At 61.0% G+C, this 62,999-nt stretch overlaps 9 protein-coding genes across 9 annotated transcripts; all 9 read left to right on the plus strand.

Moving 5' to 3' along the window:
• Window positions 1-2,976: 2,976 nt before the first annotated feature.
• LSCM1_06446 (uncharacterized protein) lies at window positions 2,977-5,580 on the plus strand (the record flags this gene model as incomplete). Its single annotated transcript, XM_067323874.1, has 1 exon — window positions 2,977-5,580. The coding sequence occupies one exon, from the start codon at window positions 2,977-2,979 to the stop codon at window positions 5,578-5,580; it is 2,604 nt and encodes an 867-aa protein (XP_067179188.1).
• Window positions 5,581-10,935: 5,355 nt separating this feature from the next.
• LSCM1_06447 (uncharacterized protein) lies at window positions 10,936-14,097 on the plus strand (the record flags this gene model as incomplete). The annotated part of the gene is made up of 1 exon (XM_067323875.1): window positions 10,936-14,097. The coding sequence occupies one exon, from the start codon at window positions 10,936-10,938 to the stop codon at window positions 14,095-14,097; it is 3,162 nt and encodes a 1,053-aa protein (XP_067179189.1).
• A 2,416-nt stretch (window positions 14,098-16,513) lies between these two features.
• Window positions 16,514-17,848, plus strand: LSCM1_06448 (uncharacterized protein; the record flags this gene model as incomplete). The annotated part of the gene is made up of 1 exon (XM_067323876.1): window positions 16,514-17,848. One exon carries the CDS (start codon window positions 16,514-16,516, stop codon window positions 17,846-17,848), a length of 1,335 nt encoding a protein of 444 aa, XP_067179190.1.
• A 1,798-nt stretch (window positions 17,849-19,646) lies between these two features.
• On the plus strand, window positions 19,647-23,549 carry LSCM1_06449 (uncharacterized protein; the record flags this gene model as incomplete). The annotated part of the gene is made up of 1 exon (XM_067323877.1): window positions 19,647-23,549. One exon carries the CDS (start codon window positions 19,647-19,649, stop codon window positions 23,547-23,549), a length of 3,903 nt encoding a protein of 1,300 aa, XP_067179191.1.
• A 5,369-nt stretch (window positions 23,550-28,918) lies between these two features.
• Window positions 28,919-30,061, plus strand: LSCM1_06450 (uncharacterized protein; the record flags this gene model as incomplete). The annotated part of the gene is made up of 1 exon (XM_067323878.1): window positions 28,919-30,061. The coding sequence occupies one exon, from the start codon at window positions 28,919-28,921 to the stop codon at window positions 30,059-30,061; it is 1,143 nt and encodes a 380-aa protein (XP_067179192.1).
• A 1,196-nt stretch (window positions 30,062-31,257) lies between these two features.
• Window positions 31,258-39,198, plus strand: LSCM1_06451 (uncharacterized protein; the record flags this gene model as incomplete). The annotated part of the gene is made up of 1 exon (XM_067323879.1): window positions 31,258-39,198. The coding sequence occupies one exon, from the start codon at window positions 31,258-31,260 to the stop codon at window positions 39,196-39,198; it is 7,941 nt and encodes a 2,646-aa protein (XP_067179193.1).
• A 1,520-nt stretch (window positions 39,199-40,718) lies between these two features.
• LSCM1_06452 (uncharacterized protein) lies at window positions 40,719-47,036 on the plus strand (the record flags this gene model as incomplete). Its single annotated transcript, XM_067323880.1, has 1 exon — window positions 40,719-47,036. One exon carries the CDS (start codon window positions 40,719-40,721, stop codon window positions 47,034-47,036), a length of 6,318 nt encoding a protein of 2,105 aa, XP_067179194.1.
• A 1,015-nt stretch (window positions 47,037-48,051) lies between these two features.
• On the plus strand, window positions 48,052-53,898 carry LSCM1_06453 (uncharacterized protein; the record flags this gene model as incomplete). The annotated part of the gene is made up of 1 exon (XM_067323881.1): window positions 48,052-53,898. The coding sequence occupies one exon, from the start codon at window positions 48,052-48,054 to the stop codon at window positions 53,896-53,898; it is 5,847 nt and encodes a 1,948-aa protein (XP_067179195.1).
• Window positions 53,899-54,939: 1,041 nt separating this feature from the next.
• LSCM1_06454 (uncharacterized protein) lies at window positions 54,940-58,557 on the plus strand (the record flags this gene model as incomplete). The annotated part of the gene is made up of 1 exon (XM_067323882.1): window positions 54,940-58,557. The coding sequence occupies one exon, from the start codon at window positions 54,940-54,942 to the stop codon at window positions 58,555-58,557; it is 3,618 nt and encodes a 1,205-aa protein (XP_067179196.1).
• Window positions 58,558-62,999: the final 4,442 nt, after the last annotated feature.

Raw genomic sequence — 62,999 nt, forward strand, 5'->3', positions numbered from 1 at the left:
TCCTCCTCTTGCGCTTCCTTCACATGCTGTTGTTGTTTTTTGTCCTCGTTCTCGGTGCCGGCGCGACTGCTCCCTTTATTTGCTTCGTTATGTCTGTGCGTGCGTGTGTGTGTGTGTGTGTCTTCTCTCGCAAGAAAAAAAAGCGCTACACACTCCAACGGCTCGCGCAGAACTCACCAGGGAAAGATCAAAGCAAGAAAAGAAAAACGGGCCGCAGCGCGCGAAAAAAAGGGGAGCGCATCAACGGTGCAGATGCAAAGAGTCGTACAGAGGAAGAGGGGGGGATATGGGAAGGGCAGAGAGAGGTTGGCCAGCCCCACCCCTCTCTCTCTATCCACCAGCACCATGCACCTTCTGCTCGCCCAACGAGCCTCAGCAGTTCTACCGCTCTTTCCTCGCGTCCCTGCTGCCCCGCTGCGCCGAGGCTACATGGTATGTGAAGATGTGCATGAATGTGAAACTGCGTAAGGGGGTTTACCACCACTGCTACGGCCTCGAGCCCCTCCATCTGCTTTAGCAGCATCCCTCTATCGCCTCATGATCTTTCCCCGACACCCCCTCCTCCTCATTCCTCGCGTCCCCGTCGCCGCCGCCGCTTTCCGCCCCCTCCCCCCTTGCACGCCAACATATACGCACACGCAAACATCGCTACTTCCCCATCGGGTACACATGAGCAGCTCTGTGTGGTGATTGGATTTGCACGTCTTTTTCTTCTTTGTAGTCGCCTTCTGTTTTCTTTGCCGCGGTTGACTTCACTCTCAACGTTCCCCCTATCACCCCCCCGCCTTCAGCCCTTCACTAACCCATCGCTGCATACATACACACACACGCACCCACACACACAAGTACATACACGCGCGAGCTCACCCGCGCGACTCTCCAGGTGTGCCTGGGCACGTGTGTGTGTGCGTTGAACAGACTCCGTTACGGGCCACCACCTTCGGTCTTCTCTTTCTCTCTGTGTGTATTAGTGAAACACACATAATTGGCTTTACTACCTCTTTTCCAGTCCCCCCCCCGCCACCCCTCTCTCTCCTCCTCCTCCTCACAGCATACAGCCGCCGCCATCACGCCATCCCAACGTCTGCTTGAGTACAGCGGCTGTCCCTCGGAGTCACCCTTTCTCTTTACGCATCGTTTTTTCTTGCTTTTCGTTTGTGTGCGTATATAGAGAGTTCTCCTGCAGGCTATCAGTCATTTTGGCTCGTACCCTCTTGTGTCGCTCGCTTCTCTTCTGCCCCTCCGAAACGCAGGGGGAGGACGCGTGTGCGATCAGGAGGGGTGCATGTTGGAGAGTGCGGAGGCATACGCAGAAGGGTCCCTCCCTTTTTCCCTGCGCGTGCCTAAAGGCGTCTGAAACGGCTCGTACACGTCGTCACAGTCGCACGCGCATACACGAAATCGCAGCCGCCGAGGAAAAAAAGAACAGCGAAGAGAGAGAAGGGAAAGGCTTCCGTTTGAAGCGCAGTCCGATTCCTACGGCACCAAGAGGCTCTTCGCGGACACTAGGCGCAACCTCCGCTCCCCCCTCCCTCCCTCACTCCATCCTTTCTTCTCACGTGCGCGGCTAAGCCGGGGCACCATACACACCAAAAAAGAAAAAAACAAGCGAGGGCACACGACAGAGCAAGGGGAGAAAACAGGACGCGGTTGCTCCATCTGTCACCGACGCAGCGACAGTGACCGAGAGAGAGGGGGGCAAGAGGCACACACACAGAGAGGGAGAGAGAAGAGGGGCACAGTCACACGACACATTTAGCGTGTTTTTAACTCACTAAAGTTACCGTAAAAAAAAAAGAGGACTTTTTTATTAGAGGAGCCACGAGAAGAAGCGAACTTTGTGTGTGTGTGTGAGTGAGTGTGTGCGTGCGTGAGTGTGTGTGAGTGTGTGTGAGGGGGGAAAAGAGTCGTTTTTTGTGCCTCCCACTCTCTCTCTTCTCGCTCGGCTCACTGGCGCACGCGACGGGCAGACACAGGCAGACGCTTAGGGCATCTCGAGTACCTCTCTGTTTCTCTGTCTTCCGCTCCCTTCCCCCCGCCACTCCTCTCTGGATAGCGCCCGCAACATCTTCTCTGTCTTTTTTACGGGCCCTTATCTCCTGCGCTCCCTTGCACGTTTATTTGTATGTATGCGAGTGCGTGAGTGCGTGCGTTCCTGGGGCCCCCTCATCCCCTTTCCTGCGTGTGTGTGTATCTGTGTGTGTGTGTGTGTGCAGGTGGGTGGGTGTCGTTGGCTTTCCCTGCTCTCTTTCTCTCTTCGGTTCGATACCCCCTCACACGCACCCCATCTCCGTACCCTTTGTGGTGTCAAAAAAAAAATCTATCGGGGGCGGGGGAGGGGCACCGTTTTACTCGCTCTCTCCGGTCTTATTTTCGTTTTTGCCGTTTTGTGGTAATCGTCTCCGCTCCTTTGTGTCGCCTTTCAACTGTTTTTTTTCTTTCGCTCGCCACCGCTCCCCCTCTGCCCACTCCTCCCTCGACCTATTCATCGCATCGGTTTTTTCTTCTCCAGTACACACACACACATATATATATACATACATCACCCTTAACTAGAGCGCGCGGGTGTATGGTGTGTTCTTTTTTTCGCTCATCCGTTGAAGTTGGTCTTGGCTTTTTTCTTTGCATCTCCGCAGCCGTCAGCTCACGCTTTTACCCGTCACCCTCCTCCCCTCGCTCTCTCTCTTTCTTCCCGCCCTCGGTGCGGCCAACGAACGGTGTCTATCATTCTCTCTGTGTCTGTGTGTGTGTGTGTGTCTGTACTGCGCTACCTTTTCCTCACCCTCCTCCTCTCTCCTTTTTTCTTCAGCTCGTTTACTTTTGCTTCTCGTTGGTCTACGTGCGTGAGTCCCTCGTCGTGCGCTCCAAGCACGCGATCCCCTCTCTCCCTCCCCCAAGCACGCAGACACGCACACGCACACACCGCTCTTACCACCACCTCCGCTACCAGAGCTAAAATCAGGTGCGCGAGTCATCATGCTTGGGAATCCACTGTCTAAGTCGAACAGCGGTGAGATGGGCCGCGGCGGCGGCTATGAGTTCGGCGAGTACGATGGGGTGATGGACGTGGAGTCGATTCTGCAGTCGACGGCCGGCGCGTCACCTAACCTGGCCGGCAGCCCCACGGTGGTAGACGGCGACATCGGCGTGTATGGGAACCAGGTAAGCCTACCAAGCGACAACCGCAACGGCAGTGCTCCTACACCGCTCGGCCGTGGAGCACCTCGCAAGCCGACCCGCATGAGTGCCGGGTCCACCTGCAGTGGGGATGGCCATTCCATCAGGGTGTCCACGACAGCCGCGGCGCCACGCTACCCTGTGGCGGTGGCCGGTAAAACCCCTGACGGGGCTGCCGCCTCCACCGCGGGGCGCCGCACAAACAGCTTGTACCTGTCAGCAGAGGCAGATGCACACGACACCGGCACCCTGTCCACCCGCCAGGGCACGCGAAAGCCTACGTATTTAGACGACGTGGTGCATCTTCCAGCGATTGGTATTCAGCCACAGATGCGCAAGAAAGTCGGTGATGCCTTCCCTAGTCGCGCGCGAGCAGCCTTGTCGGCGCCAGACCCCTCAACTTCCACCATCTCAGCCGTCATCAGCCATGGTAGCGCTCGCAGCTCAGGGGTCGGCGCCAAGTCGATCCCCAGCGCTGGAAACCTCGAATCTCTGCAGCCCCCCATCGACAGTTGCGGCGCCACCTCGAGCACTCAGTATAATGGGTCTGCCGTGTTAGGCCCGCATAGGCCGCCATATCATGCGGCGCCGCTTTCGCCCTTGAGAACAAAGGGTCGTCATTGCACCAACGACACCAAGGGCACTGGTGCAGCAAGTAAGATCACCAATGGCGGCAGCGTTGGCGCTAGTCTCCAAGACGTCAGCACGCGGAACCGCTCAGCCATAGACGGAGCGGTGAAGCGTGGCGAGTCTGTCGAGGCGGGCGAGGGCGGCCACATGAATGGTCACTGCAGCCGGGCGGCAACGCACAGCACAGCAGGAAGCGGCGACGTCGTCACCACCTCCAAGACAAACGGCTGGGTGAAAGAGGAGGCGCGCCGGCTTGACCAGCGCGCCTGCACTTCATCCAGCACGGCTCCCTCACAGTTTCCACGAGAGCGCATGAAGAGCAAGTTGTGCGGCGGCAGCAGCAGCCCGAATGCCGGCAGCAGGCCCTCGGCACGGGGCCACAACGACAGCGAAGAAGGCGCCACATGCACGAAGCTGAACACATCGCCGGCACCGGTGACCCCCAAAGCACACGTGTGGGCTGGCGACTACGAGATGGCTGGCACCCCCGGCATCGGCTTGACGAACTTCAGCATTGTGGCCATGCCTAAGGTCTGCCCGTCACGCCCGTTGGCAGGTGGGCTGAAGGCTTCGGCAGCAGCGGAAGGCGGTAGCAGCAACAACCGTAGCAGCGTCAAGTCTCCTGCGCAGACCCTCCATCATCCCCCATCAGAAGCAACGGCGGTCTCCTCCGTCAACGGCGTCGCGTCGCCGACGGAGTCCGCCATCACGCCGCTACGGAAGGTGTTCGCGCGGTCACTGAAGCCAGCTTCCAGCACCAACGGAGCAGCAGCGCAGGCGGCACCAAACGCGCGCCCAATACCTCATGTGCCGCTCACAAACCTTCCGACCTCCCCTGCGATGGACACCACCGCAGCCCCTAACAGCTCCAGCACCGCACCCCAGAGCGCGGCGGCATCTTCGCCTCCGGTAGCGTCGGCGCCAGGCTACTCGGTGGCGGCAGTAAAAAGCGACAAGTCGCTGTCTGCGCCGCATACGCCGACCCTGTCGCATCGAAGCATGATGAGCGTCGTCGACACTAGTAAGCACCTTCACGCCCACGGCTCCAGCGCACGCCAGCAGGGCCCCCTCACCTCGGGCCCCAGCGGTATGCCACAGCTTCATGAAGCACAGATGAGTGAGATGGGTTTACCGTACTCAGACGAGCGCCGCGCAGCGCTGGAAGCGTGGGCTGATGTACCGGTGCTCACCGTCAACATTCGAGGCCAGAGCCTGACGCCAACCCAGAGAGCACGCGAGTCGGCGAAGACTCACGCACGCCCCAGCGCTGCGCGGCAGATGTACGCCCCTGTGCATGGGCAGGGTCGTCAACAGGTGGCAGGCGAGCCATGTGACCTGAACTACGAGGTGCACAACGTTGTCGTGCAGCTGCGGCACCGGAACAGGCCTCTAATGATGCACTACCCGCCTCGCCTGCCATTAGAAGTCGACATGAGGCCGCGAATGCGTCGCCAGCGCACACCCCGCAGCTTCTACGGGAATAGCTCGCCACACGTCGGGGACGCGTGGTTTAAGGACGCATTGAACGACGCGCGTACGGTCGACTCGCCCGATATCGAGTCCATGGAGAAGTATGAGGAGGCAGAGTTCATCCGCAACGGTGGCGACCCGGCTACTCGGCGCAACCGTTACGGCCAGGCAAACAACGCGCATGCTCACCAGCAACAACACCAAAGGCCACCTCAGCGCGGCAACGTTGGCGCTGCTGAGGTGGGGACCGCCGTCGATGCCACAAACCGCAACCCCATACGCATGGAGCAGCCGGCGTCGTAGCGCGTGAAAAGCCCCCTCGGAATATGCGCACTGATTCGGAGAAAGTCCCCTCTTTCTCTCTCTGTCCATTCTGGTGCACCGCCACGGGGGCCATGGGGCGCGCGTGTGAGTGGGCGACCTGTGCACACCACAAGTGCAATCGCTTTCGCTGTGCGTCGTCTGTGCGCACGTTTTTTTTTTGTTTCCTTCAGCCCCGTTTTTTTTCGCATTGTTTGCATATTTCACATCGTCACTGAGCTCTCCCCTCGCCTCTCTCTCCACCTCCCTCCTCCTCCTCTGCTGCTTTCTCTCTCTCGTGTGTATGTGTGTGGGGGGGAGGGGTTGTGGTGCTCTCCTTTTTGTTTTTTCTTTTTTCTGTGCGTTGCGGCTTCAACTCCAATGTTACCTCCGCTCACCTCCTCGCTGTCTCTGACAGATGTCTTCGTGTCTATGCCGGAGTCGGTGTGTATGGCAGGGTGGAGGTGGGGTTATGTGCACAGGTAGCTCCGCCCTTCTCTTTACCTCGGCATTGCCTCCTTTTTGTGATGCAGGGCGACTGTTGCGGTTGGGACAACGGCGCCGCTCAAGCCCGCAAGGTCGGACGGCAGTTCATGGTGGGACTGGATGTGGAGGAACAGTGCACTCCAGAGCCAAGCTGAACACGTGGCAGTGTCCACTCAGCTGTTGCCATTACTGTTCGATTCCTCTGCTCCGTTCTTCCACCTTTCTGAGAGGGTGTAAGTGAGAGAGCGAGACGATTTCTGTCCACTCCCTTCCACTCCTCCTCCTCCCTCTCCCCTTCTCCCTCCACCCCCTGCCGATGCGCCCTCTCGCTCGTGCCCTTCCCTACCGTCGTATAATCGGCCCATGTGCACAGCTCATCTTGCCGATCCTGTGTGTATGTGTGTGCATCGCCGGTTGTTGAAAGCCCGTTGCTCTGTCCCACCCCACCCCCTCCTCCCCACTACACACACACACCTTCTCCTCCGTTCTCTCATGTGCTTTTCACCGGATGGCATGTGAGACGGCGCCGCACCAGCGTACACCACCCGCACCAGCAGTCAGGTGGACGTGCAGAGCAAAGTCCTCTTGGTCCCCCCTCTCTCTCAGTCTGCTCCTATCTGTTTCTCTCTCTCTTGCACTCTACCGACGAATTTCGCTTTCCGTGGATGCAGAGTGCTCACCGTCGCCCCGCGCCTCCAGCTTTGCTGTCGATGGGGTATGCGAATGTACACCCGTATTCTTCGTTGAATCAAGCGCCTCTGTTTTAGCCGTCACCTCTGTGTGTGAGTGCGAGTATGTATGTGCGTGTGTGTGTGTGTGTGTGCCTCTGTGTTGCCGACCCCTTTGTATCTGTTTTTTTGCTGGCTCTCTTTCCCCCTTCCTTGTCAGCTCGTTCGGCTTGCCGATCTTTGGTTGAAACAGAGGCGTCGTCATGACCTGGACCGCAGAAACACACACACACACAGTCTGTTCGAGAACCTCTCTCGAGTGAGGCTCTCCTCCTTTTTTATTCCTGCGCCTCGCCCTTTTTTTTTCAGATGTTTGTTTTATTTTTTGCGTTCAAATCGTTTTTTTCCTTCGTTGTCGCTGATTCTCTTTGCTTTCCTCTCTCCCTCACTCACTCTGTGTGGGGGGGGCTGCTGCGCCTCCTCTCCCGATCATCGTTCCTTCTCCCCTCGCTCGTTCTGCACAGTTGCGTAGACAACTCCTTCTCCCCTCTGCCCCCTGTACACCCTACTCTCCCCTGGCCAGTTTCTTGTTGCTTTCGGTGCGGCTCTGTGTCGATGTGTCTGTATACGTGCGTGTATGTGTACGCCTCTTCCCGACACACACACACCTCCCCCCTCATTTTTCGAAGTCCCGACCACATCCTATGTTACCATCTCCCCCCCTACTCCTCTTATGAGGCACTCAGCAGCCAACGGCAAAGCCAAAGACGCGGCGAACGCGCCGGAGCCCGCGTTTGCCCCCCCTTCTCTGGGGCCTCTCCCTTCTCCACGGAACGCAAAGATAGCCGACGTGTTTCCTCGCCGGCATCATCATCCTCGCCACCCCCCAGCACCTCCTGCCTTCCTCTCCCACTCGCGCCCCCGTCCCCCCCCAATCTCTTCAATGTGCCCCTTTTTCGGCACGGAGTGCGGCTCCTCTCTCACCGCACCCCACCCTCTCTTCCGACACTGGTGCTCATGAGAACACACACACACACACAAGCTGTCTTCATTGCTGCTACTGGGCCCTTTTTCGCTTTATAGCACTCATATACCACCCCTTCGCTCGCTGGCCACCTCTCTTCCCTCCTGATTTTTCCCCTTCTCACCCGCTCCCACTCCACACACACCCCACCCCCTTCTCTGTCCCTCTTGTTTTTTTTGTTTCGCTGCTGTGTATGGGCGGGCCAGAGGGTAGAGAGGTAGGGGAGGGGGGGCCGATGGGGACTCGTCCTCTTCAAGTAGCGGTTGGCCGGGGTGGGGCTGGTGGATCGCTCTTCATAATGTTGCGGGGTGTTGCTCGTTGCCGAATTCGCCACGCTGAGCGCCCTCTTCTTTATGTGCTCGAGTCCTGTGTACGGCGCGCCCCCTTCTTTCCGCATATATACGTATACATGTGTGTGTGTGTCTCTCTGTGTTGGCGGGCCTTTGGTGTGCTCTTGTATGTGCTATTTCTCTTTTACATTGTTTCTGCCGTCGTGCCTGCTCCGTATAGAGGGGATGGGCCTACGCGTTTGTGTACGTTTCAGAGAAGGGACGGCACTGATTCACGTTCACATGTGCAGGTGCCCTTTTTATTATTATTATTGTCCTCTCTGCATTACTCTTTGCATGTCCTTTTTTCCCCTCCCTCCCTCCCCCCTTTTCTCTCCGTTTCTCGCTTTCTACCTCGAGTGGTGTTTTGGAGTGCCTCGCAGTCTCTTCTATTCATTTTTATTTGGCTAAACGTAATAGCGACTTCCTGTCGTGGTTCTGTTGCTGCTGCTAATTCTGCTTCGTCTCTCCCTCTATGTAAATGTCTTTGTATGTGTGTATGTGTGTATGTGTGTGTGTGTTGGGGGGATGGGCATCTGCGTGTTGATGTGTGTCTGTGCGCGCCCCAAGTGCGCTGAGCGGATGGGGATCCAGAAGGGAAGACAGGGCCGCGAAGGCAATCGTCACGTGAAACATTAGTTGGAAAGCGCAATCGGGGATGCGAGAGTGATAAAACCTCTGACGGCGGCGAGGGTGGGTAAGCGTGTGCAGCGACTCACGCACACGCAGGCAAACAAATAGTGAGGGAGAGAGGGGGAGAGCCTTTATACCGGCGTGCAAATACGAACCTTCAGAGCTGCGCCCAGTGGGTTTTTTTTTGATTCCTGCTGCCCAAGCATAGAGCGGAAGCTATAGGCAGAACGGCCGAAGGAAGGGGAGAGCACTGAGGCGCCGGGAGGTGAACCGATGGGTGGTGGCGACGGCAATGACCAGAAAATGAGGGGGTGACGAATGGCCAAGGGGAATGGCCGAGAGATGCGTTCTTTATTCTTGCATGTCATTCTTTTTTGTTTATTTATTTCGCTCTTGCCCATCAACGTCGCTTCTGACGCGTTTCGACGATGTACGCTTTCATACGATGCGCCCCGAGGGAAAAAAGAGAGAGTGAGAGAGAGAACGAAGAGCTCTTCTCAGCAGCTTTCAGCCCTATCGAGACGCGCCATCCTTCCCTCCACCCACCCCTTCACCCCCACCCCGATTCTTCGCACACACGCACGCGGGCACGCACACACATCGCTCGACTCCTTCGCTCTTCTCCATCCACTCTCCGCCTCCTCGTCTCGAATTTTTACCTGTGTGAATAATACCTTCTGCTCCCTCCCATCCATCTCATAAACTCATGCAGATATGCATACACTTGCACAAACAACGGGCCATTCGCACGATCATGTGTGTGCGTGTGTGTGTCCTCTTATATGGTGCGCTTTGGGGCCCTCTCCTCCCCCCTCACTGTGTGTGTGTGAGGGGGGGAAGGGGGGGTCTCGCGTGCTCCTCCTTCTCCCTCCCCCTTTACCCCCTTCCCCCCGCTGGCTCGCCAAACTTTCCCTCTCCCTCTTCTCCACGTTCTGCCGTGCCCTTTCTAATTCGTGTTAGATTTCATCTGTCCTCTGCTAGCCATCATGTGAGTACCATAGCAACTGCAGTTTTCTCTTTCAATGCCCTCCCTCCTCCTCTTTCCTCCCTCTCCCCCATCTTTTGCGGACCGCTGCTCTCTCGCTCTCTGCCCACCCCACCCCTTCACTCATGCACTTGTCTTTCTTTCTGTGTAAGCGCACCTCACTTCCCTTGTACTTCATTTGTGGCGGCCGTGTGTGTGATGTGGGCAGGTATTTTTTTTTGCGCGAACATGTGTTTGTGTGTGTGTGTGTTGCGTTTCTCCTCTGCATTGTTGTCCTCTTCAGTATTCCTTTTTTTCTGGATGTTGTGCACATGTTTATTTCTGCGAGCGTCAGTGCGATCGCGCGTTCCGCCTTTTCGTGTCCTCATCTCGTCAGCAGCCCCACGACACATCCTTCATGCTCACTCTATTTATATAGAGAGAGAGGTGGTGGTGGTATGGGCGTGATACCCTCCTCTGTGTGCCCGCCTCGTGTGGCCGCTGCTCTTTTTCTTGAGCCATACGATTTCATATGTTGCGCGCGCAGTTTCATAGTGTGAATGCAGAGATCATTCGTGTGATCGGGGGGCCTCTTCTTCACTTAGCTTTCACTTTTTTTTCGGTTGGCTTTGTTTTTTTTCGCTTTTCATGTCTCTCATCTTCAGGGCTTTCTGCGGGCTCCTCACCTCCTTTCTGTCTGCCCGGTGCCCCCTCTCTTCCTCCCTCCCTCTGCGTGTGTGCGTGTGTGTCGTCAGCTGTCTTCTCATCTCCCTTTCCTCTCTCTTCGCCCCCTATCGGTTCGGGCACATTCGCAGATGTTTATGTACGGCTTTCATTTGGGTTTGTGTGTATCGCGTCACCTTCACCCGTCGACTCTACGGTTAAAAAAGCGCTCTCAACCCCACTCGACCTCCACACCTTCTCTACGCGCACACACCTCCCCGCTCCTCCTCAGGATGCGCGCCGAAGCATAGGTGCTTGTGGATGAGTACAGTACCTTCTCCCATCGCTGGCTGAAGCCGCCTCTCTCTATCCCTTTCTCTCCATCGTCCCTCATTTCACTGCGTCATTGCCACCTTCAACACACACACACTCAGACAGTCATCACCTCTTCAGAAACTGCAACGAGAAAGGCCGTGAACGGCTGAAGTTTGTGCAAGACAGCAGCACATTCGTCTGTCTATCAGCATAAAACGCAAGAGAGGCGGCGGATAGCGAAACCAAACACAGAGAGAGGGAGAGGTTTTCCAAAAGATGCACAAGACACGTAAGCTCTTGAGCCGCCCTGCTGGCAATGTCGATGCAGGCAGAACGGATGCGAAGAACAAGAGCGACCCGGACGGTACTGACTGTGGCCGCCGTGACTCATTGAAAGCACCGCTGTCGCCGCTGAAATGCGGGGATGACCATGGCGATAGGCGAAAGGACCACTCAAGCGACAAGAAATGGAGTCAGAAGCTTGTCGAGAGTAAAGTCTTCAAGCGGCTGATGCGGCCAGCGAACATGGTCGGCGTTGCTGACGGTCGCCGACGCAGCACATCGCGAGGCACCAAAGAAGGCAGCGTTCAGGGTAGCGACAGCGATGGCGTGAACGGCGACTACGACGCCCCTCGTCTCGGCGAGGTCCCCGTGCGCTCCAAGTACTATCGGCCAGATCAGGAGAAGTCCCACTTCGCGAACCACCCCACCTACCTGCCGCTGGCCGAGCAATGTGGGCCACCGCAGCCGTCCTCCTTCACGTCCCTCACGCCGTGGCAGGGTCGTCAGCAGAAGCGTGAGCAGGGTAACAATGACGGCAGCAAGATCCGCGTCGCCGTGCACAGCCGCATGAGCAACGAAGCCGAAGTCGGAGATGCATGTGAGCAAGCTCCGCGGATGCTCCAGGAGAGCCACTACGGCAGTCCCCACATCAGCTCCCTGTGCGAAGGTGTCGTGATGGGTATTGAAGGTAGTCGTCACAGCATTCGCACCACAAGTGTCCGCAGTAACGCGAGCTGTGCGTCATCTGTCGGGCCGACAGGGCTGGCGCTCATGCCGCAGTTCCGCTGGATCCCCAAGCAAGGCGGCGGCGGCATTGGCTTCAACCCGTTCATGAAGTTCCGCTGCCAGTTACAACCGGTGAGCGAGGCGTTGACGCTTCCAGCGACTGCGACAAGCGCGCCAACGCCATCGAGTGAAGCGCAGCAGTCGGGCATCTACCAGACGACGGAGCTGCCGTGCGGTACAACTTCTCCTGAGCAGCAGCCACAGAGTGAGATTCGGCTGCTCGTTCCCGGCCGTCACAATAGCTACTTGATGCGTAGCATCTCTCCGTCAACGCCACCGATGCAGCAATCGGCTCCTCCGAGCCACCCTCGTCGCGAAACGGGAGACCTGTCCTTCTACGGCCCCATCGGCTCCATCGGCATCGAGACTTCCCGCAAGCGGCGCGCCGTCGAGCGACAGAGCGGGACGGACGGTGCCGTAGAGCGGGACTACAAAGAGCGCTCCTCTTGCCGGGGTGCTGCGAGGGAGGATACAGATATTCCGCTTCTTACGCAACTCTGGTGCGACGTGAGCCTGCTGCGTGCCGCTCGCGTCGTGGACTCCCCACGCCTGCCGTCTGACGATGGCGAGGACTACGACGCTGCAAGAGGGGGCAGTCCTAGCATGAGCGACGCGAACTCGATCAGCGACGACGGTGAAGTCGACGAGGTGGCCATGAATGCGCGCGAGGAAAAAAGGCGGCAGCGTCGACGCTGCGAGCAGCACCGCCAGCCGCAGTACCCAGCCCGTTCGCCATCCTTCTACTTCAGAGACGGGGATCTTGCGTCGCTGCGGGTCGAAGACACCGGTGAGGGCTCGCCATCAACGGTTGACCCACAAGCGGCAGCAGCTCGCAAACCGGCGGCAGTCTCCGATCAGCAGCATCAGCGCAAGAAGTCATCCGCTGGCCAGGCAGCGTCGCCAGCCGTGCCGGCCGGGGGTGAAAAGGCGATTGGCGGCATAATTAAGGCGAGCACACGTGCAGTGGCGGTGCCCGAGGTGGCGTCGTCATCCTCGTCCTCTCGCAGCTCGGGCAACGGCAGCAGCGATGACGACTCTAATAGCAATGGGAGCAGCACGGGTGAGCGCTCCGCCACATTCGCCTTGGACGACGATGACGGCGAGAGTGTTGATTCAGGCGATGCAAATATCCCTCGCAGGCACGACGCCAAGGCTGTGGGGGGAGACTTCGCCCATCAGCGCAGTCGGGAGAAGCGCTCCTCAATGCGCATTAGCGCTGGGATGGGTCGCAGCATGCTCGGGGATGGCCACTACGATTTCATGGATAGTTCCGTCATGGATGCGTCACTGGCGTCCCGCGTGCTGGGCAGCGGCGGCGGCCGTAGGATAAGCCTGCTCCACACTCGCCATGAGCGCAACGATGATGGCGAGGTGGCAGCCGCAGTAGCGGACCGCAAACCAAACTGTACACCATATCGCGCGAAGGCCCGATCAGCAGCAATGTCGGCAATGAGCATGGCTCCTCAGCGGACGGAGCATCTCGGCACCCCGACACCGGTGGCTAGGGGGTCGGCTGTGGGGCGAGGCGGCGAGGGAGCCGCTGCCGCCCTCCCGCGGCGCGGCCAACGTCGGGTGAACAACGCAACCGACACGCGCGCACCGAGCACCTCAGCGGCGCGGCTCGCGCCGCATTGCGAATACGACGCTGGTGCGTCTAGCGACCACAGCGACGGTGTCAGACCTGCTGGCGATGGCCTAGGAGAGCAGTTTGTCTACGGAAGCTCCTTCAGCATGTGTAGTCGGCGGAACTCGTACTCGGCAACGGCGTGCGACGAAGCCCCCGATGCCGCGTCCATGTCGCTGGGTGTATGTGACGGGGACATGCGCGACCGCCATACAACACACCCCGACACCTCCGTAGCGGTCGGAGGCGGCGAGGCCTCCGTCACTATGGGGGTCTCCTCCGGCAGCCGGAGCAACACCGTCTCCCCTGGCGCCTTCGGTGTGATGAGTCGAGGCCCCACTACATTTCCGTCTGTCGGTGGCGGCTTCGCTGCACAAGTACGCGGCACCGCCAGCCATCTCTTAACGTTGCCGCCCATTGATCGGGGAAGTATCGCCTCCGCCGCATGCAGCCGACCGCCAAGCACCGCTCAGAGTCTGCGCCTACCCGCGGCATCGACGTCACCGTATCAGCATACCCGCAGAGGAAAGATGGCGTGCCCAGATGGCTGCCTGGCCCCCATCACGTCACCCATCACCCCAACAGCAGGCCCGACCCCGAAACAACGCGGCCCACAGAGCAGTAATAGCGTCGTTTCGATCCCGGTCCTCCGCAGCTTCACTAACGCGAGCGCCACCTCGGGCTTGGGCGACATCGTCGGAGGCAAGTCCTACCCTTCGCTTGCGTTTGAGCTACCAGGCATATAAGGTGAGGCGGTCCGTGTGGGTGGAGGAGGCTGGAGAACGCTCAGGGCGACTGATGTCCGGGCCCTGTAGACGCCCTTCCATCGCATGGATGAACCTCTTATGTTTGTTGCCTTTGTGCGGGTGCGCGCGTCGTTGTTTCCTCACCCCCTCCCCCTTTTTTTCGACTCACTGGATGTGTCCATGGTTGTGTGCAGCAGTAATCATGTGCGTATATATATATATATCTTTTTATGTTGATCTGTGTGCCTGAGAACTTCACAGCATGCGCTCGCAGTTTTTATTCTATTCACTTGCGTGTGTGTGCGCGCGTGTGTGATATTGTCCCGGTTTCTTGGCTGTAGACGGCCCTTCCTGCACCTTCCACCCACATCGCCACCTTCCCCATGGCACGCTCCGCGCGTCCTAACAAATAAACCCTAGCACAAAGCCTTCAGCATAGGTCTCCGTTTCGGCGGCTCCCTGTCCTCTTCCTCAGTTCTTTTTCATTGTCGTGGGAGGAGGGAGGGAGGAGTCCAGGCGATTGGAAGCAAGCAGCCCCTCCTACTCCCTCCCTCTCCCCCTCCCCATCACACACAGACGCACACACACACACACGCGTGCAGCCTCCGCCTTTCGGTGCCGATGAATACTCCTCTCTCTCTTTCTTATTGAGAGTGCGGACGCTATTCAGTGTGCGTATGTGTGAAGAGAGGCGGTATTTGGTGTTTTGGCTCTTCTCCTCGTCATGACGCCTTCGTAGATCGCCTTGAAGCGCTGGTGTTCATGCCCATGTGCATACATATATTTATATTTATTGATTCAGACGAATTGTGTGTGGGTGTGGGCGCCCCTTCTATTGGCTCTGACGATGCATCCGCCGGTGGCCTTCCCCCTCCCCCCGTCGGGTGTCTATCACTGCCTCCCCTTGCTAAGTGCCCTCCGAGGTACAGGCGATGGGCTCTTCGATGGTAGGCGCCTGTCTGTGCGCGGGCCCCCTTCCGCCTGGCACACACACACACGCCTGTTAACGGCGAATGGGTGCCTGCAATGGCGGAAGGCCCCTGCCGCTGCAGACGTGGAGCAGCGCCCGACCTGCCGCGGCATGCGCTGAGGTGGCGGAGGAGGGCCGGGAGCACCCCAGACGGCAACGGCGTCCCGAAACCGCCCCCTGTACGTTCCTGCGCGAGCGCTGCCGAGCGCGGCCGGCATGGCGTATCGTGCCCGAGCAGTGCGCTCAGAGGTGCGCTGGGCACGCGTGAGTGGCGAGAAAGGCGCGCGGCGACTCAGACCCGTCGGGCCCAAAGTGCACGAGCGCGCGAGTGATGCGGCGTCTGCCGCGTCGGACCGGATGGGGCTGATGAGGCGCGGGCGCGGCGAGCGGTATGAGGCGACCGCCGAGTCCGCCCGACCCTCACGTGAAGTATCTCCGCGATGCCGAATGCCGACGGTCCGGGGCGACTCGGGCCGAGGGCCGGCAGACCGGCGGGGCGCGGGGTCTCCGAGGGCCCTGACCTGCGGCTGCCCGACATCGACCATGAGCTCATCCGGCATGCACCCAGGCCACCCGCCCTGCTACCGGGACCACAGGCGCCACTGCCCGTGCGCTCGAGCAGGGCCCTGAGCGCGGCCCGCCTGAGTGACGGCGTGTAGCCGACGCAGGTCCGTCTAGCAGCGATCGCGCAGCACACATCTGAAGACGGGACAGGGACAGGAAGCGCGTGCTGGGCGCACGGCCCCCGTGCACCACGACAGGCGGATCGTCTCTGAGCACGCGGATTCGCCTTTGACGATCATGGTGAGAGTGGACGCGCTTCAGGACGGAAGGGATCCGAAACGAACTAGCGCACCCGCAGCAGACGCCGCCGCCTCTCTCTGTCTGTTGCTGCCATGCACTGCTACTTTTGTCTTGTTCCTGGCTGCTTCACTGCAAGCGCGAGCATCGGGCGATCTGACACGCACGGCGACGACTGGATGGGGGAAAAGCGGAAGACACATCGCCTCTCTCCGCCCGTCAGGTGCAGCTGCTGCCACGCGAAACGATGGCGTGCGCGGCTCCGGCGCGCCTCTGGCATGCCGCCTCTTGTGTGTACTTGACGAAGTGACAAGCGTACACGATGCCAGGCCTCCAGACGATCTCCACGGGCACCCCCACGTGAGGCGGCATCCCCAAAGTTCGGGGCAGGTGGGGGAGGGAGGGGGGTAAAATGCCCTTCCGCTACTTGGTACCCCACCCCTCACCCCTCTGTCGTGCTCTGCCGCCGCTTTCACCCGCACTCATCTTTACCTCGTCCGCCCCTCTTTCCGTTTACGCAACAGTGTTGAGAAATCTTAAGTTTTACCTTTTATCCTTACCTCTCCTTTTTCACACACACACGCATATATATATATATCGCACATTCACGATTCTGACATCAACACAATCGGCACGGCTTCACCAATGTGGGTACAGCGCTATGTCCTCAGCTTCAATGCCATCGCATTGGTACTGCTCGCGGTGCAGAATACTGGCTATCTAGTCCTCATAAGCTACTCACAGCAGCCGAAACACTCCCCGAGCACCGCCGGCGGTGCAGAGCCGGTGGAGGAGGAACTGCATACCTCTGCCTTCAAAGCCTCGCACTTCCTGGCCACGACGGAGTTTGTAAAGCTTTTATTATCGCTTCTGTGGTGTGCAGCGGACGAAGTGCGAGCCATGCAGCAAGAGCGTCCGACAGCAACGGAAGAAGTCGCTATTAAAGCGGTAGCCGTGGTGATCGAGGGGGAGGAGGCGAGTCATTCACCAAAGGTTGAAGAGACCCCCTGCGCCTTCTCAGATGAAAAGTCATGTGCTCCTCACACCCATGGGGCCGTCGCAAAGGGCGTCAGCGGGGAGCCTGTGCTTCATGTGGTGCCGCTTCGGGCCCTCATCGCCCAAAAAGGGTTCGCTGTATTGTTTATGCGGCGCATGCGCCACGCCGTTGGGCTCGACCACAAGTACAAAGAGGCGTTGCTCATGATTGTGCCCGCGATCGTCTACGCTATTCAGGGTCTCCTACTCATCTATGCCCTCAAGCTGTTGGATCCGACAGTGTTTCAGGTTCTGTACCAGGTGCGCATCCTCTTCCTGGCACTCATGATGCGGTCCGTTTTGGACTTCCGCATATCACCCATCCGATGGGTCGCGCTGGTGGCGCTGATGCTCGGCATCACGCTGACGCAGCTGGGTGCGCAGAGCACGCATGTGGGGGCGACTTCGACTCCTCCAGACGACGCTGCGCGTGACGAGACGGAGATCGCTGCGGCAGCCGTGAGCATATCCGGCTCATTTTCAATGAATGGTACGCTGTCTGCGCTGGCCGGCGGCTTCTTGAGCGCCTTCTCCGGCGTGTTCATGGAGTTCGTGGTGAAGAGGCGTGGCAGCCACTTCCACTTGTCGGCGCGCAATGTGCATCTCGCCTTCTTCTCCATCGTGTACTTTCTCATTGTCTTTGTGCACGAAATCCTCCGATCGAAGACGGCGGTGAGCGGGTTTAATGGGTTCACGAGCACCTTCTTCGAGGGCTTCACAGGGCTCGTGTGGTTCCTGGTGGTACTTCAAGCCACTGGTGGGATTCTCGTGGCGCTGGTGGTGCGCTACTGCGACAACATCGTGAAGTCCTTCTCGACGGCGTTTGCGATTGTGCTGAGCGGCACCGCGTCCGTCTTTCTGTTTCACATGTCGCTAAACGGCATCTTCGTGCTGGGCTCGCTCCTCGTGATGCTGTCCATTACCATATACGCGTTGAAGAAATGAAGGCGGCCTGAGCTGCGAGATCCGTGGGCAATGCCCTACGCCACCGCAGCTGACCCCTTCCTCTTTCCATTAACTTGTGGGGCGCTTGTCGCCCTCGTGCCTTCCAACCATTCGTGCTTTCGTTTTTCTTTCACGTGTGCGCTCCGCTCAGTGACCCGCTCTCCGTCAAACGTCTGGGACTCATGGCGGACGGATGGCGCACCTCTCAAGTGCGCGTGATGTCCCAGGGTCGCGCCTGCGCCCCTTGGGAGGCGGGAAGGAGGCCCGCCCCCCTTCCGCCCTATCCCCTGCCAAAGGATGAGCCACCTACCACGGGGTGACCGAGTGCACCGCTCACGACTGCAGGGGGCAGGCCGATTTCATCGAGACACCCGTCGGCGGTCAGGTCCTGCACGGTGTGGTGTCACAGCATCCCACAGCTGCGAGCGCATTCGTGCCATCCACGTGATCGGCAGAATGTTGACGTCGCCGGGGCACGTGCCTCAGACGGCCCTCACTCTGCAGACTGCTGTGAAGGGCCGGAGCCACAACCCGAGGGAGCGGGGGGCACCACGTGGCGTCGGGCCTCATGGGTAGCGTTCGAGGAGGGGGGTCGCGCACAGCTGGCGGAGTCGGCGTATTGCTGTAGGACGTCTCTGCACAGCTGCTTCGAGCGACGCCATGAGGGCCCTGTGAGCAGGCCGGAGGGAAGGCTTGAGTGGCGTGTGTGTGTGGTTTTCTGTGACAGAGAGACAAGTCGACTCATTGAAGAAATTGCGTCCTCCCATTACGGCGCCGGAGAGCATCATCACTGGTGATGCCTGGCGAGGACGGCCGCGCGTTAAAAAGGGCCAATCACGCACCCATCCCCCTCCCCCTTTTCCTCCTATGAGGGGTGACGCGGCCGGCCCTGGAGAGGAAACGGAAGGGAGAACATTAAAGAGGGGCTGCTCTAACGGGCTCTCACCTTCCTTCCGTCCTGTTGGCCCCCGCCTCATCACATGCGCAAGTATGCCCCTCCTTTTTTCTCCCTTCCCCCCCCCCCTAACTGCCCTTTCTTGCCCACACACGCACACACATCTACACCCACTGACACTCGCCTGTGCTAGAGAGATGCGGTGACGCTGTTTTTCGGTTTCACTTCTCTGTGCATGTATGGTCGGCGTAAAACGCATCACGCTGCTCGTGTGTACTGTCTCCTCCTCGATTTTCTGCGCGCGCTGCCGTGCAACTTTATCCCTTCTCCCTCTCTCCTACTCCCGTTGAGGGCCTCAGGCGAAGCCAACATCAGGCCACGTGGTCCCTCCTCTGCAGGCCCTCACGGACGCTGAGGAAGCGAGTGAAGAAATTTCCCATCCACGCTGCTGCGCACGCACGCAGAGAGAGAGAGACACACACACAGACACATTTACACGAGAGAGCCCGTGCAAAGCCACCCGGTCGGCAAATCAGTCGATCTCGCTTAGCCCTCCCCAACAAGGGGGAGGGAGGGGGGGCCAATTGAAGCAGCGAGAAGACCTCCGCTTGTCAATCACCTTTGCCTCTCCTTCACTGTCCTCCTCACTTGCGGCGTGTGGTGACAGTGGTGCTTGCGGCTGCTTTTTCCGTGCTTCATCACGGAGCCGCACACCTATCGCGCTATTGTTGAGCGCTCTGGCGCGTGTGCGACTCAACGGCCCCACTCACCCACCCCCTCCTCCCCTCCAGCCCACCTACCGCATACAGTATTCGTCACCGCACAAGCAGAAGTGCTGACGCAATATCTCGACCGAGAGATCGCGCCACTTCAGCAGCAGGGGACGTGCGTGCCTGAAAAGAGATGCATAACGGCATCAGTAGCGGCATGCCTGCGTGGCGGCAGCAGCAGCAGCCCATGTTCATGTACCACCAGAACCAATTCGGTGGTGGCCACCCCGACCCGCACATGATCGCATTACTTCAAACGCAGCAGCGTCAGTACTATCCGCAGCAGCCGGGACAGGGTATGTGGAACCCGAGCGCGAATCAGCTGTTCTCTGATGTGGACCCGAGCACACGAAATGGCAACTTTATGATGCAGCAGTACCGCTTCTTCGGCCATGATCAAGGTTTGATGTATCCGTACCAGCAACAGCAGCAGCGGTTTGGACTCGACAGCAATGCGAACCCCAATGTGCTGCGGAGACCAGGGTGGGCGGAGTCGCGCCCTGGCCGGACGCCGTGCGAGAAGAACTGGTGGTCGCACGTAGTGTCGGAGATGCTTGTGGTAGACAGTCCTTGCGGCCTCGACCTCGATGTCGAGGACGAGCATGCAAACGTCATGGAGGAGTTGAGGAAAACAGGTTCGAAGGCCGGGACGGGGATAGACGAAGAGGTGGAAGCGCCATCGCCGGGCTTTGCGGGCCTCTTAGAGGGTCCGAAAGGGGTGGGTGAAGCCACAGGGCCCACCCTGACCCCGACCCGTGCCCGAGAGCCTGCAGCCACAGCCGGCGGATGTCTGCAGATGACCGCAGAAGCGGTCATGTGCGTGTCAAGCCCACATCAGCCGTGCGATCCGGGGAAGCAGCCACCGAGGCAGGCGCAAGCACCTACACCGCCTATCAGGAGTGGCGTGCCGGCCTCGCGAGAACAAATGCAGCCACAGCCGTCTTCGGATGTTGTGATGCACCCGCAGCGTCACCTCTGCAACGCCAGTGAGCGCTCTGCGTGCGAGAATAAGGGCCGCAGTCCACCCGTGAAGAGCGCTGGGTCCAGGGCGGCGGCGAACAGCTCGTCCAAGGCAGCCAGCAGTCACGACGGGCGGCTCTCGGGCAACGACGGCGGTGCCGCTAGAAGCCTCTGCAGGGAGGTGCTAGGCGACGCCGAGGGAGAGCAGGGGGAGAGGGCGGCCGGTGAAGAGCTCGATAGCGCGGGGCCACAGAGCATGAACAGCAAAGGCAGAGCGGGCGGCGTCACGAAAAGGACATCGACGCTACCCGATCGTCCGTCGGAAAGGGAGCCCCACGTAGACGGTGAGCAGCAGGAGCCGGGGAAGGAGGCGCCTCGGTCCGCAAACACGCTCAGCAGTGGGATCGGGGAGCGTCCAGGGCGGCCAAGGTCGCCGCGGACGGAGCGGAAGCTTCCGCGCCCTGGCAACAGCTTCTTCCACGAAGACAGCCCCGGCGGCATGGACCAAGAGGATAACAAGGAGGAAGGAGGTGACAGCAACTCCGACCAGTACAGCAGCAGCGACGGCAGTGATGGTAGCCACTCGTCCGGCTCTGGCCATAACGACAGCGAGGGGAGTGGTAGTGACGAGGAAGCCGAATACAGTGCAATGCAGCGAAGCTCGCAGAGTGGTATTGGTGGGCAGAGCACGTTGGAGTACAGCGCTTTTCACGACGCGTCGGTAGTGCACGCGCGTCACTCCATCGTCCCCTCAGCCAATCATGCGACAGCCAACGGCAGCACTGGCAGCTTCCTCGGCACAGAGAAGGGGGGCCACTCCCTGTACCTGGAAGCGACGGCGTCGAACGCGCTGATTGATGTGCAGCTGCTAAGCATGGTCAGCCAGTCACAGAAGACAGCGGCAGCGAACACGAGCACCCCCGACGGTGTCGCGAGCTCCTTTCGTCTAGGGCTCAGCGAGGTACATCCTCTGTCGGCTAATGCCGTCTTCACCGCAAGCAGCAGCGTCGATGTGTCGGGCAGCTCGATCACAACGGCTGCGGAAATGGAGAAGTTGGGCAGGGGTGGCTACGAAATGGGCACTCTCGCTATGGTAAAGACGGTTCCCGAGCATGCAAGCCGAGCGGCCACCGTCGGCGCCGCTGGAGGCGCGCGCTCTCGCAGCGCGAGCGCAACGCCAACGGCAGCAAAGATTCTTCCGACGGCGACGGCGAGAAAAAACGAAGAGGCGTCGGCGCTGCCCAAACCGGTGGTAGGCGGGCAGCAATCGATATCACTGCTTGTGGGAGAACAGGGAGGCAGCAATGGCGCGAACGACGCCAACAATGCCTCGAAAGCAGGGGCAACGCAGTTTTCTGGAGTGCGCCCCGGCGGCCAACGGGAGCGTCTCAAGAGGAATGACGCGGCGGCAGATCGCCTGCTGGCGACACGCGCGTCGAGGGACCTCGATAGCAGTAAGGCGGCCAGTCTCACTTACAAGGGCGGGAGCCCCTTTCCCGGATCCTCCAATTTCCAGGGTTCTGCTGCAGCCACAACGAGCGAGGCAGAAAGGACGGCACTGCCGGTCACAGAGCTCGCGTTAGCCACCGCAGCAAAGGGCGCCGCTGCCCATAAAAAGACCAATGCATCGGCTACGACGTCAGAAGGCGCGACCCCCACAATCATAGGAAGCACGCCGGCGGAAGCCAAAGCGGGGTGGCTCCCCATCATACGCAGCACACAGCATGTGCATAATTCGCCAGCCAACCGCGTGGGATCAGTGCAAGTACCGAAGTCGCTCGGTAAGCGGCCAAGCCCTTTCCCCCGCATAAGCTCCGCAGCGCACCGCAAGCATACGGCAACGCCTCTCGGTGTCGACAAGGCCAAGGCGGCGGCGGTGATGGCCATGAGCCTTTCTTCTACTGGAACCTCACACGTTGCAGCCGATCATTCACCTCCTACCAGCGCCGGTGTTGCAACGTCGGCGGCGACTGCTGGCGCGGTGGTGACAGAGCTGAAACCTGCAGCTCAGTCCGCCGCGCCTTCTTCGGCAGGCTGTGCACCCGTGAGCGCAGCAGCTCTGACCCTCGCCGTCGCCTCAGCGGCGCCACCTGGCGGCAACTCGTCGGCCATCCGCTCCAGTGATAATCTTCCTCGCCGAGTAGCAGCGGCGTCGCTCTCTGCGACTGCCAGCCCAGCCGTCGTCCGTCATCACTCGCAGCCGCAGCCGCCCTGCGCCAGCTCACTGAAGAAGAGACCAATCGCTGCAACGGACGCACTAGGAGAGGAAGACGGCTCGGTCTTGGCACGAGCTACACCACCGGGCAGGACTGCAGGATCGGCATGTGAGCGACTCGCCACTGTCGGAGCCCCAAAGCGGCTCAGCACTGTACTGTTGAGCGATCTCGCGCCCTCAAAGCCGGCTGGCGTCACCGCGACGGCAGCGGCGGCGATGTCCGTCACACGCAATACAGCAGCCACTGCAGCGGAGCGCTCTTCATGCGTGCCCAAAGATACCAACACAGCAGTCAAGGGTACGGCCGTGCCTTCAGGTGTCGCGACCCCGTTCCCCGCGGCCAACTCTGTCGTTGCGAAATCAGCGGCGAGGGCTATGAGCAAGGCGGTCGGAGCAACCGCCGGCGGCAACGCACTGAAGCACTCCTCTCCGCCGTCGCTGTCGCCGCTTGGATTGGCGATGAAGCCGAAGACCGTCACAGCAGCAACGGCAGCGCCGCCACGAATGCCTGTGTCTGCAAGTCAAGCGAACGCTGCCCCTGCCAGCCGTAGCAACGAAAGATCAGCCCTCGGAGGGGATGACAGCAGCACGTGGCCGGAAGACCCGTATGACTGCTACGGATACATCGAACCGGACCTCGCCGGCTCCCATGATGGCTACGCCGCGAAGTCGTTGCCGACAAAGGCACCGGCTGGCGATCGCGCGATGCACAGGTACTCGATGGTGGAAAGCATAGCTGTGTCCCCGCTGAGCACCTCTAGCACCACTGCCAAGACCGATGCAGCCAGCGCCGCTGGTGCAAGGGTGCGGCAGTCTAATGAAGGCAACGTGCTCGAGGATATGGGGTACATGTACTACTAGGCGCCATGGCGGGGAAAAGGTCAGCGGCAGATGCAGTGCGGGACGAGTCAAGGGAAAGGCACCAGAGGTCGATGGGTGCATAGCACAGAACAGAGGACGGGGGGGGGGACTGCGCGTGTATTCGTTTGCTTTATTCAACGGCATCACACACACACACACTCCCCCTCCCCCCTCCATTCACCGCCTTTGCTGAGTAAGCCCGCCCTTTCATCTCACCCCAACCGCTACCCCCTCCGCCCCTTACCCTCCCCGCCGTTTGCAGTCACTGGCATGTTCCGCTCGATCTCCCTGAGTCTCACCGACTCACCCCCTCCTTCCCTTCCCAGCACTGCCTTTTTTTTTTCCACGCGGGGGCCCCTTTCCCCTCTCCCTCTCTCTCTCTCGCTGTCATCTCGTCTGTGCTTCTTGTCACGGCTGCGCGCTTGTCTGTCTGAAACATTTTTCCTTTCTTCCTCTTTTCGCTTTGGAACATTCGCCTCTCCCCTCGACTGCTCGTGTATGTGAGGGGGGGGGGTAAGTGTCGATCCCTCGGGATGAGAGTGAGGGCTATGCGATTCGGCTTCGCAATAGCAGACCTGGATGTGCGCGCTGCGCGATATGGTCGTCGATGGCGCTTCATTTCACGAGAGTCTGTTATGTGTAAGTCTGCGCCTCGGGCCCTCTACGTGTCCTTCCCACACTAACCTCCTCTCACCATGAACGCATGGCATAGAGCCGCTTTCCTTCTTTCCTCTCTTATGTGTATGTTTGCTCATCGTCTTGTGTCATTAATTTCTTTGGGACGAAGCAGAGGAGTGGAGGAAACCCCCGAAAAAAAAAAGAGCAGAGGTGAGGAGGAGGAGAGGGGGGGCACCGCACGGTGCGGGAGAAAGGCATTTCGAGACGTCAACACGAAACCACAAGGGCACTACCAGACAAGCATTTCTTTCCCTCCCCTCCCTCCTGGCCAGACGTATCTGCGACCGTCCCCTCGTCGGACACATGCAGTGCGTACACTTCTTTTTTTCATCTCGCTCTCTGCGCTGGCTGTGCGCTTCCTCCTCAGCTCATACCGTCACCCCCCTACTCCTTCACTTGCGTTGTCCGTTTTTCTCGGTATGCCCCCTCCCCTCATGCACACACCCTGTCGCTACGGTGGCGTAGCCAGCTCGCTGCGTGTTGGCCCAGCCCTGTGTTTTTTGTTTGATTCCTGCTGCTTCTTTGAAATTTCACCCCTATGACGTCCTTCCTGTTGACGGTCGCATCGATAGATGTGTCGGATCCGGTCTCCTGAGGGCGAACACAAAAAACATTTCCCCTCTCTGTGTCTGTGTGCATGTGTTCACGTATGTCAGGGGAGGGGAGGACATCAGGGCTCCGCGCGGTTGCGTTCGCTTCACTCCCCCCCTCCCTCCCCTCTTTGTGCCTGCGATCTCTCTTGGGGTCTCTGTTTACTTAGCCTTTTTTGCTTTCGTCTCATACCCCCCTTGTGCACATACATCCCTCCGCCCTCTCCCCATCTTTTCCCTACTGAGCGCCCACCGCCATGGGCATGTGCATTTCATTTTTTTTGTCGCTTGCGACTCGTGAAGTTGGTGACGTGCCGAAAGCACACACAGGCCCACGCACACATTCCGCTCGAGAGAGGAGAGAGGACGAGGTGTGCGTGTCCAGCGGGGGGATGGCGCTCCATGTGTATTATGCTGGCGCAGGTGCACCTCGTTATGTATCTGCTCCCTTTCTCTTCCATCCTCTCTCTCTGGCTGGTGTGCAGCCTCCCGCCTGGTTGCACCTGCGTCGTCATCATGAGTTCAAAAATCGATCGCGAGCATCTTTTTATTTTTTTCTTACATGTAGGCATCCTCAATGCCACGCCGACATTCTTCCCCACGTGCGTGTCTGTGTGTGTGTGTCTGTGTGTGCGTGTGTTTTGCACACATGCATACTTACGCGCACACACACAGGCCTACGGCGGGAGCTCCCCCATTCACCCCTTCTCTCCTCTCCTCTCTGGCGTCAACGGGGGGCTCCTCTATGCAGCTTTTTTTTTGCTTCTCCGATCGCCTCTGCAGTCCTCCACCACCACCACCCCTTCGAAACAAGCCGAGCTGAAAAAAGGCACAGCCCTTGCACTGCTACCCCGCTGGTCCCTGTATGTGTTTACGCCTCGCTCGGTTACGCTTCAGCTTCCTGCGGCTTGTCTTTGCTGGTGTATATTCCTTGTCCTCTTGCCTCTCGGGCGACCCGTAGCGAACCATTCTCATCCTCTCGTACTCTGGCCCCCCTCCCTCCTCACCCCTTTTTTATTTTGGCTCCTCTCCTTCACGATCCTCGCCCCCACCACCACCACCGCCACACACACACACAGACAGACAGAGAGACACACCTCCGCACATCCGCTTGCTGGCAAGGAATGGGGCCGCTTTTTTTTTATCAGCGTGAAGCGCATGGCAAACGCATCGATAGCAGCGAGCGAGTGAAAACGGCGAAAGGTGTACGCTTTTTGGATGGCATCACTTCTGCCTTCTTCCGCTTCTGTGTATTTGTGTGCGCGCGTGTGTGCGCGCGATTCGTCTGTGTCTTGTTCGATTTAGCCGCTCGTACCGGCAGAGCTCCCTCCCTCCCCCCGCTTCCTCTCTGCCTGCCTCGCCCTTCTTGTTGCTGTTGTGCCTGTTCGGTAATTCCTTTCCTCTCCCCTCCCCCCACGACCCCACCCCACCCCTCTCCGCGCTCGCTCATCTTTTCCATATATATATATGCAGCCAACTTCGTAAGCCGATGTGCAGAACCTGAGGCGTTGCCGGCCGCCTCCTTTCATCGCTGTGCTCGTTGCGAGAGGCCACACCTCTGCTCAGGTAGTGGCGCGTACGTCTGTGTACCTGTGCTTGCGTGACAGGCGTGCTGAGAGAGAGAAAGAGAGAGAGGGTCGAATGGCAGGAAAAGGGAAAAGGCTCGCGGTTGTCCGCATCTTTCCATCGAGGACGGCACATCAGCACCGCTCCTTGTCTCTCTTTCCCCTTTTCAGGCATACACGGCTGCATGGGGCGGGCGTGCTTGTGGCGCCTCTATGCCTTTCTGTGCACCGACAGACGATGTCATTTTTTTCTTCGTTTATTTCGCTCTCTCTCTGTCTTCGGCCGCCACCCGCCTTCCTCCGAGGGGATGGATCGTCATGAGGGAGGGTTGCGCTGCTGTTCATGCTGGCGGAGCACCACCGACACGTGAGAGCTCACTCGCTCCTCGTTACCATTTCATCACCTCCTCCGCGTCCTCGCTCGATCTCCCCTCCCCCCTCCCCCAACCTTTCTTTTCTGCCCTCAACGCTCTGCGCTTGAGTGGATCCTATATGTGTAGATGTGTGCTCGTGTGTATCCGCACCGCTCCGTGTGCGTACCTCTGCACCCTTGTATGTTCGTTGTGAATGTGTGTGTCACTTGTTCGTTGCTGCTTCGGTGATCTTTAGCTCCCCTCCTCCTCCTCCCAAAGTCTGGGACTCATGGCGGACGGATGGCGCACCTCTCAAGTGCGCGTGATGTCCCAGGGTCGCGCCTGCGCCCCTTGGGAGGCGGGAAGGAGGCCCGCCCCCCTTCCGCCCTATCCCCTGCCAAAGGATGAGCCACCTACCACGGGGTGACCGAGTGCACCGCTCACGACTGCAGGGGGCAGGCCGATTTCATCGAGACACCCGTCGGCGGTCAGGTCCTGCACGGTGTGGTGTCACAGCATCCCGCAGCTGCGAGCGCATTCGTGCCATCCACGTGATCGGCAGAATGTTGACGTCGCCGGGGCACGTGCCTCAGACGGCCCTCACTCTGCAGACTGCTGTGAAGGGCCGGAGCCACAACCCGAGGGAGCGGGGGGCACCACGTGGCGTCGGGCCTCATGGGTAGCGTTCGAGGAGGGGGGTCGCGCACAGCTGGCGGAGTCGGCGTATTGCTGTAGGACGTCTCTGCACAGCTGCTTCGAGCGACGCCATGAGGGCCCTGTGAGCAGGCCGGAGGGAAGGCTTGAGTGGCGTGTGTGTGTTCTGTGGCAGAGATATACTGAGCACGATGGAGGGGCGGAGAAAAAAGGGATCTCTTTTGAAGTTTTGTGTGGGCAACTAATGTCGTCTCAGCGCTCCGTCGGATCCATTGAACGTCCAAAGGCGAACCAAACGTTTTCTTGCGTGTCTGCGATGCAGAAAACCTGAAAGGGGAGGCGCACAGTGGATGCGCGTCCACGGTGATCGAAGGGACGCATGTGCACACGGGCGTACACGTGTGCGGAGCGCGCTTGCCTCTGCTGTGTAAGCGAACAGCCCGAGAAGAGGCGTGCGGGGCTGGCGCAGGGGGGAGGAGGGTAAGCAGCGGCGGTGCGGCGGCGTCTACACGTCTCAGCATGGAAGTTACGTGCCGCACTCGCTCTCACGGATACCTGTCCCGCACTCACGCGCCCTCCTTCTCCCTCCCTCTCGCTCTGCGCCGCCATTTGACCTGCGTCGATGAACGGCAATCAAACCTCACATGACCGACACCTGAAGGTACATGCGCGCTCGTGATCTGCCTACCCTCCCTCCTCCCCTCCCCCCTCCACAAGCACACACTCCTAGCCGTACAGTCAGTACGTCTTTTTGTTTTTTTATGGTGTCCTACCCCTGCTCTGTTAGCTCATCTCCTCAGCTCTTCCGCGCTTCCGCCACGGACGGCTTACCGTCTCTCCCTTTTCCTCCCTCGTTTCCTCACGCCATCTGTTGAGATCGGCCTACAACCACAGCCCGCACATACGCTGAAGCCCTTCCCTGCCCCCATCTTGTCATACAACTGGCCCCTCGCGCGCCTGTGTGGTGGCACGCAGCCTTTTTTCCCTCTCTCAGACGCAGCAGAAGGCACGGCAGCCAAGGGAAAGAGACACACTAGCGAGCGTAACGCCGCTTCCCCCTCCCCATCGCCTGAACAGGTGCAGACGCTCTCAAGACAAGCGCACATACACAGAAAGAGGGACGGCGATTGCACAGGGCGCACCTGCGACGTGGTGTTACCGCCACGGATTTGTCGTGCTCTTTTTGCTTTCGTCTCCCTTTTCACTCCAATAAAATCATAGACTTTCTGCCCATTTCTTCGCCGGCGCGCCTCCCCCCTCCCTCCGCCCAGCTGCTCTTTTTCTTATTCATAGAACTCACCCGCCTCCGTCTCGAAACTGCACGGCGCGGTGTGCTCCCATCGGTCGATAATGAAGGAAACGCGACGAATCCGCTCTGCACCGCTTCCCTTTCTGTTTACACGAAGCTGATCAGGACAGAGGGTTTTTTCGCTTTTTTGATTCTGCGCTCTTCAGTGTGCCTCTGTGTGCGTGTGTGTGTGTGTGTGTTCACTTTCAACTCATGGACATTGAGCTACATCGCATTGGTCATGCTAGCTCTCTTCTTTGCCTGCTTAGCGCCTAAGAGGCGGCTCAGTGGCTCCACAGGCACCACTACCGCTGCTGCTGCTGCCGCCGCCGCGCCCCGTCGCAAGCGTAGTGCCTCAACTTTTCGTCACAGGTATACACCGAGGGTGCGTATAGGCTCCAGCCCGAGGCGAAGAGCTGGCCGGTCTGCGAAGAAAGATCCCGGGCGCTGCACGCGCGTATCACGTGCACTGTCGCCGAAGCCGTTATCAGCGCCTTCCCCCTCGGCCTCTAGCTCTGTCCTGCCAAGGGTTAGCGACGCGCCTGTGGAAGCAATAGCAGCGCCTCAGCCTCGCCTCTCACCTTCGTACGTCATCGCAGGCGCGATGCCAGTCCGGAGTCACTTCATGAATCCCGTTGACTTCCTGAGCTCATCGGAGCCGCTTCTCCTCACGCCGGAGGAGAAGGCGGCAGAAAAGGCGGAGAGGGCGCGGTTGGTGGCGCTGCAAGATGACGCGAGGGCCTTGGCAGCCGCATTCGCGCGAGAGCTGGCCGAGAGAAAGGCGAAGGCAACGCCCGCAGCAGCTGAGATGCGGGCATCGAAGGCGAGACTCAATGGCACCCCGCAGCAGCGACCGCCCACCCTTCACCCGCGCTCATCGGACTTTGCGCCTGTGGCACCCACGGCACCACGAAGGCGCCACAAATCCTCTTTCAAGGCGAAAAAAGAACGCGGCAAGACGGTGGATAGAAGGCGGAGGCCCAACACCTCACCGCGGCCACGGGCGCCGACTCGACAGTGCGCTTCTCCCACGCGAAGTGGGCGACGTCACCAACCAAAGGTGAGGGTCACGGCCTCCGTGCCGACGCACAAGCCGCTGCAGGCACTGCATAGACCCCTCGGTGGTCCGCGCTTGCGGCCCACGGCTGCTGCGCGAATTCGCGCAGCAACGGCAGCCGCATTCAGCCAGCGTGCTGCCTCAAGCCGGCTGAAACCTGTGGCACGTGGAAAGAAGCGCCCGGCCGTCTCATCCCACCGCACTGCGAAAGCCCCTACGCCTGTCCTCATGCGGGCTCTCTCCAAGTCGACCGTGAAAGCGTCGCGACTCGCAAAGCCAAAGAAACGCATCATAACCAAGCTGCGCCACAGAAGAAGGAAAAGGTAGTAGTTAGCTCAGGGAGGGTGGCCTTTTAGGTGATCGATGGTGCACATGGAAGACTGTGCGCGTGCTCCTCGTTCGCTCTCCCTAAGCCGCCTCCCCCACCCACCCTTCGGCCACGTCCTTCTCTGTCCTCGCATGCCTGTCAGCCATGCCAGGGGCTTGCATATCCTATCCCTCTCGTTTGGGTAGATGCTATGCCCTTTCTTTTGGTGTGTGTGTGTGTGGTGGAAGAAGGGGGGACGGAGTGATGCGGTGGCGTTGGGAGTGTCGGTTTCGGGGGGGTCGCCCTTCACTGCTGCGCTCACCTCTGCATCGCCCCCCCTCTCTCTCTCCCCTTCCCGTTTTGGTGGTCTGAGGAATCGGGACAAAAAAAGAGGAGGAAAAGGGGGGCAATTCACAGAGGAGCAGTGCTGGAACGGTTCGCGACGGTGCCTATGCTCACTTGGCGGCACAGGCCGACTCCGCCTCTCTCCCTCCCTACCACACCCCCACCCCGATGGCCAGGACGATTGGGGGCGCTGTGATGCGTTGAGGAAGAGGGAGGGGGGGCAGAGTCTGCACGTTTCTTTGGAGGCGCTTGTTGCCTCTCCACACGCCAGCGTCGCCCCCCCCCATAAGTGTACTAGAGGATATATACATATATGTATGTATATATGTATAGGACCCGGGGCTTCGGCAACTCACTTCCCTGCCTCTTGCGTCCCTTTAAGAACCTTAGCGGCGTGGCACGATGCTGAGCCACCCCACACGTGCCCTTTAAGCGCTCTTCCTTCTTTCCGTCTCTCTGACCGCCTCGTCGCTTGTGCATTGGCGATGCTCACTCCCACTAGAGCTCCTTGTCACCACCACCGCTATCGCCTCTCCTCCTCAGTACCCCCCCCGCCGACGCGAGCCTCCTCTGTTGGAAGGGGGTTGTGGGGTGCGAACTTTCTGCGCCTTCATGATTAGTATTGGCGCTCTCTTCCCTACCGAAGCAGCGTGCTCGCCTTTGTATTCATCATCTGGAGGTGTTGTTCACCGTGACATACACTCGCCGACTTGACGCACGCGGGCGCGAGCGTGCCTCGTTGCGTACGCATTTAGGACGGTCGCCGGCTGACATGCAGCCGCGTGCACCCACAGGAGGCGCAGCCGCGGGCCACGCGACGTTGTCAGAAGCCGGTAAAGACGGCAACTCTTTCGCGGGCTCCTTGCACCCGATGCAGCCATCATTTACGCAAGCGCGGTGTCGCCAAAGCGACACGGTGGCGGCCTCGAGCTCTTCTGCCCCACTCCCCTCCGGCAGCTATGATGAGGGCATAGGCAGCGCCCCTCCATCGGTTGCCGCGGCCAAGGGTCCCGGCTACGCTCCCTTCCGCCCGCCCGCCACAACCCAGGCGACAGTGGCCTCTCGGTTCGCCGGAACGGCCCGAGGTGGCGGGCCGGGCGGTAGCGGCTCTGGCACGTTGGACAGCACCGTAGCACCATCAACGGGAAGTGGATTTTGTAAGACAAGCACGGCCACGGGTGTCCGTAGCCCGAACGCACGCCTGCGCCAGCCCTTTGGAGGCGGAGTAGCCACCCAAAGCCCCTCCCCCTCACTTCAGCAGCAGCACGGGACCAGCGGCACCTCGCCGCGACTGCATGGGAGCAGCCTCGATGGAGCCATCTCGTGCCCCACCCTCACCCCAGCTGCCGCTGTGGGAGGAGGTACAGGAGGCGGCGGTGCAGCTTCATCCAGCGGGCCCCTTAGTACGCTGGCAAGCGCCATGCCTCTCTCCGGCCTCTCGAATCACCTGCGGCTTAGCGAGGGTCTGAACTGTCTTGACTACCACAGGAGCTTCCGGGCGCTGGCAATCGGCAGTACTCGCCAGATTCACGTGGTGGAGGTGATCCCGATAGTGGGCCACGACGTGGGGGCCGCGGTGCGGCTGCACCGACAACAGCAGCAACAACAGGCACAGGCAAGCACGAGTGCAGCCACGCCGTCTCACAGTAAGTGCCCTCCCGCCTCGCCGCCGCCGCCGCGAGGGTCTGCGCCCTTCGTGATGCGCAGCACCGGCGTTTTTGGCGGTCTCAACAAGGTGGAGAGCGTTGCGTGGTACCCAAGCAATGACGAAGCTTCACTGGCCTTCATTCAGCCAGCACGAACAGTGACCATCTTCCTCGACGCCATCCAGTTCAAGGCAGACGGTACGTACCTCCCGCAGCAGTGGACGCGCTCGCAGTACAAAGGCAAGACTCTCACCTCCGCCATGGCTGCTGGCGGTGGCTCGACGGCGATGGCAGTCGTGGCGAACCTCGACTGCATCTCAGGCGGCGCCACCCCAGCAGCCTCGACGGCCAGCCTGGGTGGTGTCTCCGGGCTCTACACGCCTGCCTCCGCGTCACTCGTTAGCGGCCATTCCTTTGGGGGCGCCTCCGCCTCCCACGGTAGCACGCCGCACGAGACGCACCTTTCCACGCCAACCAGTACCGGCTACTCCACGGCGGGGTCTGCAGCGAGAAGTCTGCCGCACGTTGTGCGCAACCCAAAGGGTCCACTCGCGAAGGAGCTGATCGAGCTGAACATCGACATCACTTACATGCGAGTGGAGAAGATCGTCTGGGATCCTCACCATCCCTACACTCTTGCTCTCAGCTCGCCAGCGACACACTTCGAGGTGTGGCAGGTGCCAACAGATGGCTGGCGCGTCTACGCACCCCAGCTGGTGCTGCGACCACCAGCGCACAACACGCGCAGCGTCGTTCGCGACCTCGCCTTCTCACCGTCCGATCCCGACCTTATCGTTGTCGTCACGGATTGCGGTAACACCGGCCAGGTACTTCTCTACGATCGTCGCCAAGTGGAGGCGAAGCGGTGCTTTCACATAAGCGGTCCCGGCCTGTTGGCCGCCTTTCACCCGCTCTTCTCTGACCTCCTCGCTGTCGGCTATCGCCGCGAGAAGGCCAAACCCGACACACGCATCTCTTTTCTGCAGGTGATTTCCAGCCGCGGGGCCGCCGCACCGACCACCGCCGGCAGCGCAGCGGCGGCCCCTGAATGGCTGTCGGCGGTGGTCGGGGCAGCCACAGCAGCAGCAGCCGCATCAGGGCCAGAAGAAGGTCGGCTTGCGGCCCTTTCGGTAGCGCCATGTGCTGTCACCGCCACTGAAGGTGTGGACAATAGCTTCGAAGCCGCCGCAGCTCCCGCAAGCACGTCGTCGTATCTCGCTGAGCAGCCTTACTTGCCCCACATCGACAACTACGCGTGTATCAGCCGCATGCGATGGCGCCCCTCATCCATGGGAAGGCTGACGGAACCGAAGCGGCACCATTACCTTTCCTTCAAGCCATCCGCCCAGGCGCTCTTTGCGGCGCGCAACTCGCCCACTCCAACGGTCCCGTCCGCCTCTGGCGCCATCACATGGGTCGATCTGCTGCACTCGCAGCTGTGGTTCGCCTCGGCGGCGATGACAACCGACACGGACCTTTCCATCTGGGACGCCGCTAACGGCTTCTTTCCAGTGTGCGCCGTCAAGCACCTCGCGCCACGTGGCGACACAACAGTCAACGAGTCAAACGACTTTGTGTGGCTCAACGAGCTGACGCTGGTGGCAGTCTTCAAGAGCGGTGACGTGGTATGCACTAGCTTTGTGAACAGCCTTCTGGAGGACTCAGTCATGACCAGCACCGAGTGGGCGCAGCTGAGGGAAGCGACGCCGCAGCAACAGCAGCAGCTTCTTTGGGAGCGCCAGCAGCTTGACCCCAACGCGAGGGATGAGCACGGCGAGCTGTACAGCAGGCGAATCGCAGAGGAAGAGCTGTGCCTAGCCATGCTGCCGGCCTATGGGCGAGACCCGTACGCCGACCTGTTCACCACGCTCACCGTACTGCCGACCGCCTCCATCGTATCTGACCTCTTTGGGCACTCCTACGCGATTCGCAACACCAGCACAGACCTGCGCCAATACTACCATGACATGATCCGACGCGAGTGCGGACAACTTGTTCGCCGTCTTGCGATCCAGATGTCGAAGGAAGCGGTGTTGCGCCAGCAGTGGACAAGCATGCGGCACCAGTTCCCCGGCACCGGTCCCTCCAGTGGATCTGGCATGGCAAGCGGCCCCACGGCTCTGCAGGAGCAGCGGTCGCGCCGCCCACGCTCACCCTTCATGCAGACTGGCGGGCTCCGCGGTCGGGCAGAACCGTCGCAGGGCTCCTACTCGACACCGCCCAGCCCGCAGTTCAGAATGCTGACGAGGCGATACTCGGCTGCCTCCTCCTCGCTGTCGATGGTCATGCGGCACATGCCCGTGATGACGATGGCTGGAGGGGGCACGAGCGGCGGGCCTGCTAGCCCTCGCGGAGCCGGTGGCGGCGGCCCTGTGGCCGATGCTCCCGGACTCCCCCAGCGCCCACCCTGGAGCCTGGAGGACGTTACCGAGGCGGAAACGGCACCTTCACGGCTCGCCCGAGAGCCTAGGCGTCATGGCATCAGCTCAAGCGCCAGCGAGAGTGTCAGCGGGGCCTTGCACCACCAGTGCCTCGGCGTCCATCACGATGAAGGAATAGGGAATCCGCTGACAGAAGATGCGGAGACGGGCGGCCACGTCTCTTCGCCGCACCCCGAGGTGGCAAATACGGCAGGGGAAGAGGCGGCGGGCGTCGATGACGGCGGTGGTCGTGGCCCCTCTCGCGCCTCTTCCGCAGTCTCGTGGATCGGGCGGCTGCTGGGCCTTTCTTGGCGAAAGCGGCTGAGCCGCCACCGTCCCAACGAATCCCGTGAGCACTTCATCCTCCGCTCCCAAGGCCTTTTGCGGGCGGACGATCTCGCGGTAGTCTCCCCCTCTGGCTACGACGGTCCTAGGGTTTTGGCGGACGTTCTTGACATGGCCGCGGGCCTACATGCTGCCCGATCTCCGAACGATGTCATTGCTGTCGCCTCGCCCTTGCCGTGTCTGCGCCAGGCACCCCCTTCTGAGGCCGGGTGTGGCGGTGCGACCAAGTCTTTGCCGGGGATCGGTGTGGCTCGCTCCACCGCTACATCGCCAATCAGCGTTATGCATATCGAGAACAGCGATAGCAGCCGCGGAAGTCCACACCAGCTTGCCCCAGCAGTGTCGGCCGCCCATCTACGCGCGGCAGCGATGCACAGCTTTCCTGAGTTCCCCGGTACACCGCCTAGCTCTAGCGCAGCCGTGGGCACCGCCTTTTCCACACAGCAGCAAGGCACTGGCTGCGGCCGTGGTGCACTGAGCCCATCCTCACCTATACAGACGAACTCCTCTGTCGGTCCTCTTTCCTCGGCACCCGGCGACTTGGATATCGTCGGAGGTGGCGGCGGTGACGGCAGCAGCAGCGCCGCCGTGACGGCGAGTGGAGTCAGTGGCGGTGGTGGCATGCCGTCATATTGTCACACCCGCAACGGCGTTGTCTTCGCGCAGCTCTTTCCCCTGATGACCGAGTGCGTGCGCGTTCGCAGCAGCAACGGCGAGGGCAGCTGCAAGGTTCGCAGGCCGTGCGGTGGCAGTGAGGGCCGAGAGGTGCCTGGCCTGCGTACCCGTAACCCGAAGGTGCCAGTGTCTGCCAGCCTTCGCGGCTCACCCACGTCGCCGTTGGTCGCTGGCGTCCGCCACCAGGGTCCCATAGTTCTCTCCTGCCCCGCCTTTCCCTCAGACAACGCGGGGGTCGGACCTGAAATGGCCATCACGTCGTCACTGCCGTTGCCGCTTTGGATGCTGGACCCGGCTTCGAGTGGCGCGTCTGGCGGCGCTGCTGTGGCTACGCCCTCGTCAAATACGGCCTCGCAGCTCATTCGAGCGCACGCCTGTCTGGACTCGCAGAGAGACGTGACCGCAGCCGTGGAAAGCTTTGTACTGAGCGATGCGGCGTGCGGCTGGTCTTATACGGAGAAGCAGGTCGAGCAGGCGGCCTTCGTGCGATTTGCGCTGGAGTGGGACATGGGCTACGAGCTGGCGTTGGCTATCAAAGCTTTGCGGCATAAGCGAACGGACACCGAAGCGGCGGCGGAGGCGCCACTGGAGGCAGATGCGGCGACTCCGTATACAGCAGGCCCGACACCTACACCGCAGCCTCGCGGTGGTGCCCACTCGCAGTCTGCCTCGCGCGGAGTCCCAGCACACGATGCCGACGTCTCGAGTGCCCTGCAGCGTTCGTGGTGGCGTAACAGCAGCGGCAGAGGCGGTCGACGAGATTTGGAGTGGAGCGCGCAGCAGCAGACGAGGATAGATTCCCACCGAGCACGGCCTAGCGGCACCTGCGGATCCCCTCATGTGCGCTTGGGTGTGCCGAGCACCGGTGCGCCTCGCATGGTCGACTGGGGAAGCGGGGTACCGATTCCACGGCACGAGGATGTCGATGACAAGGTCGCGGCCATGATGGAGGAGAACGCACGCATCTGTGAGCGAGTGTTGCTCCAGCGCCAGGAAGCCGGTGGTACCGGCTCTGCGGGCTTCTGTGCCGAAGCGAATCGGTGCCGGCCGCAAGGTGGAGGCAGCTGTGTGACGGAGAGGGGCGGGAGTACCGAGCGGTCCGCTGAGAAGACCGCCACCGCATCAGAAGACGCAGCAAGCGGTGAGCTGGGCCGCTCGGCCTCCACGATTGCCGCGGAGCTGACGAGTGCAGCCGCTGGTGATCCTCGCGCGCAGTGGTGGCGTGCAGCAGCGCATGCCTGGCGCTCGCATCACGTGTCATTTATCATATCCATCACCGCACAGCAGTTGGAGTATGCGGCGCTCATGGGAGACGTGCAGTACAGCCTCGTGTTGTACATCCTATTTTGTCTCTGGTGGCGCCTACATAGCGAGGTCGCGGAGGCCACGTACGCGATGGCTCTGGAAGCACGCGCCTGTCGAGAGCACGCCGGCAGTGGAGCCAGCGTTGAGGGTGGTCCTGATCAGGGAGACAGACGCCGTGCCGTGGCACGGCAGGAGCTCGCCTCCCACAGCGATGCCAGACATAATCAGCGGGTGCGCTCTGCCGAGGTCCCTCCAGGGATAGCATCGGAAGACGAGAAAGATGACGGCAGAAGCGGCCTGGGCATTTCAGGGGCTGCGGCCGACGCCTTCCTCGGCACCACGGCGCCGCGGGCCCGAAATGTCTCGGCAGACGCTGCGGACTGTGACAATGGCGCGAGAGGAGTTCGGATCGGCCTCCGATGGGGCAGTAACGTGAAAGGCAGCGCCGACAACGAAGACACGGCAGAACAAACGGCCCTGTCACCGGAGAAGGTGGAGGCTCTCCGTCAGCTGTGCGTCTTCTTTCTGCGATGCCCGCTGATGCCGCTCCCTCCTGACTCGGCCTCGCTGCAGCTCCGTCAGCAGCGTCATTTGCATCTGCGCCCATCCACCAGCACAGGTGCTCTTTCCTCTGTAACCGGCAGCGGCACGGAGGCTGGAGACCACGCAGGCAATGCTAGCTCACTTCTGACTGGGTCATCCTCGCCGGTGATGCCGGTAAGCGGAGTTGGTGGGCCACGGCTGGTGGGCGGGTCGTGTGTAGCTGGCAGCCTTGGCAGTGGCGGATTCGTGCGAGCCTCAGCCTCAACCCAAAGTCTTCCTTCGCGCAGCCGCAACAACAGCTCGCGGCGCCTCAACGACACGCCGCCGCCACCTGGCATGATCGACAGCGTCGGCGACAGCCGTTTTGGCGGCAGCTATCGAGCAAGCACAGGTCACCTTTCCAGCCTCGGTGGCGGGGGTGCTGCGGCCTTTGGCTACCGAGAGCATCCCACGTCTCCGACACCGCGGGCGGTGCAGCGGCGTGACAGCAGCGCAAACGCCAGCCGCGTGTGCCTCAGTCGCAGGGTAGCCGGAGATGGCGCAGCGCTGGAGGCTCGCAATCGGTATGTGGACTTGGAGGGACTTCGCGGTGTTCGGCTTTACGCTCGCAGTGCAGAGGATCTGTGCGACATGCCGGACTACTGTGCGCCAGAGGAGTGGAAGATACGCGCGCTGCAGTGGCTGGAGACCTACACTGCAGACCTGTACGCACGCCAGCTATACGTGCCGCTCAACGAGCTCCTCCTTGTCATGCCGGAAATATTTCGCGAGCCGACGAACCCCGTACTGCCTCGCGCTGCCGACATCGCATACGAGAAGCAGATGACGTACGTGTACTGCGGCACCTGCTCCAAGGCGGAGCTGTGGAACCGAACCCAGCAGGACACCGTCCCTGCCGCGGTGCGGTTGTACGAGCTGGTCGTGCGCCGTGGTCGCCACAGCAGCCGCAGTGAAGAGGAAAGTGACAGCGACAACGGCGCCACGGGGGCGACGGGTGTCGAGGCACGGCGGTCGCACCGCAGGGGGCGCGGCGAGTACCACCAGGCTACATCCGCGATTCGATGTGGACCAGCAGAGTGCTACCGCGGAGACGGCGGGGGCTTGTCCTCTTCCCCGACAACACCGTCAGTGGAGTCACCGACGTCCTCGAGCCTATCGGGTAGTGTGGACGAGGATGGCTCCGGGGCAAAGCTCGCCAAAAGGACGTCGACAGCGCACGCCGGCCTCGACGTCAGCTCGTCCTCCGACTACAGCGCCAATCCGCTCGATGAAGGGGCCCCTCTGGAGAAGCCAATCGCCGGTCGAGAGCCGAGACCGAACGATAGCCGCAGCAGTACCAGTGCAACTGTAGGCTCGCATCTGGGCACAAGCGTCACCGCCGGACATGATGTCCTGCGCCCGCCGGAGGCATTTTCGTCTCAGCGCCGGCAGTCTGCCTCAGCCTCCCACACGCCGCGGCGTGGTCAGCCTAGCCGACGCGTCAGGTGTCTCCGCTCCGGTCACAATCTTCGCAGCCTCAACGACACTGTCGACGGTGTCCTCGGCGTCGAGGGAGACGGGGACAACGCCGACGACGGGGACGGGTCGCACCTCGCGGGCGCCGCCGTCGACGCGGCCCACCGCCCCGAACGGCGCACCGCCGTTGGCTGCGGTGAGTGTGGCAGGTACGCTACACCGAACAACGCCGCGTGCCGGCGCTGCCACAACCGTAATGCCATGGCGTGCGTGATCTGCGAAGAAGTTGTGGAAGGCATTTTTTTTTGGCTTCGATCCTGCGGGCATGGCGGTCACGTGCACCACATCGAAGAGTGGCTGCGTTACTCACAGGAGTGCCCGAAGTGCGGCATTTCCATCACACAGACGTGGAAAGGGAACTGAGCGCACGCCCGCTGCGCACCTTACAGGCGTGCGCGGCGTAGAGGGGAGGAGGAGGAGGAGGCAGAGGAGAGGTCGCCTCCTCGCGCTTGCTCGAGGAGGGGGGTGCTTGCTAGGGGTGCCTATTTCTATCGATAAGAAGCGTTCAACCAAACGGCAGTGTCGTGGAACGCCGCATCTGTGTCAGAATGTGCGACTTCGGCTCGGTGTCTTGTTGCTCAGGCAGCAGCTCTGTCCCCCACCCCCACCAACACACGCATGCAGACGTTTCTCCCTAACAGGATGTCGCCGGACCCCCATTTTGATGGCCCTCTATTTCTTACCAGAGCCGCTCTTCACTTTTCCCCGGGGGACGAATCGCAGAGGCTGTGCTCGAGGTGCCCAGTCGCGCAGAGGCGGCGATGACAGTACGAGCGCCAGGTCGACTCCCGGCTCGGCCTCATAAATGTCTGCACATTGCTGGCTCAGTCGTTCATCCTTCATCTCCCTCCCTCCCTCCCTCTCTCTCCTCTCCGCCGCCTCCCGCGCGTTGACTGGGCTGCCGCTCGTGCGTGCGCCTCTTCGCATCTGTCCACCGCGTGTTTTTTTGTGAATGTGCGGCGCACCCCTGCACGCGAAACGGAAGCGGAGCAGAATCTGCTGTGGTCACCAACAGAGAGCTCATACATCTGTCCGTACAGCGCCCCGCGTGCTCGCAGGCGTCGGTGAATTGTTTCGTGTTGGTGTGCTTTGTGTGCCGTGCAGCAACTCGTGGCGCCCCTGCCACTTGTGTCCCCCTGTGGCGGCGTTGGCGAAGGCAATCCCGCCTGTCACCCCTCACCCTCTCACTGCTTGCCGCTCCCCCTCCTCGCCCTCTTTTTTTTCGCCCGCATCGTGCTCTTACGTCCCTTTTCCGCCGCCAGACGCGGTGGCACTTTCTGTGCTCGTCACAACGCACAAACGCGCAGAGAGGCCTGTATGCATGCTCAGCTGGCGCACACATCGCAGTCGGATAGCCACACTCCCTCCCCTCATCGCTCACCGGGTGGCCAAAGGTGGTCATCCCGCCCTCATCGATGGTCGCTGGTCGACGAACTGTGAGCCACGCTCTCGCGAGCACGCTGTCGTCGCCAGCAATGCCCTCGTCTAGCACTAATGAAGGGGAAAAACAGGATGCGGGGAAGCGGATCGTAAATAGACCGAGCGCTGCGCTGGGGCAGCTCCATGGCCGAGGCCGCGGCTGCGCTCGTGCCTGTAGTCGCCACGCGACGATCCCTTCAGCACATTCGAGCGCGACCGATGTCGATTTCGCCACTGAACGCACGGACGGCTGCAGCAGCAGCGGCTGCTCGGATCTCTCAGTGACGTATGATAGAGAAGAGCGCTGCGTCCAGTTAGCGGTCGAGGCAGCAAATGGTGTGTCGATCGGCGCCTCACCCCTCACGCCGGCGCCGGCGCCACCAACTCGGAGGGAATACCGTGGCGGTCCAGGTCACCGAAGGAGCTGCGGCCGACACGCACAGGCACAGCGGAATGTGGCGTGTATGTTGGACGAGGAGTGCATAGGAGGGTCGGAGCTCCCCCACGAGCATCCTACACCTCCCCGCTCACCCACGCCAGCGGAGAGCGCCAGCGCTGGCACCTCCTGTCTTCGCACCTTCGAGCGCGAGGCGCTATTACAGGAAGTCCACAAGGGTGACGACGAGGAAAATGCAGGCGACGGAGTGGAGGCGTTGTCAGTGCAGCATCCGGATCCGCAGCGTGGGGCAGATCTCAGCGCATCACGCACCAGTCACTGCTCTTCCTCTCTTGGCTCGCTATCCGCTCGCACCGCCGCCAGTGGGGCTCCCGAGGCAGCTGCAGACACAGCTGAGGCGAAGGGGCAGTCGTGCGAGAGCGGCGATGGTGACAGCAATGTGGGGCTGCGCCCTGTTCACACCGCGCCGATCCTGCAAGCATCAGGGCTCCAGGACTACTTCACCTACGGTATACAGTCAGCGATACGGCACTACGCTGAGCTCCTCGACGGCACCAGCGGTGAAAAAATGGACGAGGCTCACGGCGAGATGGGTGAAAGTGCGGGTACTCTGTACTCCGACCGTGTCACTACCCCGGCAACGCTACCTGCTTCATTTTATGGCACGCAACAGCGGGGCATACCACGGTACCAAAACGTGTTTCTGGAAGACCGCTCTGACGCCCCACAATGCAATGTCAGCACCGCCCACCACCGCACGAGGGCTGCTTCGCACAGCAGCCAAGACAGCAGTGCTGCTACCTACGACAGTGACGTTGAAAGGACCAGCTTGCCTTCCCCCCGGGGCGCGGCAGGCACAGAAAAAGCGTGCCTGCTGAATCCCCTGCAGACCTCTCTCTTTCGAGCCGCGCGCCGCCCTGACGGACGAGGGGTAATGGCAGACGGCTCGTGGCTTGCTACAGCCGCGCCGACCAACGCGCACACGTCGTCGGTACTGTGGTCTGACTCAGCGCAGAAGGCAAATCATCGTGGCGGCGACAGTGCACAAGTGCACTTTCGCGAGGCGCTGCGGCGCGCCTACCAGTGCGAGGACGCACACAGACAGCGGCGGCGTGCACAGCTGGACAAGCAGCGTGAGCAGCTCTTACGTGGCCTTGCGCTTCTCCAGGGTGTTCCGTTCTCCTCGAGCGCTGCGCTCCTCTCTGAGCTGCTCCCTTCACGTGTGCGCGATGGCCGCCGTTGTGCTGACGCGCTCAGGTCCCCTGTCTCACTCCAGCAACAGCCACCTCGACTTGGTGGGTCGTCCCTTTCGCTGCTCGCGACGTGTGCCGAAACGGCTTTCGGAAGGGGCACGGACTCCACCACGCAACAGGCAGGAAAGAGTATCGAAGACGAAACCTCCCTTGCGCAGCCAAGCGGCATCGGCGACAACGGCACGGCCGTCGCTTCAAGGTGCTTGTCAGCCGAAGCAGCGTGCGTCGTGGAGAGCAGCACGGGGAAACGCTCTGTCTTTGACATCGGAACAGGCGAAACATTTTTGTCGTCGCCACCAGAGGCTGCGGCAGCTCGACCGATGGGGGCCGTCCCAAAGCGTCTTCTCCAGGTCATGTCCTCTGTCCACGTGCAGAGGCTTCGCAGGCCGCTGAACCCCTTCATCGAGGCCCTCCTTCGCCATCACCAAGACGCTCAGCTGAAGCAACGTACTGTGCGGGACGCAGAGGACCAGGCCATCCACGCCAGGCGCATGTACGAGCTACCTGTGCTCACGGAGGATGTTGTGCGCTACGCCGCGCTACTCCTCTGCTTGCGCCGTCGCAACCACGGTGGCGGCGGCACAGCATTCACATGTGCGGCCAGCAAAGAGCACCGCAGCACCGTCTCAAGGGCGGAGCCTCCACATCCTCCTGCGGCGGTGGCGGCCGACTCCGCTACCGCACTCCCGTTTGGGGAGGAGGGCACGCTCTTGTATGCCAAGTACCCCGCCCCGCTGCTGCGGACCACATCCTTCGCAGTGGAGACGGTGCGACTGTTGAAGTGGCTGCGCACATGGAAGAAGAGCAGGCTTGGGGCCGCGTGTGGGGCGGGAGGTGTCAGCGGCGGTGGCAGCCGTGTTGGTGGTGGTAATAGTGTGAGCGGGGGCAACAGCAGCGGTAAGCGTCAGAGGAAGAGCAGTCGCAAGCGCCTGCGAACGGACGTCGTCAAGCTCAACAGTGACAGCGGCGAAGATGACGACCACAGTGATGATGACGGAGAAGTGGTCGCGGTAGCCAGTCCTACCCCAGCGCCTTTCGCGGCAGCCAGCAGTAGCACCACTGCGGAGGCCCTCCCTCCCAACCGATCGACAGTAGAGCATGTTAGGCGAGAGGCGCAGCGCGCCGTGGAACTTCAGGAGGCGCAGGTGCGGCAAGAGAGGTGCTCGGCCTTTCTCAAGTTCTTTGGTGCGGCTTCAGGGGCGGCGTCGGCGGCCACCCCATCGCCTATAAAAGGCTCTGAGTTGAAGGTGAAGGCGGTGCAGGACCAGGAGGATGCCAGCTGCGGTGCTAGGGAAGCCGAGGTGCGAGAGCCCACCTCCTGTTCGGCCGTGAGCAAATCCGCTGGCAGCAGTAGAGGGGCGCGCGACACTGCCGACAGTTCTGTTCGCCCCACATGTAGCATCACCTCATCCCTGGCGCCCATCTCCCCGACCTCGGGCCAGACGCAGCTGAGGCGGTCACAACTCTCGCCAGCATCCCACGCCTACCAGCTCTACTGTTACGCATGGAAGCACGTCGTCAGAACTGGCATCACACCCTTGGCCGTTGTGGCCAACCTCTTCTCCAGTCCCAACGCTGTGACGGGGCAGGCTCTACAGAACAGGTGTGACAGCGGCACCGCCGCCGCTCAAGTCGGCAAAGACACGAGCTGGTCCACCGGTGCCATCTCCCGCGTCTGCGCCGCTTTGCCTTTCTTCAAGGAGATGCGCGAGGAGGCGCGCCGCACGGCCCTAGGCTCTGCGAGCTACGGCGCCTACTACGAGGATGCCTTTGGCAACCGCCTGCGCAGCGCACGGATTGCCAAGAAGGAGCAAGAGAAGCGGGCGCTGCTGGCGGCTCGGCAGCGGCGGCGCTCGAAGAGGAAGGGTTACTTTCACCGCGATGACGGCAACGACGGTGCCCTCGGCGGCAGGTCGGCAGACAGCGGAGCCTCGGCCATGCTGGAGGCGATGTTGCAATCCTTCACGTCCTGCGGCAACGAAAGAGGTACTGCTGCGTGCGGCAAGAAGCGACAGCGCAGCACCAGCAGCGCCTCCAGCGCTTGCAGTGGCGACGCTGACAGCGAGGGGGAAGGTGTGGTGAAAGGAGTGCAGCCTCTTGGCGGCAGCGGTTGTGCGACCGCTTTCCGCGGCCGTCGAGTCCGCTCACGTGCAGCGTCTTTGGAGTCTTCATCGTCACAGCTCAGCTCCCGCAGCAGCAGCAGCACTGCATCGATAGTGTCAGCGGAAAGTAACCAGGATGAGTCAGGAGCACAGGAAGAGCTGACCAACATCGCTGTCGTGTCTGGTCCGACGGGCTCTGGCAAGACCGCGGCCGTGTACGTGGCCGCGCAGCTGCTCGGCTTTCGCGTGGTTGAGATGAACGCGTCGGTGCGGCGCTGCTCCAAGACGGTGGAGCATCTGCTTGCGGAGCTGACGCGTAGCTATCGGCTTAGCGGCTTGCGGCCTGGCTCGGCAGGCGGTTTTAATGCAGGAGAAGAGCTGGCGAAGTTGAAGCAGCAGCACGCCGTCACGGTGGAGCGAGCCCGTGCTGAAGCAGAGGCTGCTGGAAGGAAAGCGGAGCTCAAAAGACGCGAGGCACTGAAGATGAACGGCATTTCGGCTCAGGCTGTCGCACGGTTCTTCGCCAAAAGCAGTGGCCGCACGACAGCGCCGAGCAGCAAGTCAGCCGAATGTTCCAACGGAAATGGCGCAGTCGAGCAGGTCGCGGATGTGACTGTGGTGAGCGAAGCACCTCCCTCCGCCGCCGCCACGGCCCCGGCATTGCCTCCGCCCTCTGCAGCGGCTCCAGGGGCTCCCGTCGGCGCCGGCACCCTTCTTCTCTTCGAGGATGCCGATGTTCTCCTCGGTGATGAGTCTGCCAAGCCTTTCTACGCAGCCATCCGCGACCTGGCGCACCGCAGCAAGGTGCCCATCGTTGTAACTGTCTCCTCCGACCCAGCCGCTGGACAGCGCTACGACACCGAGCCTCTGCTCGGGCTCTTTGATGGGCAACCACAGCAGCGGCCCCCAACGCCAACCTCGCCGGAGTCCGTCTTGCAGCCTACCTACTGGCACCTGTGTAATGCAGCAGGGCTGAACTCGACGATGGCCACACTCGAAGCAGCACAGCAAGCGCTGCAGATGGAGGTAGACCAAGGCAACCGCGGCGCTTCCACAGCGACAGCAATGGCGATGACGGCCGCCTCTAACGAGAACGGTGGCAGCCTTTCCACGGTAGGCGACGGCGGCGGGAGCACGGGAGCGTCGCCGGTAAGCGGTGCTTCCGCGGCCTCACTCTCCTACCCTGTCGGTATCTCGGTGCCCGCCGCAGGCACGTGGATGAGCGGGCCGGGCGCTGGCGTCTCCACTGCTGCTGTCGGTGGGGGCGGCGCGGCTGGCAGCGCCAGCACTGCCGCCTCAGCAGCTGCCTCCTCGGCGGCGGCGCGCTACACACACGTGCTGCTCAACCCCCATCTAGTGTCAAGCTTCTTCGGCTCGCAGACGCCCTTCACTGTGGTGGAGCCGCTTCCGCCCTCTGCCCTGTATGCACAACTCCTCGCAGTGGGGGCAGTGGAACTGAACTTGCTGCGGCTGGACGAACCTACCACGTCGTCTGACGGCAGCCAGGAGGCCACGGCGCCATCTTCGTCGTTGTGGCAGCAGGAGATGGAGCGCATGGCAGCAAGCCTCACCGTACGTGACACATGTCGTTTCCTTCAACTTGCGGAGCGCCTTCGCCACCACATCTTCGGCGCCTGGAACATGGTCGGCGAGGAAACTGGTGCGTCCATGTCTCCGTCGCTCGTTGCGGAGCACAGCTTGGTAAGCGCTGTACAGTGCGACGCGGCCCGCCGCACGACGACAGATATACGCTACTGGCTGAACAAGCTGCAGGTGCTGCTCCTTTCGCTTCGAGTAGGCAGCAGCGCTGCACAACTCGGCAATGCGCCGGAGGAAGAGACGTCGTCGAAGCCCGTCACGCGCAAGCGGCCGCGAGAAACAAAGGCAGCACCGTCTGAGGCAACGGCAGCGGCATGCTGGGATGATAGAGTGATGTGTCGCGAGAGCGTAGTCAGCCATCGCCGTGCGGAGCACCTCGTCGAGGCGGAGTTTCAGCACCGCGTCAGCCTTGCCGCGAGCGAGTGGGACTCAGCCTTGGGCCGATACCTCTCCAACGTGGCTCACAATGAGCAGCACAGTGCTCGCTATGTGCACTGGTTCTTGGATGGCCACGTGAACTACATCCCGGACATTGTGGAGGAGCTGGCCACGATGGACCACCCTACCGGGCGCCTGCACTACACGACTCCCCTGCATGTGCCGCCGTCTCCTTCAGATGCTGCGCAGCCGGCACGGAGCAGAGATCCGCCATCAGCGTTGCCGCCCAGAAAAAAGCCTGCCTGCGCAAGCAGCTCTGAGAAGACAACTACAGCTCCCGCAAAAGCCCACTGCCAGCGCGAGGGTGCGGGCGCATGTGTTACTCAATACGCCAATAGCAGCGATGAAGGTGGCGCTGGCATCAACGCCGCGTGGCGGTCTTTCTTTGCCGTCTCTGGTGCAAGTGGGTTGTCCGCGTCGTCGACCTCGCCAGCCGCGCGCGGCGGCTCCAAGGCGGGCGGCATGGCGGTTGGCTCACCGCCACCTCCACCTTTGAGTCTACCTGCTAGGTACGAGTGGCCGCCGAGCGCCTTGGAGCTGCGTAGGCAAGCAAGCGGCTACACGCATCAGCGCCCGGTGGAGCTACTGCTTCCCTATGGCGTGGCAGAAGACTACTATGGCACTGCAGCAGCATCCACGTCGGCGCTGGCACCCTTCAGCATCCATGGCACGCCAGAGACGACCTCGTCACTGCTGGGTCATGAAATACCGCTGCGATTCCTGACACGCCGCTTCGTGCGTGATGCTTCAGCGGGTGACCGTGTTGAGGCGGATGAAGATGCGGGTCTCGAGCTGCCCGCCAGCGCGCGTGCGACACAGAGAGATCGCTTCGACGTCTTCCGTAGGTGGTGGCGCCGCACCCGCAAGGCCAACGCGTTGCGTGACAGCGTCGCTGGACGCTCCGCAGAGGCGCTGGAGGACATCGTCGGCTTTGGCTGCCTCCTCACTCCCTCGGCAGTCGCAACGCTGAGTGTCGACAAGGGAAACCTATGAGTGCTGCAGCCGCCCAGGGGCTCTCTCGCAAGGTTGAGTAAACCCACGCACGCAAGCATAGACATGCACGCCCCCGCGCCGACGGGCGCCAGACGCGAAGCTGTGTGATTCGTATGTCCCCTGTTGGATGCATAGACCGAAAAGCGAAGCAGCCAGTGACAGCAGCGGCACCAGTGGAAGTGAGAGCAACGAGACAATCGACACAGCAGCTCCTCGTCCCTCCCCTGCCCCGGCTGCATGGGATGGTCAGCCGTTGTGCCGAACTCACTCCCATTTCTTTTGGTGTGTGCGAACGCGCCATCGTACATGTAAGGGTGCATAGACAGTAAAGCAGGTGTAAGGCGCGTGCTGGAACAAGGGCGGGAGGGAGCTTCGCCGGCGACCATCACCGACACCCGCCGCTGCTGGGGAAGCGCCAGTGTCCGTGCAGGCGGCTGTCTCTTCGCCTCTCGTCGTCAAGTCGCCGGTGCTTTCCCCTCCCCCAATGCCGGTCTACCTGTATGCCTCTTCTTTCGGGTGTACGCCATATTACAACACTCACCACCAGCACCCCATCTACTCTCCCTCCCCTCCCCGCCCTTCTCTCTCTCTCTGCTCTCCACGCGCTCACCTTTGTGCTGCTTCTATGCATGCGCATTGGCCAGAGACACACTCACGAACACAGACAACTAAAGGGGGGAGGAAAAGGCGGCAGATCGCCCACTGCTCTCTGAACGGCTTGATTGAAGTATCAGTAGCGTGAAGATACCGGCGAGGATCCGTTTGGGGAGGAGAGGTAGGTCGGCCTCGGCGTGCCTACGCGAGCTCTTTTTTTTTTTGGCGGCACTGTAACAGAATTTCGGCTGCTGTTCCTGTTGTCGCCCCTCTGCACCGTCTCCCCATCCACTGTTTCTCTGCTGCTGCTTTGCCCTTCTGCTTATGTATACACACATATATATGTATATATGTGTGTATGTAAAAATTGAATCGGAGCGAGACGGAGAGCGAGGAGTGCACAGCGCAGCCTGTGGCCCTTATGGCGTCTGCTTGGCCCTCGAAGCGGCCACCCTTTGGTGCTCTCGAGGAGGACGACTGCTTTGCGGTGCGCAGGACACCGCTCACTACCGCTGAGGATGGAAGCCGACCGCCTCGAGTAGAACGTGTGATCTACGCAAAGTTACCTTGCAAGTGGGCCCCCGGTCCCCCGATCGCTACCTTATCATCGAAGCAGCTGCATGCGGCTGCGCAAGCGACTGCTGTTGCAGACAACCACGCACCGGGAGTAGCCCCTCCTCCTCCAGCAGCGGCGTCACCGCGGCCTCCTCAGTCGACTTCCTCACGCACTGCTTCTGTGAAGGAGAAGGGTGACTCACCCTTTCAGGCAGCGCAGCAGCTCCTCTTCTCCTCCGGGGCGTCTCTGCTCCATTACGCGAATCCGTCCCTTTACCTCCCTGTGCGCAGCGGCGCAGACTCGGACGGAGTTGGCGATGGCGCGAGCACCAGCTGTGTCGCAGAACTGAGTGAGGAGGGCCAGAGTAACTTGTTGTCTTCATCCGTCGCAGCAGCGGCGCTCAAGGAGCGGTATGACGGAGTCGGTGCTACAGCGGGGTCAGGCAGCAGCAGCGCCGGCTCCAACAGCGGTGGTGTAGACTGGAAGAAAATAGAGTGGGTGCGCCAACAATGCCGCTACACGGGCGAGGCTATACTGCAGCCGTCCCCACGGACGGCTCACGAAGGCGAGGCAGCAGCGTGGCGGGAGAGTCCGTCACACGCGACTCATTCTGCGGCCGTCGCTGAACCGCCCCCGCGTCCTGCCCTTGTCCCACTTCGCCTTGGCCCCACCGTCACCCCTGGGACCACGGAGACAGGCGAAAAGTCGGTGGGTGCACGTCTCATGCAATCTCTGCTGTACCCTTTTACGCAGCCCACCTCTTCACCAGCACTCGCGGCCGCAGCGCCGTCCACTGCGGTGGACGACGACGTAGCGCACACTGTTGTTCCGCACGGAGATGGCGTCATGACGTACCTACTCTACTGCAAGCCCAAGAGTGGCGGGTACGGCTACCCGACTGATGGCTCAGGGAGTGAAAGCGCAGGTACTGGTGCGTCGTCCTCGCCCATAGCCCCATTTCTTCCGCCAGATCTCATACCAACTGCCTACTGCCCTCCACTCGCCGCCCTTGGGGCTACTCCCACTGAGGCTAGTCTTGCCTCCCCAGACGCCACAGCAGCGCCTCCGACGCCGCAACTCTTGTTGCTGTCGCTGATTGTGTACGAGGGCGCCTTTGTACGCGGTCGACGTCATGGGCGAGGTCGTCTCACCGCATACGGGCGACTGGTGCTGGAGTGCACCTGGTCAGAAGACACGCCGTGCCTGTCAGTGCCGTGGCCCATATCGCCGGCGGTGACGCCAGTGGCGCTGCCAGCGCCGACGCTTTGGAACGTGGACGCTCACGTGTGGACACCAGCGGCCGCAAAACCAGCCCCGTCGCTCGCGTACAACAGTCGGCGAGTGCCACGAACGTGCATCCCAAGCATGGGCGATCCCAAAGTAGATAAAGCACGCCGGCGTTCCTCCTGCGCAACCTTAGGGACGTGGTCGGTAAGGGCCAGTCAGGCGTACATGGGTTCATTGATGCTGGCAACGGTGGCAAGCAAGAGGCTGCTTGCCAAGATGGAGGCATCTATGGGAAGTGCCGGTCCTTTCCCAGTGGAAAAGTTGGCGGTCGACTTGCACGGCACGCGCTACGTTGCTCTTCCAGTTCCCCGCGTTTGGCCCTCGACCGGCGGCGCAGATGTGTGCGACGCCTTCCGCGGGTTGGCCTGGGCGAACCACGTCGTGTTCCTCCCAGATGGATTTGGCGAAGCACATTCTCGAGCAGACAGTGGCCTGTTGCTCTCTGCCACGCGGCCTGCATCGTCTGCACTGATCTTTTCTGCGCATGGTGATCTGTTTCAGCCGCGACTCTGGGTGCCAAAGCCCTCTCCTGCGGGGCCGGACATGTGCACATCGTTTACGTCGTCATCTCCTTGTTTGCAGTACTGCGGCCAGTGGTCGGCCGGCCTCCCACACGGCTTCGGGGCAGCAGCCGAGCGTATCACCGACCCTACCGCTACCTCTCTTGCAGCGTCCGCCTCCACCGCTGGCGCAGGGCCGCCGCAGTACCCCTGGCGCTCGCTCTTTCTCGGGCAGTACGTACACGGGGAGCAGCGTGGGCCAGGAACCTATCACGGCACGCAAGGCAGTGAAGCGACAGAAGTGGTCCTCTGCGGAACGTGGCCGCTTCATCCGCGGAGCCGCACCACTGCCGTCGCTTCGACTGCTGCAACCGCGGTGGCTGCGGCGGCGGTGGCACGCGCCACTCAGGAGCAGAGGACAGCGAACGTCGTGCTGTTGCCCGACTCCAGCGGCGTAACTATTCTACAATCCTCCGACTGCGGAGCGGCAGCTGCTGTCTCCCCCTCACCCCCGCGAACGCTCTCGCCATCGTTCTTCTCGCTACAGGGCGTTTACTGGAGCGACAGCAGCACCGATGGTGGCGGGCATGCCGGATGTTGCGGCAGCAGCAGCGGAGGAGGAGGAGGCTTCTTCTCGATGGCAAAGCTGCGGCAATCTACTTCAGCGCTGAGTGGTATGTGGGAGCCGCTGTTCCGCGTTGTAGACGATGTGGTGGCCAGGCAGCATCCTGCACGCCTCGTCGGCGAAGAAGAGCTTGGTGCTGCAAACAGGGGTGAAAGTGCAGGCAACGAAGCTGCCGCCTCTGGCGCCTCTCCATCACGAAAGATGCTGCTGTGGCGGCGGGCGCGCCAGGTAATGGACAGCCTCATCGCCTCCCCCGAGTGCGTCGCGGCACTCAGCACTTGTCATGTGTGCTTTGCGTTTATGTATGGGACAGATGCGGCTGCTGCAGCCTCAGGAGGACCAACAGCAGCAGCAGCAGATTCGACGCATGTCGCACAGTCTTCAGGGCCGGAAGAAGCGGCGCTGAGGCTGCTGCAGAAACTGGAGAGCGTTACCCCTGTCCCGTCGTCTGCAGCGCTACCCACGGGGTTCCCATGGTACCCGGCCCATTCCTGGTGTGCGATGGCGCATCTGGGGAGCCCTCCAGTCTCCCCGCGCGGCCCGCGGGGAGTCCCCAGCTTTGCCTGCTGCCTTCACTCGGGACTGTCGAATGGTGCGACGCATTGTCAGCCTTCATCTACCACCTCGCGCTTTGGCGTGCCCCAGTCCAGCGGCTGCACCGAAACGACCAGCTTGGAAAGAGGCGCGAAAAGTGCTCCGCGGCGACTTCCGGTGAGCGCCGCCGCCGCCGCCCTTGAGCCGTTCGCTGCGGCACACACCTTCACCCACGCCATGCACGCTGCCGCTGCCCTCGTCTCCTCACTCCGTCTCCGGCTTCTCTCCTGCTTTGCCGCCTATCCAGACCTCTGCGAGGCGGTCATGGGAGACAGGGAGAGCGAGGACCGAATCGCGGAGTACTGCTGGTGCGTCGCCTTTGGCTACGTGGGTCCGGTGCTGGTGAAGAAGGCGACCGCCGTGGCGGTAGCGGACGTGCGCCTCGTGTGGGAGGTGCTCGGGCTCAAGAGCGAAAGGGACGAACAGGAATCAGTGATCGACTACTTTGTGGCCCTACATCGGTGCCGCACGCTGGAAAGAGCGGACGTGGCAGCCATGGAGCGCATCGACGCCTTGGATCGTTGTCACACAGGTGACATGTGCCCGCTCACAGAATGGGCCAGGCGTCTGGGAGAGACGCTGCAGCAGCACACGTCGGCCGCCTCGGCGCCCCTTGTGCATGGCGCGCAAGCCGATGGTGTTTCCAGCGAGCTGCACGATATGTCAGCTCTCCTCTCAGAGCTGCATGCGTTGTTGGGCAATGCAGGCAAAGCCAACCGTCTCGTGAAAGGCTCCGCGGATCACCCGCCCCGGTCGGAGGCGGAAGAAGACGCAGTGATGGCGGCGAAGTTCGCACCGGCGCAGCGGGAAGCGCTGCTTCGCTGGGCTCTTCTCTCGGCAACGGTGGGTCACACCGCGCCCACCTCCTTTGCATCGCGCAGCATGTTAAGGCGGCACCCCTTCGCGTTTCTTCTGGTTGGACATTTTCTGCTCGCTGGCCGGGTCACTCCCGCGTACCCCATACTGGCCGGCGAGAGCAGCGGAGGTCCCTCTCGGCACGACCTTCTGCTCCTTCTAGCGGACATGGGGAGAGCCACGAGGGAGCTGATGCACACGTACCCCTCCATCCGCTCGCGGGCTCTTCTCCCGTCACCGCTTGCGTCGACGCCGACATGGGCAACGTCTGTGGTGTGCCCGCTGGATACGCTAGCGCTTAAGCTCGAGTATGCTCTAAGCCCTTGTGCGGCTGTGCATCTTGGTGCGTCCTCCCGCGTTCATCTCATAAGCGGCGCTGCTGTTCCTCTGGCACCATCCTCGCTGCCCTGCGACACGGCAGGTGCCTCCGCCGAAGCGGCTAGAGGCACAGGGAAGCGCTTCGGCGATGCGCGGAAAACTCGCATCATCCGCCTCGATGTGCAAAGTCTGCCTCGCGAGGCACAGCAGTGGTGCCAGCACGAACTTACACACTGCCTCACCGTGCCACTCTTGGAGGCACGCCTTCAGTGGTACTGGGATCGCCTCACCCCCACTGCTGCTCAGCAAAGCGGTGACAGCCACCACCCCGCCCAAGTCGATGGGGCCGCAGAGCGCCACTACGGCGGTGCACGTCCACCTTCTCCACTGATGCGGTGGATGCTGGCTTGTTTGCAAGGCGTGTGGAGCGGCCCGCTTCGACCGCAGCCGGCGGCGAAACCTTCGAGCGGCATTGCATCATTCGGCACATCCCCTGTGCGGCGCCGCGCATCGCCAACGTCTTCGCAGCCGCCTGGGCAGTCTTGCTTCACGTCAGTTGCGACTCGCTACGCCTGGAAGAAGTTCATCAGCGCAGTCTTCCTCAGCCCTGCAGAAAGAGAGGCGTGGGCATCCGTTCACAGTCCTATCACTGCCGAAGCAGCGCGTGCTCTGTCGCCGATGGACAGCTGCTATGTCACCGCTCTCGCCTATACGCTCGGTGAGGTTGCCGGTATAGAGCTCCAACTCAAAGTACGCTTTCTATTCGAGGACGATGACGATGACGAGAACAGCGCTGATGCTGGCGAGAAGTCTTCCAGCGAGGCAGGCGGCGTCAGCGAGCGTCGTAATGCGGGGGGGGCGCCGGCCTCCTCACTGCCAACCGTGAGCCCCCATCAAGGGCGACGCGATCGCAAGAACATCTTTCTGAGCTCCTCCTCATCATTGTCATCATCATCCTCCATCTCCCTGTCATCGCCGGCAGCGTCTCCGCCGACGCTGTCAAACTGCGCTTCAGGCAATGGCGCGCAGCGCGCGGCCTCGGGTGCGCATGGCGGCGGTAGCAGTAGCAGCAGTAGTACCAACGGTGGCGGTGGCAGTTGCTCTTCCGGTGAAGGGGCTGCAACAGCCTCAACGCAGTCGTCGGTCTCGACGTGCCAGCGCCGCGCGGCCTCGCAGCAGACGTCGAGCCTCGCATCCGCGCAGGAGTCACCGCGTGAGAAACCACTCAGAGGTAATGAGCGGGCGCGGAGTCAGGCAGCGGTTACTGCCGGCTCTACTGTAACGCCGCTGATGGGTGGTCTCGTGGGAAAAGAGTGGGAGTTGACGCTAGTGCTTCCACGCGGTAGTGATGACAGTGGGCAGCCACAGGCGACCGCGCCAGCCCGCCACGCCTTCTTCTCCACGCTTACATGGGAGGTGATGGAGAAGGTGTGCTCTTCTGTTTGCCATCGGCTGCAAGTGACGGCCCATCCGGGCGATGCTGCCGAGAGCGAGAAGCACAAGAAGGCAAAGCCAGCGAAAGCCAAACAGTAGCGAGGAAGGAAGAAAGGAATGCTGATGGGGAGAGGAGGCGCGTGAGTAGGTGACGCACAGCCCTCATCACGTGCGCCTCGTCTGGAAAGAGGCATCGAGAAATGCCCTGCCCCTTTCTTCTTCACCCAACCCTCTCCTCCGCCTCTGCTTTCTTGTAGGAAGTGGAAGGTGTGTGATCGCGGACGCGGAGCTGCAAGTCTACCTGTTCTCGCATATAGCACGCGCACACATATACGCACAGTGTGTGTGTGTGAGAGAGATGCGCCTTTTCTTTCTCAGTGTTACCAATCTGCTGGCTACCTGTGCGTGTGTATGTGTGGTGTGGTGTATATAGGTGGAGGGCAGAGGCACAAGGTTGGCAGCATTTATTATTTTTTGTTGTTGCTCGCTTCTCTCTCCTCTTCTCGAGGAGCGAAAAAGGCCGACTGTCCCTCAAGCGCGCACTCACGTAATTGTCATGGCGCCGCAATACAATGGCTCTATGTCACGCACCCCCGCTGCTTCGCTTTGCCTTTCCTTCCCCTTCCCACCCACTCACCCCCCTGTCTCTCCCTCTTCCATCTGCCTCCAACACACTACTCTCGCCCCCCCTCTCCCTCTACTTTTTGGCATCGAATGCGCTCTGTTTAGTTTTTGTAGCGCAATACCTGGCCCTCTCCCAATTCAGACGCGCCCACGTGCACAGACCCCTCCCCTTCCTCACACATACATACACACTCACACGTGCACCCCTCTCTCTCTGTTGGCAATAATCACCTGCTGACGCACGAATAGCACCTCCAGCGACAAAGAGTGTGCCTCACCGACATCCTCTCTCTCTCCCCCTCCCTCCCTCCCTCTCCGGCGGTGGTTACACTCACGTGAGTGCGTGGGCGTGACTGCGTGTTCTGGTGCTTGCACTTCTCAGCGCGTGCCGGTGTATGTGCTTCTTCCCACCCCCACCCCATTCGCAGCTGTCGCCTCGCCCCTTCCCCCTCTCCGCTCTCACCTCTTCTCCCTTAATCGATAAAGTGACCGACCCCTCCCACTCTGAATCCAACGATGGATACGACGACAGACAGCAGCACCCTTGGCGCCGCTTCCGCGCGGATGTGGCGGGCCACCAACGAGAAAAGTACGGCCGCAGCGTTCAAAGGAGATGGCGACACAACCAGCCTGCGCGAGGCTCTCGAAGCATCAGACGAGGACACGACGAACCCCTATGACGGGCCGCGAGAGGAGCAGCAAAGTCGGTCCGAGTCGGGCGGCAGCAGTACTACCTCAGTGGGTGGCTACCGCTCTGGGTCGCGCTCGGAGACTGGCCCCTCGGCTGATGCCGCAGCTGCCACGATCACGGGTGGTAAAAGCGCGTTGAGCGATGAGGCAGGGAGCTCTGCGGAAGTTACGAAGCGCCCGACCTACTCGTACCAAGCAACCCAAACCTCCTTGAAAGTGGTCACGCTGACAAGGAACACTGTCGCCCAGGAACCGGGCCCGCCTACGTCTGCAAACACGAGTGCCGCCTTCCCTGAAGAGGTTTCGAAGGTTGTGGAGCTGTCCACGCCGACGCCGCCGCGCAGCAACTTCGTCGGCGGCCCCGGCGGCCCTCATCGCTCCGGCCCCGGCGGCGCGGGGGCGCGCACACCAGGCTCTCCTCTCCCCTCCGCCCCGCAGGCGGACACTACAAGCGCCCTATACGCTCTCTCCGACAGTTATGCGATTCCGCATAGCGCCGCCGTCAACGCGCCGTCGTTCTCGGTGCCCTACCCACCGAGCATCAGAACCGGCGTAGGAGCCGCTGCTACTTACACGTCGCAGCAGGCGACCTACCAAACGGTCACAAGCGAAATTAGCGCTCGTACAGTGGGCCCGGGCACTGCTGCGGTTGGTTCTGGTGTCATTTCCAGCGCTGGCCCCTCTTGGCAGAGGAACGACGACGACGAGCCCGCACAGCGGAAGCGTCGCTGGGCCGGTGCCGCGAATGCCGGCGGGAACCAGCCGCGCCGCGCCCGTCGCATCCGCATACAGGACGAAGTAGTGGTGGGGAACGAGGAACGCTCTGACGAGGAGGCCGAGGGATCGCATGAGACGCACACGAGCAGCAGCTACTCGGACGAGGAAAGCAGCTACAGTTACAGCTACAGTGAAGAGGACTACGAGTACTACGAGGAGTTCTACGAGGAGGAGGTTGAGGAGGATGAAGAAGACGAGGAGGAGCCGCACATTGATTTGATTGAGGGCGCCACCGACGGTCACACCCTGCACGATATCCTCTACGGTACGCCGAAGGCTGGTGGGGGCGCCAACCGAGGCTACAGCAGAGAGCTCCGCGAGTCCACGCAGCCAGACGATCCCTTCCCCACCGCCTCAAAGGGTAAGAAAGACCCCCGCGACAGCGGCCATGCCCATCCCCGTTGCATCGGCGAGGGAAAGCGCTCACGACCCGCATCTGACCTTTCGCCGGAGGCTGCAGAGGAGGCGGCGGCGATGCACCGTCGTTCTGCGACGCCGGAACGCGTGAAGGAGCGTCAGCGCCACCGCGACAAGTCAGCCAAGGCCCACGAGCGAGCGGACAACAAGGATGGCGAGAGTGGGCACAGCGCCGTTGCCGATGCTGGCAAGAAGCACAAGAAGAGCGGCTACGAGCACGGTGAGCCCTACACGGAGGGCACCTTCAAAGGCAGGAACACGAAGAAGAGCAAGAAGGCGGGCGGTCATTACGGGGTCAAGGAGGACCTTGATGAAATGGAGATGAACCGGGACGACTCGGATCGTGAAAGCAGCGAGGCGTCTCATGAGCCGATCACGAGCGCTGCACGGGCTGGCAAGGGCGACCGGGCAGCGTCCTACTACTCGAGCACCAGCGACTCCACAGATATCGATGATGCCTTCACCGCTCGCTCCGGGAGTCACGCGCGCCACCGTGGGCATCGGCCGACCACCAAAGAAGCAAAGGGCCGTCACCGCCGCCACCGCAACGGGGCTGAGGGTGCGGGAGAGGCGACGTCGACCAGGAAGCTTCTCCCGAAGGATGGTGGCAAAGTCTGGCAAGCAGAGGATCCTGCCGGCGTGCCGTCGCGGCAGAAGCGCGCTGGTGCCGATTCCAAGGCTTCAGAGAAGGCTGCGGGCAGCGCTGAGCCTGACGACGGAACAGACTCGTCAGAAGATGACGCGGAGTGGGAGGATGGCAAGCCAGGGACGAAGAGGGGCCGCCTCTCCAGTGACGATGACCGCTCCCCCAAAAGGGACGATGAAGACGCCACGAACAAAGAGAAGAAGAGCGGCCTCCTGATCAAGTGTGCCTGCTGCTCGAAGGAAAGTGCCAACAGCACCATGGACAGGAAGAAGACGGGGGAGGAGGGTGGCAGCGTCCTCAGCGAGGATGATCGCGCTTCCAAGAGGGATGGCAGAGGCGCCAAGGACAAGAAGAAGGGCGGCGTCCTCAGAAAAAGTTCCTGCTGCTCGGCGAAGGCGGACGACACCAAGGACAAGGGCAAGAAGAAGGACAAGGAGCGTGGCAGAGACCACAAGGACAAGAAAAAGGGCGGCGTCCTCAGAAAAAGTTCCTGCTGCTCGGCGAAGGCGGACGACACCAAGGACAAGGGCAAGAAGAAGGACAAGGAGCGTGGCAGAGACCACAAGGACAAGAAAAAGGGCGGCGTCCTCAGAAAAAGTTCCTGCTGCTCGGCGAAGGCGGACGACACCAAGGACAAGGGCAAGAAGAAGGACAAGGAGCGTGGCAGAGACCACAAGGACAAGAAAAAGGGCGGCGTCCTGATCAAGTGCGCCTGCTGCTCGAAGGAGGACGACGCGAAGGCCAAGGACAAATCCAAGGGTGGCCTCCTCATCAAGTGCGCCTGCTGCTCGAAGGAGGGCCCGAGCGATGTCAAGGACAAGAAAAAGAAAAAGGGCGGCTTCTGCAGCCGACTCCGCTCCTTCTTCTGTATGTGCAGAGGCAAGAAGAGCGCCAAGGATCAGGTGGCAGACAAGGACAAGCACGACGACGAACGCAGGGAGGCTGACACCTCCTCAACGGAGGAAGTGGAAGGTATGAGCTCCGACGAAACGTCCCTCTCCACGAGTCGCACCTCGTCTCTGCAGAAGAGCCGCTCAGCATCCCCCGCCACGGATTCAGTAGACCGCCAGCCCAGCAACCGCCAGACGAACCGGAAGAGGCGCAAGACGGACGAGGTATCGAGACCTTCCAAGCCACGGCAGGCAAAACCTCAGGTGGAAGAAATGGACGCCACCACTGACCCCTCGGTGCCTGTATCCCCGGCTTCGTCGGCATCGACGAGAGAGAAGAAAGGCCGCCTCGGGGACGAAGCAAGTGCGCCGGTGAGCAAGAAGGCAGCGCGTCAACCAACCCCGCGGCCCACGCCACGCTCGACTCGCCAGGCTCGCCGTCCGCACAGCCGCACGGAGTCCACAGGGGCGCATAGAGGTTCCGTTACACGGTCAGCTGATGACTCGCGCGCCCGTGGAAAGCCGGAGGACGCCAGTGTTTCGACTCCTTCGGGCGTGAAGGGTGTGGGTGAAAACCACGAGCCGAGCGAATCCAAGTCAGCTCAGACACCGCAACAGCACCCCAGCCGCCGCCACCGCCACCGTCAAACACGAGTTGCCGAGCATCCGAAGAAGCGAAGCAGAGAGAGCCGGCAGCGCAAGGAGGAGGAGTAGGAGGAGGTGCCGTCACATCGGCGGCGCCCCCTGGAACGTGAGCATCGCTGGCCTCGATGTTCATTTTTGGAGGCGAGTCCGCTCTCCCCTCCCCCTCTCCCTCCCTCCTTCCCTCTTCTCCGTTTACTTGTTCGTTTCTCACTCTCGTCTTCTCGCCCGCGGTCAAAGGAGTGGAGGAAATCGCGGGAGGCGGGCACGGGGGAGGGGGGAGCGGGGGAAGCGCTTCCTTCTCGTGCGTGCATACGTATGCCATCTCCTCCCCCCCGCTGCGCGATGTATCCTCCTGCTCCTCTCTTCTCCGTTCCTCCTCTCCCCTCCGTCTGTGATCTGCTTGCTTGGCGCACGTCTGACTTTGGTGTCCTGCAGTGCTGTCTGCGCCCTCTCCGCTTCCAGGCCTTGTTGCCCTCTCTCTCCCTCTTCCTCTGTGTGTGTGTGTGTCTGTGTGTCTTCTGCCTGTGCCACGTGTCTGCGGAGTGTGGAGGGAGACGCATGTGCGTGGTGGGGGGGCGGTGTGGTATGTGCGGGAGGGGCGATTCGTATTGTGTTGTCCGAGCAGATCCACCTCCGCAGCACCATCGTTTTCTTCCGCACCCCTCCCTCCATCAAAGAAAGCCAAGCGGGAAGGGCAGGAACGAGAGAGGCGGACACATGGTAGAGGGGAGCATATCCTCGGCCACTGCCAGCGGTGTCTCTGGTCCATAACGGGCGCCTTTATTGTCGCCCGGTCTCTGCTTCTGTGAGAGTGCCCTCTCCCTCTCGCAAGCTCTTGTTTTTTTTCGCGCCAGCACGCCTATACACGCCGCGTTCTTTTTTCTTTTCCGTCGGTGTTCATGTCATTCCTGTCGCGCGTCGATTGTTGGTGCCGTTCACTCGTATTAGACTTCCCCCCACTCTCTCTCTCTCCCTCTCCCTCTCCCTCTCCATCCGCGTCGCGCGCTTCCCTCTGCCCACCTCTTCCGCATTTCCTTTCGCGGTGTTGAGAAGGATACACCTGTGCATTGTCATTTTATAAAGAAGCAAAGGGAGAAGACTTTGCTGTGTAGTGTACCAGCGCTCGCAGGCGCAGCTCACGCGTGTGCTCCGCATGGCTATATTTGGCTCGCTTCTTCCCTCTCCCCCTCTTTTCCTGTACCTGTCGCGTCCTCGCACAACCCTCTCTCTTCCGTCTAGCCGTTCATTGGCTGTTGCCCCACCCCCATTCCCACAGACAGACACACGCACGCGCGCACCACCGCCTTTTTCTGTGTATGTGCTCACGCGAGCGTGGGTGGGCCCTTTATCGTCTCGACGTCCTCTTCTTCTTTGCGCTTCATGGCTATGATTTCGTTTGTTTCACTTTTTTGGTGTCCGTTGGCGTGCTTCCGCTTTGTTTGCTCGCCTGCCTTCCTGTACCACACACACACTCGCACACGCACACGCCCTTTCCACCACTCTCTTTGTCTCTCCACCGCCACAATCACCCCCACCACCACCTCGTCACCTGCCGCATTCGTTTCCCCCTTCTCGCTCTCTTATGGTATACTCCAGTGTGTGAGGGAGCACTGTAAGTGTTGGCCACCGTTTATTTTTCACTCTCTCCCCCTCCTCTTTCATCCCTGGCATTATTTGCTTGCGTAGGCGGCGCTATACTCGGTGCCACACCGGATGGGGACCTCTCGCAACCCCATTCTCCCCTCCCTCACCACACACATACAAAAGAAAATGTTTACCGACGCGCAGCTCTTTTGTTTCAGTGTTGATGGCCACTCTTTTTTGTGTGTATGTGCGTTTGTATCCCTTCGCCCGCAACTTCGTGCACACATGAACGTGCGCACGAGCCCTCTGTACGTGTGACACCTTTTCCTGTTTGCGATTAGATTCATCTGAGCTTGACCTCCGTTCAGGCGATGGGATATTGTCTGCGTTTTTTTTCATATGTATCGCTGCTCTGTTCAGCGTGTCCATTCTTCAGCAACGGGAAAAAAAATTAGTTTGCCTCCGCTCCATCCCCGCCCCCCTTTTCCCAACTCTGTGAGACCCAGTCTCTTGTCGGGCGAGGCAGTCGTAGGTGAATGCGTACTACAGCAATGCTTCGACTCACCCTCCTAAGCACGGCCCCTCCCTCCAACTTGGCCCACTCACCACCCACCCCTGCTCCACTGGTCGCCTCACATCAGTGGGCAGAGTGAGGGCCGGGTGAGGCAGACGTTAGGTTCACGCAAGAGCCTCGTCCTTTATATGAAAGGCACTTGCATGCTCACCGTCGCGGGCCGCTCCGACGCCACGTGATGCGGGACGCGACTTCCTGGCATGAGGAGCCATGAATCGCTCTGGCTTCCCCTCTTCATCAGGGTTGCTTGACCCTGCTGCACAACAAGAAGTGATTCGGCACTTGCCAAGGAATGAGAGTGGGGAGGGGGGGCGGGAGCTGCCTGCCCTTCCTCCTTCCCCCACCACCTTTGTCACTCAGGACGGCCTTTAGAATGATGAAGTACGTCTTTGCCTGCACGCGTTAGTGAGTGCGACGCAGTGCAGTGTCGGCACGCCCCTTCGCATCCTCTCCCGCTGTTTGGCCCGTCAGGGCCTCTGCTCGGTGCTTTTTTTTACGGAGACGCCTTAGGCGGAATTCGCTGCCAGCTTGGGATAGCGGCCCCCTCCCGCCCATCACTTTAATCCCCATTGTCCACCCCGCATTCTTTCTCGCATCGGCTCACGGCTTCGATCGCCGGTCAAGCTCGACAGGGGGGGTACGTAAAGAAGCAAGTATACACCAGTGAATGACCCTTCTATCGGCATGGATGATGCCAGTCAAGCACGGCTGTGTAATGTTGCATGTTGGCGCGTATTCAGCTCCACGCGCACGCTTTTTCCCTTCATGATTTGTTCAAGAGTCGTTCGTCTCTCTCTCTCTCCTTCGTCGTGCATTAGAGCCCAGCAGCAGACACAGCAGCACTGTAAAGACAGAAGAAAGCACAGTTCGTCTCTGCTCTCTGCTCTCTCTCTTTGTGCACCAGTGGGTATGCATCGGCAGGCGAGCAGTGTGTGTGTGTGTGTCGTCGGCTCCCTCATGGATCGGCCTCGGCACTCCGGTCGGGGACGCCACAGGGGGGGGGAGAAGTGAGAAAGGGCTGACGCGGTGGGAGTGTGGGTCTTTCTTTTCTAGCGGCCCTTCTGCCTGGCCGTCCTCTTCCGCTCGCCCTCCTCGCCGGCAACGCAAGGAGGAGGTGCACAATGCGAAGGAAGAAAAAAGGCGGCGGGGCGTCCTTTCAGGAGAATCTTTAACGTTGATGAACCGCTGCCTCCCCCTCTCCTCACCTTTCCTCACCTCATTCTCAAATTATGCCGACTGCTGCCTCTCCCCCACTGCATGTGTCGCGCAGTTTTCAATAAAACACGCACACGCACACACACGGCCGCCTTCCCCGAAATCGAAAATAGAACGATAGGTGTGAGAGCTTCGGCTTCCTTTTTTTTCGTGTCTCCTCTCTTCGCCGTTGCTTTGCCCTCTGCGTCGTTCGCTTTGGCTGCACACCTGTCTTGCACACACACGCACGCAGACCCCCTCCCCACCCACCCATTTGTCTCACCGGACACACAGTAATTCATCTCGGTGTAAGCAGCAGCCACAGGCGCGCGCGCGGCATACACTAGTCGGTACAAAAGGGAACGGTAAGAAGAAAAAAAAAAACGTCATCCACATACAAGTCTGCAGCGATCACGCGAAGCTCCTGTGAAGCGGCATCGCGGCAGCGGTGGAGGAGAAGGGGTTTTTCTTGAGGGAATGGGAGGGGGAGGGGAGCATAAAGAGTGAGCAATGGCTGCTGTCTGCCTTTTCCTCTCACCATTTCCTCCCCTCGTCGGCGCCTCTTCCTCACCCTTCGCCGTGTGAGTTGGCGGCGGCGCACACGCACGCAGGTCCTTTGCGCCTCTTCCATATCGTTTCTGGACTGAAAGAACAGCAGCTGTCCATACCCACAGACACACCTCCCTCCCTCCCTCCCTCTCTCTCTCTTGTGTGCGCCTCGCCCTCCTCCTATTCTCGTTCCCCGTTGCTCGCCACAGTCGGCCCCCTCTCGCTCTGTGGGGGGGTGCGTATGTCCCTGTCTTTAGGCGCCTTTCACGCACACGCACACACAATTCCTTCGTATTTCCCTTATTTCTCTTGGTCCACCCTCGAAAACGGCTCTCGGTGTTTCTGTTTGATTCTGTGCTTACGCCTTCCTAGCACTGCCCCGCGGGAGTGCTATCCCCCACCCTCACCCCCACCTCTCTCTCCCCTCTAGCACCCCCTCCCCGCACGCTGGCAGCATTGCTGCATTTCTGTCTGCCTGTCTGAGAAGGCTGTGGCCGTATTTTCAGCGGCCGTGCTCGTGTGCGCGGCGGGGGCGTGAAGGCAGGGCGCCGTTTGTCGCTCTATTGTACGTTAGTGCGCCTCTCCACCTGTCTACCGGTGTTTGTTGGTG

Source organism: Leishmania martiniquensis, chromosome 20, assembly GCF_017916325.1.
Source record: "Leishmania martiniquensis isolate LSCM1 chromosome 20, whole genome shotgun sequence".
Taxonomy (NCBI): Eukaryota; Euglenozoa; class Kinetoplastea; order Trypanosomatida; family Trypanosomatidae; genus Leishmania; species Leishmania martiniquensis.